This window comes from Chiloscyllium plagiosum, unplaced genomic scaffold (genome assembly GCF_037043375.1).
Source record: "Chiloscyllium plagiosum isolate Xiang-an unplaced genomic scaffold, Cpla_swu_hap1 HiC_scaffold_38, whole genome shotgun sequence".
NCBI lineage: Eukaryota > Metazoa > Chordata > Chondrichthyes > Orectolobiformes > Hemiscylliidae > Chiloscyllium > Chiloscyllium plagiosum.
Genome location: NW_028270176.1, coordinates 71,215,097 through 71,287,185, shown reverse-complemented (window position 1 = coordinate 71,287,185; position 72,089 = coordinate 71,215,097). Strand labels below are relative to the sequence as shown.

Sequence of the window (72,089 nt, the reverse complement as noted above, 5' to 3'; positions counted from 1 at the left end):
CCTGTTCAGCGCTGTTTTCAATCATTTCACGTCCCCACTTCCTAAAGTTTCACACCCAGAACTATGCGAATATCCAGATGGTGGATTTATTCAGAGTGCGATTCTGTGGGTGAACATCCTCTAACACTTGTTTGACTTCCACCACATGTGGTACTGTGCCATGCCCACTACAATGACACTTCTGACCCCAAAACTCAAAGTTATTTCAAAGGGTGCAACTTAATGATTGACATCTTTTTATCAGACAGTTGATAGGACGACTGAGCAAAAGTGAAGTCAAACAACCAAGGCTCGATGGCAACTTGAAGTAAGACATTCTCCCATTAACACAAGCTGCTGAGAGAAGATCATGCAGTAGACACTCTTACATTGCCAACACCAAACCAGCTGAGATTCGGTCGGTCCAACTACATCCCAATTTGTTCTCAGATTTTTAAGCATCAAAGTGTTTTCAGAATATCGCCTTGACATTTTGTCTCCTTGTTCACAGAACAGTACTGTTTATCCCTTCTGCTTGGACTAAGTTGTCTCCATCGGCAGAGTATTCAGCTATTTCCCTCCACCGGCAAGCAGTGTGAGGAGAGGCAAGTGTGGTTACACTCTAAAGCTCGCTGTCATCGGCACGGCCAGTTCCATCAAGTGCTGCGAATCAGCAAATTTGATTGGGAGCTTCCTGCAAATATCATTTATCTGAGCCAACGATAAAGATGTTGAGCTGGTGGGTAAGACACAAATGTACTCCGGACTCTCCACCCTCAGGTAAAGTCATGTGAGGGCATTTTTGTGCAGCCTGATTGCTGTTCAAAATCCATCTTCACACAGCAATCCTGCAGAAAGGCTTTTGTAACACGAACATCGGCTTCTTTGCTGCAATCGGGCAGCAGTGAACATCTGAACCCCAACTTTCCTAGATAAAGACAATTCGATTGAAAGTCTCACTCACTGAGAGCCATCCCCACGTCCCTGAGCTGCGGGCCTGCAGACAGTTTAACGCAGAAGATAGGGTTAACAATGAGACTTTGTTTCACCATCAGCCACTCTGTCCCAGAGACAGGAAGAGGGACAGCATCAATCCGTGGCGTCACTCACGCGCCGATAGAAGCTGTTTAGCCCATCGAGTCCATAGCGTCTCTCTGACGCTTATATATCCCTGTGGTTATTCATAGTTGGTGATGTATGTCCTAATAATGTGGAGATGTCCCTGTATCGCAATTCTGTCTCCAACAAATTGATTCAATTGTAATTCACAGCTTTTTATTTCACAGGAAGAACACTGCTGTGTGAAACGGCGTGGGGAATAACTGCAGGGCGTCATGCGCATAGAGCACTCTACAACTGATGTATCTCACCTTCACCAGTTTATTCCCAGCTCTGGCAAGAGATTTTGCGAATCAGATCAGAGCACACCGACAGAGAACAGGAAAAGATGTTCCAGAACTTCACAAGTGTGTTTCCTCATTTGTGTGAATTTCCCGTGTGTATCAGTATGAAATATTCATTTCTGATACATTGAATGAAAGGAAGCAGAAATGAAACAGCACGCAATGCGTAGAATGGAGATCTATTTTAGAGAAACACTGGAGGGGGCAGTACACACACTGAAACATGGAATTGTCAACGAGTAGAGGATGTTTTCAATCCATTAATTTCTTGGTTATGAGCCCAATACGCCCCACTGGGCCGCTCTGTTAGCGCTGACCACAGCAGTCTCACACAGTCTTCAGCTTTTCGTCTGGCGGGTGGCTTGTACCTCAGAGGATGATTTCAAAATGTCTTCACTATTATTGTGTGACACACTGTAGCACAGATGTGTCCCGGCTGTGTCAATATAACCTGTGACTAACTTGCCATATTCTGTTGGTTTAACTGTGATTTCACTCAGAATCACAAAATATGTCACAGTGCAAAGTGAGGCTATGCAGCCCCCAAACAATAAGGAAATGTCTATGTCGGTCGATTGATTGACCTTATTTGATTGATTGATTATAACATGAACCTCAGTACAGTGAAAACTTTTGTCTGCGATTGGTAAAGGCAGATCATACTAATCAAGGACATGCAGATCACAGCATAAGTAAAACAAAATTTTGGACTGATTAAGGCTTTCAGGTTACTCCACACAGGACGTGCACTCGGCAAAATCCACATTAACAGGATCAGCATCATGTGAAGTTAGGGAATCCATTTCTCAGTCTTGTAACGACCTCCAAGAAGTTGCTTTTGTGTGTCTTTAAGCTTAGGTGCCTTGTTCTGAACTCGAGCTCATCAAAATTATACCTTCTGAGTCAAAAATAGAACTATATGCAAAACTCCAGTGCTCAAGTGTGACTTCTCACACGAACATCACCCACCCGAGGCGATATCACAACCAAGACCAACAAGCCAGAACCGCAACAGAAGCATGATCCATAAATCAGGTGAGTTTCGTTGTTTAAAAAATAGGGTATTTCTGTTGTTTCGGAGGGAAGGCCGCACTGAGTTTTAGTAGCAGCTCCTTGCCATTCTGACTTCCGGTTCCCCGGAGGCTGTGCTAGCCACTTCCTTTGCAAGCGGGCTCCCATAATTGGCAGCTGGACGAACTCATCTTCAATTGGCAATTAGTGTTGTGGGAGAGAAACATGAACACGCTCTTCAGCCCACTATCAAACACGGCGTTGTGGAGCGCGGTAGGGGGTGAGAGGTAGAGGGAGTTATGGAAATTCTGGAAAGCTGCACAAAAGAGAGATCGCGCATGCACAGGACTTAATATTCTTTAGGGAACCTTGTGCAAATAACGCCATCTGAGACAGATAGAAATGTGAAGAACTGCAGGGAAAGAGAGAATCTCTCCCAGTCATCTGTGTCTTTGTCCTTCTCGAAGTCACAGCGAGGGCCCTGCTGTCTGAATCAGCATGGGATGTCACTGCAGCGAGTCCTGTCGCTCAGACACGTTGCACCTGATGTGTATAAGTTTTATCACGTTACCGACAGCTCAGAGAACAGATTTCACAGCTCACATCATCCCAGAGTGACAGGGAACAGAAGAAAGCGATTCAGAGCATCATCTTACCACCTGCTGGGGAGAAAGCCGATGTGGGAGAGCAAACAGTCACGGCCAGTGCGTGTTACCAGCATTTATAATCTTGGTCTGTGTGACAACAAAAGCAGAACCAGGAACTGTTTATCTTGCTTCTTAAAACAGGCGTGAAAATGTTGCAGAGCATAGATACGTCTACCTGCTGTCAGTGAAATGATGAACAGCAGAGTACAGTTCACAGAGTATGGTCTAATCTCTGGGCTATGGGGTCAGCACGCTCCAACTGTGACCTTCCGCTCACCGGATTTGAGCACAAACAAAGAAATGACTCAGTGACAAATTCTGTTGAAACGGATTCTGTGAGGAATTGAAAGCGATGGAATGAAAAGCCCCTTGAGAGTGGGATGTAACATTAACTGTGTGGGGATCGTTCTCCAGACTGGAGGAGAGTGCGCAGTGCTGTTTCCATGGGTCAATAACACGCTAGATAGATTGAATCAGCGTCGAATGTTATTGTAGGGATCCCTGTCGCTTGGACACACTGCACCTTTTGCACAATGGTGCAAAAGCACGGAGGTTTTGTGCAGAGGGGACAACGTCAAAATCGTTACTGAGGCAAAATGCACAAATTAGCAAAACAACAAAGCAACCACAGAATCTGGTGTCACGTGACGGGGTAAACCCCCTCTGCTAATGTAAACCAGCAAAACAGAAAGGATTCACCCCTTGCTGTATTCCGTTAAAATTCCAGAGGCAAAGAACCAACCCAAAAATCACTACTTAAAGTTAAAAATAACAACTTTACTGCTTTTATAACAGAGAATAATCAACCTACAACTCTTTTCTCTAAACCTTCTGCTCTACAATACCTTCCCTCACTCCGACCCCAATAACTTTTACAAAAAAGTTTAAATTTACAAACCAGCTAGTTGCCGAATCTTCTCTTTGTATCTTCCTCTGTAGATGTTTTTCTCGAGGTCGGTGTTGATGCCTTTTTTCGATGCAATTTATATCTCCAGATAGTCACCTCTTGGAGATTTTACTAGTATCCTATATTCGTTGGTCTTTTAGCTGCTCTCTTGGCTGTTCTTTGCAGCTCTGGGTAACTGTTTAAAATGTCTGATATTTGTCCCACAAAACGTCGGATCGTTTCATTGGTTTTAACATTGTAAAATTACCAAATTTCAACTTGATTGGGACATAATTTAAACTGATTGGCCGAATTCAAATTTGATTTTTGTATCCATGTAACACAGTTCTTAGTTGTTTTGACCAAATGTTATGTTGTTGCCTTGTTCTGGACTCCTTGTGCTCGCCAGACATTTCAGCACCATTAAAATTACGTTACACCCACAACTTCATAACACTGGCATTTGCCAATCCAGTCTATTTCTCTCAACATCGCTCTCTATCAATCTCATGTGCCTGAGATTTGAACAATCTCTGGTCTATGTTAATCAAAACTGCCCTATTCTCCTAACCTCAGATTTAACACGCCTCCTTACTTATGTCTAACAATATTAATTTACTTTGCACTGTGTTACTTTAGCACACGTTGAGAAGAAATAAAAATGAGAACAACAGTCTCCTATGTGACTGCGATTTGACCCAATGTTGCTGCAACCAACAGATTCAGCTGTAAGTGAAATAGCCTTCATCTTTCCTGTACCAGTAATGAGATTGCATAGCATAGTGGTAAGTTTTCATGAGTTGAATTAGACCCAGCATCATTTCTCAGGGCGAGATTTACTGATGAAATACACGGGGGTTGGGGGGTTCAATTTGGTTCGGAAGGATATGGTCAGAGTTCCCTTGATACAAAATCGTTAGAGACGATGGAAATTAGATTTACTGGGAGGTATAGCCACAATAAAAGAAAAGAAGGGATTTAATAAGATGGTGGAATAGATGAAGATTCACGCGACAACAATCAGGAATGACTGAGTTGTGCCCTAATGGAGGTTTTCCAGCGGATGTGAGGTTGGTAAGGGTAAATAAGAGGGAAATTACCTCGTTCAGGTAAGTGTATAACGAAAGGTTAGAGCTTCAAAGCCAGCGAGGAAAGACAACGAAGTTTGCAGCAGGTACTTTTTATTCTGAGATTTTGAAATGGCAGATTACTTTTCAGACAGAAACAAAAAAATGAGAAGATGATTCCAGCATATTTCAAAGGCCAGTTGCAGACACACAAAGAGCGAATTTAATAGGGGCAGGGATTCTGGGCTACCTGGATGGGGAGGCAAAAATGACACGCTCACAAATTGTTTAGCGTTCATTGGAAAGAAATTGCATCATACCTGCAACTGGACATGTTAAGTGTAAGAAGAGCTGGTGGTGTTGAAAGGTGTCGCAGCTGATTCGACGTGAACTACTACAAATTGTTAATGTACTGTGCTATTTGTTTTAGCTTTGCATTAATTGGAAGCCGGTTACCTCAGTCCACTGGCTAAATGGTTTATGGTATAGAGTGGGACTAAGAACGTGGGATTAATTGTCGCACTGTCTCAGGTTGCCATAATGATCATCATCTCCTCCGCTCACGTGATCTGTAATACAATTGTGACTCTAGTGAGTAGGAATGGACCTGTCAATGTCAAGCACAATTATCTTTGCCATCTGTTGCCTTGAACGTTTGTTCACAATAACCAGGAACGGGACTGAGACCTTTTAAAACTCACTGATCTCCTCCCGAAAAATCCAGCGACAAGAATTATCCTTACTCCTGTTGGAACCCTCTGTTCTGCACAGCAGCAAAACTATTTGTCATGACTTTACCAGATTCGCTGACAACATTCAATCCACCCTAAGAGATAAATCGAATTCCTTTCGAACGGTTTCATGAGCTGTGTGAGTTTGCAGCAAACAGGATGATATGAAACGAGTTTAACAGCCTTTTCAAGAATGTAATCCATTGCAGTTTCAGAGATTTGAAAAACGTCATCAAGCTAAAATATCACCTCTGTTTCTTGATCCACTGATGGATATTCACGTGGGGGATATGTGCAATTAATAATTGATACCTTTCCCAAAGACAGAACAATCCCACAAATCAGAAACTGGAGTTTTAGAATCATGCTGCTATATTCGACATTATTCTTCAACTACGCTTCAATCTGATGCTCCAATAATTCCTGATTAACGTCAGTAAAACCAGCGTTAGGTAAGGATTGAAATTACAACTGCGGCATTTTAACACACGATTCAGTGCCAAGAGCGGATCAGTTGATCCACTGGAGCCGCCGGCAGCAAGCCGACAAAGTGCCCTACTCGTACCTCTGGGACCTTTGACCCGCATGTTCTACTTTTGCTGTTGTTCTGAAATTAAAGCTAAGCAGTGGAGGAGGAACTGATATGGACCTGTGACTATTCGATCATCAGGTTCAGGAAATGGGGCACAAGAAAATGTTGAGCAAAATAGACTTGATTGAAAATTGGGTTTCCGTGGGTCGCAGCGTTGTTTATAGAGAATGTTATATTGTCGCTGTCACAGGGCTTCTCATTCGTCTGCTTCAATTTAGCACAGAATTCGATTCAACCACACTTCATTAACTTCCTTCTGCAAGTTCCTACTGACAGCATGAACGATACTGCACTCATCATCAATCTTCACCATGGCTACATCCAAGGACATGTTGCACGGTTTTCCTGAATACTGAAATTGTAACGTGTTAAGAATCCAGAGTGAGATACTGAATTTCCCAAATTCAGGATTCTTTCTGGGGCCAGAACTGTCCCTGAATCCCCAATATCCACACTGCCGTTGCTCCATGTGTCCAGTTGGAAACCTGTGTGAAGGGGCATGTAGTTTGACAGAGCGCCTGGAAAATCCTCAACTGTCTGATCTAAAGCTACAACAGGAGCTGTGTATTCCAGCTGTAAGAGCAGTGGGATAAAGGGGAGGTCCATGGCATTCCGTAGTGTAGATTCACAGGGTCCTCATCATATTATTGTTTAAAACCCTTTGTCAGAAACAGCACAGACAGAGAGGAATAGGAGGGGGGCATTTCGCTTGCCAGCGCTACTCCACCATTTGATGTCACCTTGACTGACTAAACACATCAATGTCTTTTCGCAGAACATCCACATCAATATATCGCCCAAAGGGAAAAAAGGCACAGAATAAGCTGAAAAACTCTGTAACTGTGGGAGGGGGATGTCTTTATAGACAGTGGGCTTCCGCAGTAGGTTTTGCGAATGAGAAGTCGATTCTGGGGTGATCATGTTTCAAGTGATATGATTCCCTTAAAACTCACCACCCAGAAAGTGAGGAATCTTCTCTGTTCAGTAGCAGGGAGAAGACCTGCAGACGAAAGGAACTGATGGTGAATCAGTATTCATTCAGCAGAAATCTGAACTATACTCCGATTCTTATGTAACTCAAACCCACAAACTTTGAATCGCAATCTTAACAATTCAGTAGAAGTCCAACACGTCTTTTAATGTGCCACAGAGCTGTACTAGCCTCCATTTTACTGCACCCAAAGTTACGGTGCTCAAGTCTTTCATTAAGCATTTCTTTATTCTCGCCCCAGTTTACAGTACTTGGTCCTTATCCGTGTATGGTCTAACCCCTCAAGTGATCGGCTCAGTACTCCTGAAACATTTTAATGACCCTTCGCTTAGTGAGGGTCATTCAAATAGTGAGTTCCAGACAAACGACACTCTCAGGATGCAAACGTTCTTCCTAAATCTTCTCTGAACATCGTCTCTCGAGCGTTTCATCTATATCCCTGGTTATTAACCCTTCCCATAGAAGTTTATTCATGTATCACATATCTATCCCCTTTCTGTGCACGTTAAACAATTCCTCTCAGCTTTCTTCGCTCTCAGATAAAGAGCTCCAGTCGAGCGCATCTATCTTTGCAGTGGCGAGAATGTCGTGCTTTAATAGCACAACAGGTCAGGCAGCATCAGAGGAGCAGGAGAATCGATGTATCGGGCATACGCCCTTCATCAGGAATGAGAATTTTGAGTCGGTGTTGAGGGAGAGGAATGGGGTTGTTGGTCAGGTTGGTGAAAGCGATAGGTGGATGAAGGTGAGGGAGAAGGTGGTAGTTCCGGGGGGGGGAATTGATGGCCGGGTCCAGAGACCGGTGCCTAGTTGAGGGCTTTGGACTGGAATAATGGGGGGACGAGGTGAAATGATGAAGCTGATGAAATACACATTTATCCCGTGTGGTTGCAAGGTCCTAAGGTGGAATATGAGACGTTCTTCCTCCAGGCATCGGCTGGTAATGGAATGGTGGTGGCTTGTGCCCGAAGCAGCGATTCTCTTCTCCTCAGATGCTGTTTGACCTGCTGTGCTTTTCCAACACGACACTCTGGACACTGAGCTCCAGCACCTGCAGCCCTCACTTTCGCTTATCTTCGCAGGGGGAATAGTCGAGCTCGTGCACCACCTTGGTAAATCTCCTCTGACCACCCTCCCGTGCAAACACACGTTTCCTGTGGCTGGCGATCAGAACAGAACAAAATTATCCAAAGAAAAGCAGAAATATCTGAACAAAACCAGCAGGTCTAGTGGATCTGGGGAGAGATTTTCGAGCCAAACGATCCGCCTTTGGAACGAATGATATGTGTAGGTGGGGCAGGAACGTCAGAAAATGATTGAACTTGATGTTGGATATGAAGATTGCATGGTCTCCCAGTAGGAAATGACGTGCCGCTCTTCCAACTTGCGCTTTGCCATGCGGGAGCTCTGCAGCAGACCAAACTGAAATGGAGGCATGGGAACACAGTGGGATGTTGCAGTGACAGGGACCTTGAAGCTCAGTGTCTTTTCTTGCTTGCAGATAGAACGTATATTGTACTCACGTTTGTCACCCGCTCTGTTTTTCTCTCCCCAGTCTAGACGATATCACATTGTGAGCCGGAAATGCAGTTTGCTAAATTGAGTGATGGGCAGATAAATCACTGGAACCTTACACAGTGAGGAGAGACATCGTAATCGAGCAGCATTACACCTCCTGGGATTTCGTGGAATGGTGTCATGTGGGAAAGTGCTGGAGGGTCAAGGAGGATTGGACGAGGGTGTACAGAGAGAAATTGTCCTGCATAGTGCCGGTATTCAGCTGAATGGGTTAGTGAAGAAAGGGCAGTAGAATGCATATCATCCTGAGCTTCCTGTTATAAGAAAACACCTCACAATGGAGCAAAACTGCCAAATGATTTTCATTCCAATGCTGACACTAGGTGCAGCTTTCAGAAGTCACGTGTTTACACTGTCAGTCTGTCTCCCCGGGATCAGGAGTACTCACCCACGTTGATTCAGACAGCACAGTTCTTCCTGTGACATATCCCTTCGAGAATGGAAGGACAGTTATTAATAACCCGTACTTGGAACAGAATATCTGTCTTACCCAATAAGAATTGCTTAACTCCTTTTTAAAATTCCATGTATATCTCCACTTTGTCCAATTCCTCTTCTTCAGCCCGTACAATATCCTGGCAAATCTCCCCTGCATTGTTTCCAGTGCTGTCGCATCCCTGCTATAATATGAATTGCATAACTACACACAATAGTCTCGCTAGAGCCGAATGAACAAGTGAAATAAATGATGCGGAAGTCCACAGAAACTGTTGCTTTTTGAATAAAGTTTATTTTCCTCAATGTTGCCCTGTGCCCTTTTCCTGAGCCTGATGTTTCAATAATCGCTGGTCCATGTCAGTAAAAGCTGCAACCTGAGGATTGATCTCACAACCGCGGTATCGAAATGGATCAACTGGTTTGAAGGTCCCGATGGTGAGACTTACGCATGGTCACCCCGCAACAGTGAGCGCAGGAACACACGCTGAACGGGGTCAATGTGAAAGTGATTGTAAGGGAAATGGGAGGGGGAACTTAAAGGTGGTAAATGATTGCGGGAGGGAGGGAATTCTCTGAGAATGGGTGAGTCTGAATCCTTAAATATGAATCGCAGAGATGTGTGTGAGAGAGTGGGGTTTGATGGGGGAAAATCGTAATCTCTGAGAATGCTTTCATGTAAAATCAACTAATTCCTTTCCGTGTTTCTTCAGCATGAGTCACAAGGAGGAAAATGCAGTGACTCGGATTCTAACGAGCTGACTGCGGCCACAATGCAGAATCTTTTAACAATTAAACAATCACTGAGTCATGAGGAGACACGCAGTTAAAACAGTGATAATCACAGTGACAGAGGATATGTTAGGAAGAGTAGCAGATGCACAACAAGAATATTAGGCGAGCGATAGCAGACATGTGGGAATTCAGAATTAGCTGAATCTTTAAATTCGATATCCCCAGACGCTGTGGTGGTTCCATCGAGGACAGCATGTTGATGACTGAGTTTGATAGATTTCTAGAAACAACAAGGTTCAGGGGGTAGTGCGGGATATTAGTGTAATGTATGTTTAAATAACAGTGTGTTAATAACAATGCGTTAATAACAGTTTTTTCACCAACTTCCACACACAAGGAGGTACCCATTGCTGTAGTCAGTCACATAACCCCAATTCTGAGAACCGGTATCAGACAAACTTCGTGGAGGAGCCACGAATGCCAAACCGGAAGTGGGGGCGGAAATGAGCACGTTAAGCTATTCTATGGCACCAGTGACATGACTGGTAAAGTTGCAGTCATAGAGTCATAGTTATAGAGATGTCCAGCATGGAAACAGACTCTTTGGTCCAACCCGTCCATGCTGATCAGATATCCCAACCCAATCTTGTCCCACCTGCCAGCACCCGGCCGATATCTCTCCAAACCCTTCTTATTCACATACCCATCCACATGCCTTTGAAATGTTGCAATTGTACCAGTCTCTACCACTTCCTCTGGCCGCTTATTCCATACACGCATCGCCCTCTGTGTGAAAAAGAAAACCTTTAGGTTTCTTTTATATGTTTCCATTCTCAACCTAAATCTATGCCCACTCGTTCTGGACTCCCCGAAACAGGTAAAAGACTTTTTCTATTTATCCAAGCGCGTGAAATGTTTAGGCTGGGAGTGCTTCTGGTCAAAGGCGAGGTGGAAGGGCATATTAGTCTCAATTTATTATATTGTTAAAATTCAGCAGCAGCATTAACCCGCACTGAGGGTTGGCTCAGAGAAAGCGTGCTGGAGCCTTAAGAGAGAGATCGATGTATTGAAAGCATTCTAAGAGATTTTCCTCAACAAAGCGGTATTTTGTTACTTTTACAGGAAGAACAGCTTTTGCTCACATCGTCTCTACACCATTCTCTTGCTCCAGTAAACACTCCTATCCAGCGTACATTGCTTCCATTCCAACACAGAAACGCGTCCTATTCTCTCTCCATTTGGAATAACCTGATTTGACAATATCATTCTTTGAATGGAGAAATGCAGCATGGAGTTGTTAGTGCAGCGTCGATGTATTGGGCTAGTAATCTTTGGAGACTGGGATGCGGCAGCTGCTGTTACTTAAATTCGATAGTAAAATCTGGAAAATACACCTAATCTCAGCAACAGAGACAATAACTTTATATTGCTGAAAACTCATTTATTCATGTTCCTTCGAAAGGGAAATCTGCCGACCATAACGAGTCCTGTCAACATGTGACTCCAGACCCACAAAAATGTAGTCCACCCATGAATGCTCTCTGACTCAGTTCAAGGTGAATTAAGAATGAACAACAAATGATCTTCAGACCAAGGATAACAACATTCCGTGGGAGAATAAGGAAGAATAAAAATACATGGACAACAGGGAAAATGGGAATCGTGTCTGTGTGGAATCGAATTCAACTGCTTATCAAACTAAATAGACACAAGGATATCCACGGCGCCAAGAAGTTAGGGCCATGGGGTGACTGCAGGAAGTGATTCAATTATCTGCTCAGGTTAAACTCACTTGCTCAGTCACAATGCGCACAGGTCATTCACAACTTCCATATGTGAGAACTGATCCCTCAGGAGACCAATTGACAGAGTCAACAGTGAGTTTACAAATGACAGCAGGAGATCGAAACTGCTGTTATTGCAGCTGTTCATCCCAACCAGCAGTGAACCCTGTTTGGATGCGTGTTTCAAGTGGAGTTCCATTGTTTTCTGATGTAGATCAGTGATGTAGACTTAGTTGTAGGAGCCAAAATTCAGAAGTTTGCTGATGATGCAACGATTGATCGTGCAGTTGACTATGACGACGAATGTCAGAGATTGCAAGGAAGTATCAATCTGGTGGAAAGGAGAAGGGCGAATGGAATTGAATCCAGACCAAGGAGTGTTAATGAAATTAGGGAGAAGAAATAATAGCAGTGAGTATTCTGTGTGGTGCAGACAGACAAAGAGATCTTGGTGTGGACATTCATGATCGCTGAAGATCAATGGACAGGAGAATCAGTTGGATGGACGTGCGTACTGTAGATGCAGGAGATCAGAGTCAAGATTAGAGTGGTGCTGAAGAAGCACAGCAGGTCAGGCAGCATCTGAGTTGCAGACAAAAAAGACGGTTTGGGCAAAAGGCTTTCATCAGGAATAAGGCTGGGAGTCTCGAGGTTGGAGAGATAAATGGGAGGGTGTGGCTTGGGAGAATTTAGCTGAGAGTGCAATAGGTGGATGGAGGTGGGGATAAGAGTGTTCGTTCGGAGAAGAGGATGGAGCGGATAGGTATGAAGGAAGATAGACAGGTGGGGCAGGTCAGTAGGACAGTGCCAAGTTGGAAGGTTGGAGCGAGTGTAAGGTGGGTGGCGGGGTGGGGGAATGAAGAAACAGGTGAAATCCACATTGATGCCATGGGGTTGAAGTGTCATGAGGCAGAAGATGAGACGTTCTTCCTCCAGGCGTTGGGTAGTGAGGAAGTGGCTGTGGAGGAGTCTGAAAACCTGCATGTCCTCAGGAAAGTGGCGGGGAGGAGTTGAAATGTTCGGTCACGGGGCGTTGGGATTGATTGTTGCCGGTCTCCTGGAGATGTTCTCTGAAGCGCTCTGTGAGAAGATGGCCGGTGGCCCCACTGTAGAGGAGAGTGCATCAGGAGCAACGGATGCAATAGATGACATGTGTGGAAGTGCAGGTGAAACTTTGATGGATGTGAAAGGCTTCTTTGGGGCATTGGGCAGAGGTGGAGTGTGTGTGGGCACATGATTTGCAATTCCTATGGTGGCCGAGAAGGTGCCAGGAGGGGACGGTGGGTCATTGGAGGGCGGGGACTTGACGAGGTAGTCGTGGAGGTACCGGTCTTTGCGGAAAGTGGATAGGGGTGGGGAGGGAAAAAAAATCCCTGGAGGTCTGTGTTACTGATATTTTTAACAAACCCACTGACAACCACAGATATGTGGATTCCATCTCCTCCCACCCCACCTCCTGCACAAATGCTTTCCAATGTTCCTCACTCCTCTGCCTCCGCTGCATCTGCTCCCAGTGGACCAGTTTCACCACAGAACACACCAGAAGGCCTCCTTCATTTAAGATCGGAAATTCTCCTCCCATGTGTTTGAAGATGCTCTGTAATGCATCTCATCCATGTCCCACACTCCATCCATGAACCCCACATTTCCAAACACAACATGGACCGAACAAGGACAGAGGAAAGTCCACACCTTCCATTGCACCAACCTCTGCATAAATCACATCATCTGCCGACATTTTCGCCATCTCTAAATTGACCCCAGCACCAGGGATATATTTCCTTCCCCAAACCTATCCGATTTCCTCAAACACCTTTCCCTCCGCGACTACTTAATCACGTCCACACACTCAAATGACCCACCAGTCGCTCCCTGCACCTTCCTCTGCCACCACAGGAATTGCAAATCCTGCACGAACATCTCCCCCCTCACCTCTATCCAAGGCTCCAATGGAGCCTTCCACATCCATCAAAGGTTCACCCGCACTCCCACACGTGTTATTTGTTGTATCTGCAGCTCCAGATGCGGTCGCCTCTAAATTGGGGATGTCTTCTGACAGAGCACTTCAGAGAACATCTCAGGACAACTGCAAGCTTCAACTCCACTGACGCATGGCCAAACATTTCGACTTCCTCTCCCACGGACATGTAGGCCCTGAGTCACCTTAATCATCACTCCCTTACCACCCGATGCCTGGAGGAAGAACGCCTCATCGTCTTTCTCGGGACCGTTCAACCCCATGACATCAATGTGGACTTCATCAGTTTCATCATCCCCATTCCCTCATCTTACACCAGTTCTAACCTTCCCGTTAGAACAAAAGAGGCGGAGGGGACCTGTATAATCACATAAAAAACATTTATAAACGTTCATTATTCATGGGATCTTGACAGGGTAGGTACAGGCATGTGGTTTACCCTCTGGTATGAGGAGAGCACCAGAGTACATGAACTCAGAATTAGATATTGCCTATTTAATTCAGAAATTATGAGTCATTTCTTTGCTCAGGGACCAGTGAATCGGTGGAGCACTTTGCTAAAACTGTTGTTGAGGCTGAGTTGTGTATTTTCAAACTGTGCCAGACTGATATTTAACGAGAAAGACGATGAAGCTCTGTCGGGGCAATGCAGGAGAATGGAGTTGAAGATTATCAGATCAGCCATGAGTTCGTTGAATGGTGGAGCAGACTCAATGGGCTGAATGGCCAACTTCCAATCCTATGTCATTTAGTCTAACTCAATATTTTATTGATAACTTTAGAATTCTGAGGGGATGGGATGATGTGATAGTAAAGTTTTATCAAACTGATCAGACAGATCAGGAACTCGGCTCATAAACTGAACAAGGAATGTGCTGTGGCCTGGAGACAACAACTGGCACTGGTCATACCACAGACGGATATGTGCAGAAGGTGTGATTGCTAAAGAAAATTCGTGTATCAAATGTTGTTGGCGACTTGGTGATCACGCTGGTTGATGGATTGCGGTATGATCCACACAGCAGTAGTTTGTGAAAGAATGAAAGGTTCGTTTCATAGGAGAAGTTTTCTGCAGTTCCAGTTCCAATTGACTGTTTGAAATACTGATCAGAACTTTGTGTGGAGTGTTGCATTAAAATTCACCATCCCACTGGATAAGCTATTGCACCCGATCTCTTCTTATTTGTTTTGCTTTCATTCGATATAAATTCATAGAAAGTCAAGATGGAATGAAAGGAGGAAAGTAACGTTGCACTCCTTTTCATTATCCCAATTTAACTTACAACAGAAACAAATTGGTGTATTTCTACTTTGATATGGTATCGGTTTATCACCAATCTCTGGTGCAACGAAGGGCATGGGCAAGAATCTCCATCCAGTGTATCCTAAAGATGCGAGGCACAAAGGGAAACCACAGCTGCGTTTGGTAGAAGCAACAGACAGAGTAGGATTCAAATCCACACGTGCACAGTGACAGAGCCTTAACCTCTGGGCCGTGAAACCCATGGCAAAGGGTCTCACATGTGACCACATCAAGATTACATGTGGTGCACCTAGGGGATAAGACATTCCCTGAGCGGAATCGAATACACACCTTTATTTTTCTGCTTTCAGTGGAATAATATTACCAGCAAAATCCAAGGAATTGACCTCGTCCTTGTAAGGAATACCTGTCATTGATTCATTCCGAGTCGGAACTGTCTCAGAATGAACCAGCTAACATGAAATTCCCGTCACATTCACACGCACATTTAGTCTTGACGCATAATTTCTTCAGACAGTTTCTCTCTCACGTGAAGACTTATATATGGAGAGAGAAGTGAAGGTGATGTTTTAGCTCGATGGTCTTTCTCACATGGCTTAACCTGAACTGGGTAAAATTCCCGCAAATGCAGTTTTGTTTATTTAATTTTATTAATTTTGCTGCAATTTCACTCTGTTCATTGCAATGATCGGAAGTGAATTTGATTTATGTGATTGGAACGTTGCATTCAATTTTGCTCAGAATTTATTTCAGCTCAAAGAAAATACTGATGAGAAAAGCAGAAGGTTAAACTACAAAGCAAGATGCCAGTTTTGATGCTCAGTTACTTTGGCAGATTTCATTCGGTATCAAAAGAACCCAACATCATGGCGATTGTCCTCCCACCTTTAAGCCATGGGATGAAAGCAGGAAATCGATCTCCAAGAGACGGGTCACTTCCTGTACATTATGGAATAGCTTTCCTTGACAATATACAAAATCTGGTCAGTTCCATTTATAATACTTCATGTGGAATATTAATAGAAATCTTTCAAAACTCTGAGGTTTATTTTGCTGAATCTTACTCAGCTGCATACGTTCCGATATTTCTTTGCATCTGAAGTCGTCCAAATTAGACAATGTTTCCTCGCATCTTCTACCCCCCAGACCCCACTTTTACACTTTTACCTGGTCACAGGGTGTCTCTCTCCTGGTGAAACTCACTGCTTGTGTGTCTCTAAATGTCCCTTTCCAAGTATTTTGGAAACGGATTCTCTGAGTGACAGAAATTCTGCTCCCATCACTTCTTTGTCCTACATCGATGGTTTTGAAAGCCTGATGTTCAGAAATTTACGAACTTGAAAGAGTGAATTTACCACCTATTTACTCTCTCCAAACCTAAAATACTCAGGAAAACTTCCATTCGGTTTTCCTTGGTTCAGTGTCAAATTTTTCAACACACAAATAAATAAAATTCCATCCCCACTAAACGCCGTCAGCATCGTCTCTAATGTCTTAGCAGCCCAGTAAACGCTGGCAGTGTCCTCTCGGATAGAATCACAGATTCCCTACTATGCAGAAAGTACAGTTCAGCCAATCGAGTCTGTAGGGACACTCTGAACAGCATCTCAACCAGATCTAGCTCCCGTCTCTATCCCCGCAGGCCCCTGGCTTGTGATTTCAAATAAACCTGCTAGAATAAAACCTGACATCGTGTGACTGATGACCGTATCGCTGTGTTACCCATGGCTAACTCACTTAACTTACTGAATTCACTCTCTGGACACATCAGCGCAATTTAACATGACCAATCTACCTAACCTACAGACTTAACAGCAGTTCGAACCACTGAGCAAATGTACCATCACATTGAACACTATCTGTATCATTTACACACTGGTAACTCAGCCGAGTGAAAGCAAGCTGCGCCCATCAACCGGAATTCAATGCACTCGAACGTGGTTCTGCGCTGTACAACCTCATTCGTTCTGCTAGAAATGTTTCTGCACTCAGGTCTGAATGGGTTTACTCTGTTTTCTGCCTCAGATTCCTGCTGTAAATAAACACATTAGTCAGGAACAACTCTATAGTAATGGTTTTCATTGCAACACAAACACAATGTGCAGTTTGCTGAAGTTACGTGTTTGCACTTTCACTGACACTCTCTCCCCAGGAGCTGCAGTCCTTCCCCAGCTGATTCAGACAGCACTGTCTTTCCTGTGACATATCCAATCGAGAATGGAAGGCCAAGCATGAGGGACACTAACCACGATACTACGGAGGACAACATCGAAGGAGGCCCTTCAGCCTGTTGTGGCTGCACTTGTCCAACGCAACTGCTGAACGACCTGAATCAAGTATTCCATTGTTTAGCCCATAGTCTTATATGTTTGGGAATGGCAAATTAACATCTCAATTTTTTTCAGGTTGGAAGGGTTTCCACCTCTCTGACCCTTTCCGCACATCTACTCAAAACTTTCTGCCTTTTCCCGAAATCTCTTGGCCCCAGTGTTCGATCCCACCATCAATAACAAAAGCTTCATTCAGTCTATCCTATCCATATCCCTCATTATTTTGTACATTTCAGTCGTGTCTTCTCCAATCTCCTCTGCTCGGTGACAAACTACCCCAGTCTGTCCAATCTCTCCTCATAACTGAAACTCTTTAGCCCAGAAAATATCCCATTGAATCTGTCCTGCAATGTTTCCATTGCGATCACATCATTGCTATACTGTGAATTGTAGAACTGCACACAGTAATCTAGCTAGAGCCGAATTAACTTTTTTTTGCCCTATTCTGTTACAGTATGAGGGCGTCGCTGGCTCGGCAGTATTGATTGCGATCCCTAATTGCACAGCGGGCAGTTGAGACTCAACCATATTGCAGTGGGTCTGGAGTCACCTGGAGGCGCGAACAGGTAAAAATAGCATTTTCCTTCCTCAAAGGACGTCAGTAAACCCGATGGTTTTGTTTTCTCAACAATTGACCATGGATTTATAGGTGTTATTAGATTCGTAATTCCAGATATTTATTGAATCTCAATTCTAACACCTGGCATGGTTGGAGTCAAACCCGGGTCCCTACTCCATTTGCATGGAGTCTGAGTTAACAGTCCAGTGGTAATAGAGCTCAGCCATTGCAGAAAACCCGTGAAACGAATCTTTCTCAATGACTTCGCTTTTCCTCGATATCGTAATGTGTCATTTTCCTGAGCTTGACCCCCAATAATCGCAAGTCCATATCAGTACAAGCTGCTACCTGAGGATTGGCCTCACAACAGCGGTAAGCAAATGGATCAACTGGTCTGCAGGTCCCGATGGTGTGGTTGGGGCACGTTCACCCAGCCACATTGACCACAGCAGCACAGAGTGAACAGTATCAAAGTGAGATTCAGTGTTAGATTCTGCAGTGCCTTAATGAAATAGGAAATGACTCCACAACCACGTGATGAAAGAGCAGCGCTCCGAAACCTAGTGCTCAGTTAAAGCTGTTAGAGTCTAACCTGGTGTTGTGTGATTTTTAACTTTGTACACCATAGTGCAACACCGGCATCTCTAAATTAATGAAATGGGGATGTGGGACGGAAAGTTCAGTTAGTGATCGAAGGAGGGAGAGAAATCTCTGAGAACGGGTGGATTTGAATTCTGACATATGAAGCACAGAGATGTGAGCAAGCAGAATTTGAAGGGAAAAGGTCATCACCTTGGAGAAAATTACCATGTTAAAACAACTGATTCCTTTGTGTTTCACAAAAACTGTGACACTTAGAGCGATTACTGCCGTGACTCGGATTCGAGCCGAGGTTGCTGTGGCCACAACGCAGAGTACTAACCACTATACGATCACGGCATTCCACAGACGCGCACATTGACTGCGTGCAATAAGTACAGTATTATAGGAAATGTTAGGTAGCGTACCAAATGCACAATATCAGTGCTGAGCGAACAGTGGCAGATCTGTGGGAACTCAGAATGGGCTGACCGTTTAATATCGGTTCCCCCACTGCCTGTGGTGATTCCATCATTAATATGGGGAAGGCTGAGATAAATAGATTTCTTGAACACATCAAAAACTCCGGGGACAGTGCAGGTGTGGCTGAAATGTATGCTTCAATAGTAATGCAGTTTAACATCGGCTACTTCACCAGTTTCCCCCAGACACACACACACACAAGGCAGTAACCACTGCTGCCACATAGTCCCAATTCCCAGCCCCAGAATCAGAGGAACTGAGTGGCGCAGTCGCGAAGACCCAACTGGAAGTCGGGATGGGAATGAGGTCGCACAGATACTCGACGACTCCAGTGACAGAACCGGTGAATGCACAGCATTTCTATGACAGTTTAGAGGCGCAAGCAATTCCGAGGTTGGGAGTGCTCATGAGCAAAGGCGGGGCAGAAGGGAAAATGTGTTCCCGTTTCTAATAACAGCAATCTACAGTGCATCTTGCTGAGACAGCTGAGTGCCACAACTGGAGCGTGGGCGGCTGGTTTGAAGTTTCAACTTGCTTCACTATCACCAACTTACCTGGAATGAATTGCTTTCACTATCTTTCTTTCCAATTGTTTAATATCTCCCTGCAGTCTGCAGCTTTCTTCCTCATGGTTAATTGCATGACTAACTGTTGTATGATCTGCACACTGATAAATCACGGCCACTACAAGTAAATATGAATCATTGATATTTATGAGAAAACAGTGGAACTCACTGCAGGCATGCTTTGTCGGTTTGCAGGCGACGCCAGAATTGTAGACAATGAGGAAGATTATCTAAGTTTCAAAAGGATCTTAATCCAATGAGTCGTTGGACTGAAAAATGTTACATGGAGTTCAATCTGGATAAATGGAAGGTATTACATTTTGGTACAACAACAAGAGTAGGGCTTTGCGTAGTGTTGGAAAACACAGAAGCTAGGGGTGCAGGTGCATAATTCCTTGTAGTTTGCATCACCTACAGACAAGATGGTTCAAAGGCATTTAACATACTTCCATACTTAACATACTTAACATACAAGGCAGTGTTGTGTGATTTTTAACTTTGTACACCATAGTCCAACACCGGCATCTCTAAATTAATGAAATGGGGGTGTGGGACGGAATGTTCAGTTAGTGATCGAAGGATGGAGAGAAATTTCTGAGAACGGGTGGATTTGAATTCTGACATATGAAACACAGAGATGTGAGCAAGCAGAATTTGAAGGGAAAAGATCATCACCTTGGAGAAAATTACCATGTTAAAACAACTGATTCCTTTGTGTTTCACAAAAACTGTGACACTTCGAGCGATTACGGCCGTGACTCGGATTTGAGCCGAGGTTGCTGCGGCCACAACGCAGAGTACTAACCACTATACAATAACGGCGTCCCACAGACACGCACGCGTGCAACTTGCAATAAGTACAGTATCATAGGAAATGTTAGGCAGCGCACCAAATGCACAATATCAGTGATGAGCGAACAGTGGCAGATCTGTGGGAACTCAGAATGGGCTGACCGTTTAATATCGGTTCCCCCAGTGGCTGTGGTGATTCCATTATTTATATGCTGTAGGCTGAGATAAATAGGTTTCTCGAAAACATCAAAAACTCCGGGGACAGTGCAGGTGTTGTTGAAATGTATGCTTCAATAGTAATGCAGTTTAACATCGGCTACTTCACCAGTTTCCCCCAGACACACACACACAAGGCAGTAACCACTGCTGCCACATAGTCCCAATTCCCAGCCCCAGTGACACAACCGGTGAATGCAGGGTATTTCTATGACGGTTTAGAGGCGCAAGTAATTCCGAGGTTGGGAGTGCTCCTGGTCAAAGGCGGGACAGAAGGGAAATTACTTTCTCGTTTATAGCAATCTACAGTGCAGCTTGCTGATACAGCTGAGTGCCACAACTGGAGCGTGGGCGGCTGGTTTGAAGTTTGAACTTGCTTCACTATCACCAACTTGCCTGGAATGAATTGCTTTCACCATTTTCATTTCCAATTGTTTGATATCTCCCTGCAGTCTGGGGCTTTCTTCCTCATTGTTAATTGCATGACTAACTGTTGTATGATCTGCACACTGCTGAATCACGGCCACTACAAGTAAATATGAATCATTGATCTATATGAGAAAACAGTGGAACTCACTGCAGGCATGATTCGTAGGTTTGCAGGCGACGCCAGAATTGTAGATAGTGAGGAAGATTATCGAAGTTTCAAAAGGATCTTCATCCAATGAGTCGTTGGACTGAAAAATGTAACATGTAGTTCAATCTATATAAATGGGAGGTATTGCATTTTGGTGCAACAACAAGTTGCGTAGTGTTGGAGAACACGGAAGCTCGGGGTGCAGGTGCATAATTCCTTGTAGTTTTCATCACCTACAGATAAGGTGGTTGAAAGGCATTTAACATACTTCCCTTCGTTGTTCAGTCCTTTGTGTATAGGAGTCGGGACGTTATGTTGAAGCTTTGCAGGACATTGATGAGGCCTCTTCTGCAGTATTATGTCCAGTTCCGGTCGCCCAGTTGTAGGAATGATATTATTCAGCTGGAGCAGGTTCAAAAAAGTATGCACGCATGTTGCTGTGTGTGGAAGGTTTGAGTTATAATGAAAGGCTGGATAGGCTGAGACTATTTTCAGCTTCGAGATCGGGGTGCTGGAAAACCACAACAGGTAAGGCAACATCCCAGGAGCAGGAGAATAATTCATCAGGCTCTTCCCCGCTCCTCAAATGCTGCATGACCTGTTGTGCATCCCAGCACAACACTCTGGATTCTGATCTCTCATCTGCAGTTCTCACTGTCTCTTAGTTGAGACTGTTGTCACTCTAGGTTATGGGTTTGAACGGCGACCTGACAGAATTTGGGAGAAGATTTGTATCTCGGGTGCTCGTTGTTGTGGTTCTGTTCGCCGAGCTGGAAATTTTTGTTGCAGACGTTTCGTCCCCTGTCTAGGTGACATCCTCAGTGCTTGGGAGCCCCCTGTGAAGCGCTTCTGTGGCGTTTCCTCCGGCATTTATAGTGGCCTGTCCCTGCCACTTCCAGTTGTCAGTCCGGCACACTGCAGCACACCAGAACTGCAAAAAGAAGAAGAGGAACACATGTACAAGGTATTCGCCAAAAACGGATACCCGCGCAATTTCATCAACAGATGCCTAAGAGAAAGACAACGGAACGAGGACATGCCGCAACCCAAAGGACTAGCCACACTACCATACATCAGGAGCATTCCAGAACTGACAGCCAGGCTACTGCAACCACTAAGACTTATAACAGCACACAAACCAACAGCCACCCTCAGACAACAACTCACCAGAACGAAGGACCCGATACCCAGCATGAGCAAAACTAATGTAGTGTACAAAATCCCATGCAAGGACTGCACAAAACACTATATAGGACAAACAGGAAGACAGCTAACGATCCGCATCCATGAACATCAACGAGCCACGAAACGACACGACCAGCTATCCTTAGTAGCCACACACGCAGACGACAAGCAACATGAATTCGACTGGGACAACACTACCATTATAGGGCAAGCCAAACAAAGAACAGCCAGGGAAATTCCTAGAAGCATGGCACTCATCCACAAACTCCATCAACAAACACATCGACCTGGACCCAATATACAGGCCACTCTACAGCGGACAGCTGAAACTGACAACCGGACGCGGCAGGGACAGGCCATTATAAATGCCGGAGGAAACACCACATAAGCGCTTCACAGGAGGCTCCGAAGCACTGAGGATGTCACCTAGACAGGGCACGAAACGTTTGCAACAAAAATTTCCAGCTCGGCAAACAGAACCACAACAACCTGACAGAAGTTTATGAATTATTGAGAGGCAAGTTAGAGTTAACGATAGCTGCCTTTTCTCAGGATGGGGATTTCAAGGTGAGAGGGCATATGTTTAAGATGAAAAGACAGAGTTTTTTTTTAAAAGTCATGTGAGGCTTTTTTTAAGGAAGGTGTTTTACGTGTGCAATTAACTTGCTGAGGAAGTGATGGCTGAGGGTGTGCTTGCAACATTTAATGGACAATTGATTCCAAATATGAATGGGAAAGTGGGATTTTTAAAATAAATGTATTCATGCCTAGTACATCAGTTATTTCCCAGAGGACATTTAAGAGTCAACCGCGGTATTATCGATCTGGAGTCTCCTGTGGGAAAGAGCAGCTGCATATGACAATTTGCTTCCCGAACTGGCATGAGTGAATAAGATGGGATTTTCCATACAACTGATTTAGGTCATCACGAGATTCTTCAATTCCAGGTGCTTATTGAATTCAAACTCCACCATCTGTCATGCCAGGACCTTAACTCTTTGTCCTCAAAATATTACCTTGTTTTTTTGGATTAACAACACAGTAATAAAACTACAAGGGCATTATAACCACTCAATGGGTACAGGAGGAGGCAGATGGGAGTAGATTAGTTTGGCAGTATGTTCAGCATGGATTGGTTGCACTGACGGGCCTGTATGCCTTTATGCTGTATGACTCTATGATTGACGCTATGGAGCAAATATCTGGTTAGGATTAACAGCAGCACTGACAGCATAATCGAACACCTGATGGGATATGTAATCCTGCTGGAGTCTCGGAGGTTGTTTTGATCAGTGACCCCTTCCCACACACGGGACTGGTGTACGGCCTCACCCCAGTGTTACTGATTAAATGAGTTTCCATTTCTGTGGTTAATTGAATCTCTTCCAGCAGTTCCCACATTGCACTGCTTTCTCTGCGGTATCAGTGTCCTTTTTTCTACCCAGGGTGAACAATCCTTTCAAATTGTGTCCACACAGGTACAAATCCCGTTTTCCATGTTGTGAATGTGTTTTCATTCTTCCTTATTCACCCACAGGGTGTGAGTATCACTAGTCAGAACAACATTAATTTTTCGCCCTTCGTTCATTGCTATCTGGCTACACCACAAACCTGGGTGCGATCTAGCCTCGGGTGTCTGTCTGTGGGCAGTCTGCACATTCTCTGTGTGTTTGCATTTTTATTTCTCCCTCTGACCAAAGATGTGCCTGTTACAGTGATCAACAATGGGAAATGCAGGTTTATGGGGCAGGGAATACCCTGGGGTCTGGTGGGATGCGCTTCCGATGTACCGTGTGAACTGGAAGGGCCGACAAGCCTGCTTCCCCACATGATGGGGATTCATGAATTAAGGGTCAGCTCATGTTTTTTTTTCTGGTCCTGGAGTCTCTCGTAGACCGGACTGGGTGAAGATGGTTGAATCCCCTGCATAAGGGACATGAATGAATGAGATTGCAGGAAATTAAAATCATGATCTCTGTTCCTGAGGTCAGGCTTGCATTTCAGGTTTTATTCGTCGAACGTAAACATCACTTTATTCGTGTTCCAGTCGCCAAGGATGACTAGTTTAAAATTTCACCCCAACACCACCTTCTCCAGGTTGAAGTCTTGACTGTGTGGAAGAAACTGATACTGAGCTGATGCAAGCAAATGTAGCTGCCACGCCAGTGTCGGAAACACAGATCCAAATAGCAAAATCATCTTTTAAACCCACCACTGAAAAGTTAAGGGCTCATCACGCTCCACTTGTGCCACTCAGCTGTCTTAGAAAGATGCACCGGAAATCGCTATGGTAGTATAAACGGGGACAACCATTCCCTTGAGCAGGAATACACTCAACCGAGGAATTTCTTGCGTCTCTGTACCATCACAGAAGGACAAGGCGCTCACCTATTGCATCACTGGAGCCAGAGAGTAACCCTGCGCACTCATTCCCATCCCCATTTCCAGTTGGATCTGGGCGGCTGTGCCGATGTTAAGATAAAATGCTATTGAAGCAAACATTTCAACAATATCCTGTACTGTCTCCCGAGTCTTTGATGTTTTGTCGAAATCGATCAATCTCAGTTTTCAACTTTCTCATTCAAGGGATCTCCACAGCCTCTGAGGACATCGAACTGAAAGATTCAGCTCATTCTCAGTTCCCACATGTCTGTCACCGTTCGCCGGGTACCGATATTGTACATTTGCTGTTCTTCCGAACATTTCCTCTGCTAGTATACTCATTGCTGCTTGCAAGCATCCTGTTCTGTGGTTACTGTGATCGTGGTTGTCGGTATTTTGCATTGTGACCACAGCAACCTCGATTTGAAACCAAATCACGGCACTAAGTGTTCTCTCCGTTGTCCTTGTTGTGACACATGCTAAGAAATTAATTGTTTTACCTTCAAATTCCGCTCTCTCACATCTTTGCGTTTCATATATCAGGATTCAAACATACCCGTTGTCGGAGATTTCTCTCCTTCCCACGATCATTAAACATCCTTTCCGTCCCTCCTCCCATTTCTCTGGGGCAATGCACAATCTATCACTCTCTTTCACATTCATACTGTTCTGTCTGTGCTGCTGCTGCGGTCACTGTTGTTGGGTGAACGTGCCCCAATACCACCATCGGGACCTTCAAACAAATCGATCCATTTGGATACCGGGGTTGTGAAATCAATCCCCATGTAGCAGCTTTTACTGATCAGAGACAATTGTAGCGTCAGGCTCATGGAAAATACCAGGGCAGTTTTGGTGAAAAGACATTTTATTGTTAAAGATCAGCTTTTATGGCTTTCTGCGTTGGTCTTGTGATAATTTAGTAGGACTGATAATCCAGAGACCGAGGTAATAGTCTGGGTACTCGGGCTTGAATCCCACCATGCCATAATTGTCAAATGTGGATTAAAAAATAATCTGCAAGGAAGAATCTAATGACTACTATAGATCCATTGATAATTGTTGAAAAAAAATGTTTCACTGATGTCATTGCGGGATGGAATTTGCTATCCTTACATGGCCTGGGCTGCATGTGGCTTCAGACCCATAGCAATATAGTTGAGTCTCAAATGCCCTCTGGGCAATTAGGAATGGGTAATAAATGCTGCTTAGCTAGAATCGCCCTCATACTAATCCAGAAATTTTAAAACAAATGCTCATTAGGCTCAAGCAAGAGTGTTGTGTGCAGTTTTGCAAGTCACATTATAGCAGGGATGTGATCACACTGAGAAAATTACAGGAGATATTTACCGGATACTGTTTGGGTTGAAGAGTTTCAGTTCTGAAGAAAGAAAGGACAGAGCGGAGTGTTTGTTGCAGTGCAAAGGAGATGTGTACAAGACATGATTGAGTTAGGGCACGGACAGGGTTGAAAACACGAGTTTCCCATTGATGGAGGGATCGATCAGCAGGGGCCAGAGACTTAAGGAGAAAGACAGAAACGTTTGAGAAGATGTGCGAAAACGTTTTATCAGCTAGTGGGTGGTTGGAATTTGGAATACACTGTCTGCATTTTTCAGAGCGGCAGAAAGCTTCATAACCTGAATAAATATTCAGATGTGAACTTTTGATGCCAAGACATATAAGGCTGTGGGGTAACCATTCTGAAATGGGATTCAGTTCATTAGACAGTTGTTTTTGACATGTGTGGCCACATTTAGTTGAAGGGCCTCCTTTGACACTCTTTGTCCTCGGTCGTATAATGGTTAGTGTCCCCGCCTGTCACAGGGCTCACTTCTCCGCTGGGGACAATGTAAATGTTTTAAAACTGTCGCTCCATTCCCAAGTGCGGGTATTGATACCTGTCCTTCCTTTCTCGATGAGGCATATCACACGAAGGACAGTGCTGCCTGAATAAAGGTGGGGAAGGACTGCAACTCTCAGGGAGGCAGAGTGTCAGTGAACGGCCAAACACGTGACTTCTGCAAACTTCACCTTGTGACTGTGTTGGAATGAAAAGCATTTGACAGACTTGTTCCGGATTGAAGTGTTTACTAGAAGCAGGAAGCTGAGGATGAAACAACATAAACGCATTCAAGTATGAGTGCAGAAACATTTCCCGCATCACGAATTAAATTGTAAAGGACAGAGTGGCGTTTCGATACAGTGAATTTGGGTTCATTTATTTTGATGAGGCTATTACCAGGATGTAAAACCATTAAAAAATGATACAGCATTTGCTCAGTATGATGGAATATTGTCTCAGTAATTCGCACTGCTGTTCAGAGGGAGGGTTAGGTTGATTGGCAAAGTTAAATTGCCCTCTCGTGTCCAGGGAGTGAATGAAGTAAGTTAGGTGAATTAGCCATGGGTAACGCGGGGATAAGGTCAGCAGTCACAGGACGTCAGGTTATACTTCAACAGGTTTAGTTAAAATCATAAGGGGGAGGGATTCCCCTTCTTCAGGTGAAATATAAGGAAATAGGGAGGGGAGCTAGGTTTGGTTGAGATGCTCTTCAGAGAGTCAACACCGGCTAAATTGACTGAAATGCTCTTTCTGCACGGTAGAATTTTGTGATTCTATGAATTGTTAATGACGGTGTTGACTGAGGTGTAAAGCCATTCGATAAGATGCTGATGGGGGTGTACTGAGGATGAGATTTTATTCACTTGTCTTCTTTGAAAATTGAGAACAGTTATCCCTGAACCAAGGAAGACTTAATGGGGGTTTTCAGGTTATGAAATGTTTGGACAGAGTAAATAGGTGGAAAATTCCCTCTTTCAAGTAAGTAAACATCTAGATGTCAGGCATTCAATACCTTTGATAAACCCTTTGAAGGACAAAGCAGTGATGAGAAGAGAATCGCTGTCACTCCGAGAATCTGTTTTTTCAAAATATTTGGATATTTGGTGACATACAAGGAATAAATTTCACAAGGAGAGAGACAGCGTGTGGCTAGGTAAAGATGTAGGGCTGGCGTGTAGTCGGTCGGAAGTTGCGGGGAAACAATGTCTAAGTTGGTTGACTTTAAATGTAAAGACATTGCTTTAATATGTGCAGCTGAATAAGATTCGGGTCCAAAACTCTGCATTTTGAAAGATTTGGCATAATATTTCACCTAAAGCATTGTAAATGGAACTGTGTGGATTTTTATTTATTGTGAAGAAGAATATGTTACATAATGAATGGGAAGTTACCAATTGCTTGGAGATCGACTTCCTGCTTTCATCACATGCGTTAAAGATGTGAGAACAAACACCATGATGTTTGGTCCATTTAATACTCAGTGAAATCTGCCAAAACAACGAGCAACGAAACTGGTGGGTTTTATTTTGCACTTTAACCCTCTGTTTTTCTAAGCAGTATTTTCCTTAAGCTGAAATAAAGTCAGAGCAAATTTGAATACAACATTAATCGTTCCAATGAGATATATCTAATTCACTTCTGATTATTACAATGAACATTGTGAGGTTTCAGCAAAATTAAAATGAAACGAACAAATCAGCATTTCTTGCGATTTAATCCAATTCAGGTTTAGCCATATGAGAAAGGCCATAGAGCGACAACGTCGCCTTTATTTCCCTTACCATGGCTGCTTCTTCAATTGAGAGAGAAAGTGACTGAAGAAATTATGTGTCAAATGTAGGTGTAAATATGACGGTAAATTTTGTCCTTTTTCATTCTGACTCAGTTATGACTCAGAATGTATCACTGACAGCTATTCATTCTGACCAGCATGGCTATTTATTGGAATTTCCTCTTATTATAATTCAAGTGAAAGCAGAAACACAATGGTGTGGATTCGATTCCGCTCTGGAACTTTCTCATCCATGACGTTCACCACATGTAACCTGATGAGGTCACATGTCATCCCTCTACAAAATGTGCTGAGGAGACCGAGAAATGATGGTGGTGGGTTATTATACCGCTGTGCTCCACATTCATTGGTTCGAGTCACACTCTGGTTGTTAATTTTACACACCGCTCTGGCAGTTTTTCTTTGCACCTCACACCTCTGGTATACACTGGATCTAGAATCTTGTTCTTGCCCTTCACTGCACGTGAGACTCACAAATAATCGACACCACATTAAAGTCGAAATGAAGAGTGAGAGCAGTCATTCTATTCAATTGTAGATGAAATTTGTGGAATGAGAAGGAACGCATTTTTCTTTCCGCCCTACATTCCATCTTGTCTTTCTATGAATTTACATCGAAAGAAAGAGAAAAAAAAAAACAAGAGATTGGGAGCACAAGTTTATCCATTGGGGTTGTTCATGTGTATTTTAACCTAACACTTCTCACAAAGATCTATCATTATTTCAAACAACAGTCACTCGGAATTGGAACCGCAGAAAATTTCTCCAATGGAAAAAAAATTCTTTCTTTCACAAATTCTGCTGTGTGTGAATCATACAACAATCCATCATCCAGCGTGATCCAACTGTATAAGATCTAGCAACTTCCTTCAGCAATCACAGCTTCTGTACACAGCCACCTGTGCTGTGCCCATTGTCAGTTGTTGCCCCCAGGTCACAGCATATTTCTTCTTCCTGAGTTTATGAGCCTTGTTCCTGATCTGTCTGATCTGTTTAATAACCTTTTCTGTCACTTCATCACATCCCCTCATAATTCTGAACTCATGAATAAAATAAAGCGTTAGACGAAATGTTAAACCAAATGGAAGTATGCTATTCAGCCCAAGGAGTCTGCTCAACTATTCAACGAACTCATAGTTGATCTGTTTTGGAGATGCCGGTGTTGGACTGGGGTGTTCAAAGTTAAAAATTACACAACACCTGATAGTCACCTGACTATTACCTGATGAAGGAGTGATGCTCCGAAAGCTAGTGTGCTTCCAATTAAACCTGTTGGACTATAACCTAGTATTGTGTGATTTTTAACATAGTCGATCTGATAATCTTGAATTCCTTTCAGCTCACTTAGCTCGACAAAGTTTCATCATCTTTGTGATTAACTATCCGGCACAGTTTGAAAATACCCAACCACACAGTCTCAACAGCGGGTACTGGAAAATGCCACAGATTCTTTGACCCCTGAGCAAAGAAATTACTCCTCAATTCTGAAGTAAATGGGCAATATCTAATTCTGAGATTATGTCCTCTGGTGCTCTCCTCAGAGCATAGGGCAAGCCACCTGCCCGTATCTACCCTGTCAAGATCCCACGAATATTGAACGTTTATAAATGTTATTATGTGATTATGAAGTTCCCCTCATCCTCCTTTGTTTCAAGGAGAATAATCCCAGCCTAACCAATCATTCCACGAAGTTCTACTGTATACAGAGTTAGCAACATGTTTGTAAGTCTGCGCTGTCCCTTATAGCGTCCTTATATATTATTAAGGCAGGTGGAGAAATTTCGGTGAGGAAACGGGTTGAAATTTCAGGCGCAGACGGGAATTTGAACTTGAAATCAGAAAGCGATTAGAATCGGATTGATCCACAGATGGACCAAATACAGCAATGATAACTCTGACAAATGAGAATCTAATCATATTCGATTGACATTCAATGGCTTCAATGTAACTGAATTCCTCCGTGTAATCGTCCTTGAAGCTAGTATTTAGGAAAAATGGAACCTGACCGCCCATATAAATAAGTTGACGACAAACACCTGTCCGCGGGTCGACTTTGTTTGATTATTAACTCAACTCTTGTCTCCGTGAAGCCTACATCTTCCGCAACGCACAAATTAGATGCTTAACAGAACTCTCTCCATTTGCCTAGGTGGGTGCAGCTTCAATGCCACTGAAGGAACTGGGCATCCTCCACGACAATGCAGTCACTTAACTGTGTATTGTTCAACACCTGAATATTTATTCCCTTAACTGCTGAGGCACAATTGCAGCAGAGTGCACCACATAGAAGATTCACTGGAGTAAGTCATCCAGGCTTTGTTGACAGAACCTTCAAAGCTCAAAAATTGTACTGACTATAAGGACAAGTTTGAAGATGCACTGAACCTCCACCATTTGCAAATTACCCTCTGAGGCACATACCAGCATTACCTGGAGAGGAATCAGTGGTAAATTCATTGAGTGGTGAAGTAGTTTGATGGGCAAAGATTTATACTTCAGCCCTCTATCTTTCAACTTTCAATTTTTTAAAATGTAGATTATTGCATGGACCAGACTTGTGCTCATTCCTTTAGTTGTTTCCTAAACTGGCGGTTACTAAAGATCGAATATCATCCACAGTCTGTGATCAACAATAGAAAATATCCAAAAACCTCTCGAACAACTGATCTACCTGTGCAACAATCTTCAGGGATCTGTGAATGTCCACTCCAAGATCTCTTTGTTCATGTACACCACTCAGAATCCTCACTGTTATTGTTACAACTCCCCAAATTCACTACCTCTCATTAGTCTGGATTCAATTCCATTCACCATTTTTCCTTTCCACCTGATGGATACATCCCTGCGGTCCCTGACATTATTCATCATAGTCAACTACACGACTATGTATTGTCAGTAAACTTCTAAATCATGACTCCTAATAAAAAAGTTTGAATTATTGATCTACATCAGGAAACAGTGGTACTTCACTGGGAACAAGCATCCAAACATGATTCCTTGCTGCATGGGATGAACAACTGCCATGTTCCAATCTCCAAGGGTTGCTAGCCCAGTATCTCGCCACTACATTTGCAGATGACACAAAGATTGGTGGAGTAGCCAGAAACATAGGGGGCTGTCAAAGAATGAAGTGGAATATAGATAGACAGAAGAGTTGAGCGGAGAAGTGGCAAATGGTGTTCCATTCAAGCAAATGTGTGGTGATGATTTGGGGAAGTCTAATTCCAGAGCCAAGTATACAGTAAACGGAACAGCCTTGGGTAAACTTTATGAGAAGAGAGATCTGGGAGTTCAGGTCCTTTGTACCCTGCAGTTGACTGCACAGGTGGATAGAGTGGTCAAGAAGGCATATGGCATGCTTGCCTTCACCGGATAGGGCATTGAGTATAAGAGCAGGCAAGCCCTGCTAAAATTGTACAAGAGTTTGTTTCGGCCGCGTTTAGAATACTCTGTACAGTTCTGGTCGCCAAATTATCAAAATTATGTGGATGTTTAGGAGAGAATGCGGAGAAGGTTTACGCAGATGCTGCCTGGTATGGAAGATGCAAGCTCCGAAGAGAGGTTGAGTAGGTTACTTCTGCTTTCATTAGAAAAAACGAGATTGAGGGGACCTGATTGAAGTCTACAATATCATGAAGGGAACAGACAGGGTGGATAGAGATAAGCTTTTTCCCAAGATGAGGGATTCAATAATGAGAGATCACGCGTTCAATGAGAGAGGTGAAACGTTTAAGGGAGATAGACATGGAAAGTATTTTACACAGAGGGTGGTAGGTGCTGGAATGCGTTGCCAGCAGAGGTAGTAGAGGCAGGCATGGTAGATTCATTTCAGGTGCGCCTGGACAGATGCATGAGTAAGTGAGAAGCAGAGGGATACGGATGCTTAGAAATTGGGCGACATGTTTAGATAGTTGATTTGGATCGGCTCAGGCTCGGCTGTCCAAAGGGCCTGTTCCTGGGCTGCACATTTTCTGTATTCTTTGTTCTTCTTTGTTCACTACACTACCAACTGTGGGTTACAGGTGAAGTAGTGTTACTTCTGCAGTCATAATTACTTATGCAAGGTAAATGAACTCACACCAGTGTCCAATTGTTTCAACCAAGAGCTGAGTCAACAAGAATGTGAAGGAAATATATAATTGTTTTCATATTAGCTAAAATGTGCATACAAGAATGAAAGGTGTCTGCAGACAATGGTAGATGGTACAGACAAATAGATAAGGTGCTGTGAGGATGTCGGTTAAGCTAGAAATGCTTATACAAGCAGTAGTTATAAGCATTTGTTTCCCATTTCTGCAAAAATAAAAAAAACAAACCCCAATTAAAAGGTAGTAAGGTTCAATATGGTTGGGTTAAGGGAGGGAATGTCACAAGTGGGGGAAATAGATCGCAGTGAAGGAGGACATACCTAACAGTTGACTACAGCCAAGATGTGGTGAAAAGGCCAAGTCAAACCTGTACTTTGTTATGCCCAAGGCCGGATAAGGCAAGAGAGAAACAATAGTAATGGGTACCGGGTTTGGAATAGTGAATCCTATGTACTTGCTAAACTCTGCGAGTCGATTTCAGGAACTACGCTTGAAAGCGTGTAATAAACATACTGATTGCTTCAGATCTTGTCTCGCACTGAAATTATTGAAGTGAGTGGGCTTAGTTTCATATAATTGGGGGATCGCCCGGGATATTCTTCCATCGCCGGGGGAAGTAGCTGGCCCTGGACACTGGGAAGATGCCTCCCATTCACAATTGAGGAGCGGTTTCTTGTCCCGGTTTTGTCCGCTCCCTTGGGAGACTGGTACGAATCCCACAAGAGAGACATCTGAATCAGACAGTGAAAGAAGGTCAATAAAAAGTATAGAAAAAAAGGGGCCAGCCAACCCTGTGCACAGACCAACGTCAGGAAACTGACATTTAAGTATTAACTTGGTGGCTGGGAAAAGGGATATTTAATCGCTGAGGGACTGGTGAGGGCCCCGAGAAATGGGAGTGGGGGGGTGGTTGGGGGGGGGGGGGGGGGGGGGGGAGGGTAGGCAGAGTAAGTCGAACTGTCACGGAGTAAAGAAAGAAAAAGTCCCTGGTAACATTCCTCCTGAAAGTCCGTTGGGGAGGATGTTGAGGGAATGGAGAAGTGACACTTGTACAAGGGAAAAAGATAAAAAGAAAATGATTAAATATTGTTGTCTGGTATGGACCAAAGAACCAATCCTTCATCCAGCTGTCTTCTGGCCAAAGTATGATTCGGATGAGGATTGGGTATGTCAATATTTAGATTTGCATGTGAATAAAAAACAAACTTTTAGTGAAGAAGAGGCGGACTATGCATCCTGTTGGAAGGGAAGTTTGGGAATGATGGTAGTAAAGACAAATGATTCCCTCTGCCCCTCCCACCCCCCTGCCAGTCCCTGGGATCCTTTTGCTTGTTTGCACTCCCTCCCCCCGTACCATAAAATCAGACTAGGTGAAAATGGGGGAGGAGGAGAGACAGACAGACAGACAGGGACAGGGAACGGATGACCCACAAGAGGAGAACGAAGGGGCGGTGGACGGGGATGTTGTTGTTCCCGATGCTCAATCCGCAACAAAAGAAAGGGAAGTTCAAGTAGATGTAGAGGAGGCCTCTGGAGTATCTAAACGAAAGCCTAAGGGGGAAAAACATAAACAAAAAAGGGGAAGATATAACGACTTATCCCCTTTGGGAGGTACTAATAGGGGACAAAGAGATTGGGTTTGTAAGTGCCCCCCCCACCAGTGGGGAGGTCAGAACATTTAAAAAGGAGATGAAGGTCCTGGTTGAGGATCCGGGAGGGCTGTCTGATCAAATTGATCAATTCCTGGGGCCCAATCTGTATACGTGGGCTGAGTTAATGTCTATTTTGAATGTACTATTTACTGGGGAAGAAAGGGGACTTATATCAGGAGCAGCCATTAAAATATGGGACAGGGAACTTCCCATTGGGAATGGGGATACTGGACAGGGAGAGACGGAGGTTCCCCTCAGAGACACACAGTGGTAAAATCAAAACCCGGAGCATAGGGAAGAAATGATGGAATTGAAAGACCTGATTCTAAAAGGAATAAGAGAGGCAGTTCCGAAATCGCAGAATTTGACTGAAGCTTTTGAAGTTAAAGAGGAGAAAGATGAGACACCCCCAGCTTTCTTGCAAAGATTAAGAGACTCAATGCGGAAATATTCTGGAATGAACCCTGAGGACCCAGTGGCACAGGGTCTTTTGAAAATATATTTTGTGACAAATGCATGGCCAGACACAGAGAAAGATACTGAAGATAGAAGGGAGGAGTGAAACACCATTAGATGAATTGTTAAGAGCGACACAGAAAGTGTTTGCAAAGAGAGAGGATGAAAGACAAAAACAGAAGGCAAAAATGATGGTAGCTACGATTGATGATGTAGTTAAGAAAAGAATGGAACCAATAGTGAGCAACCGGAGCAGCGGGTGGCAGCATGTAGGACAGAGAGGAAGAGGGAGAGGGAGAGGACAAGGGGGAGCATTTGATAGAGGGTTCGGGTGACAGGGGCAGAGATGGAAGTCTCCACAGGCAGAATGATGTTATTGCAGAAACTCGGGCATTTTAAGCGGGAGTGTCCTGATCTACAAAGGGTAGAAACGGCAATTCGGCTTATGAATTTTGATGAAGAATAGGGGTGTCAGGGGTTCGTGCCCCCGGGGAGCCACGAGGAACTGTTGATAAACTTGAAAGTGGGACCCTGTGGGGAAGAGGTAGTCTTCATAGAAGATACGGGGGCAGCACGGTCATCACTGAATTTTAAACCAAAGACAGTAGGAATGTCAACACGGTCAATTACTGTTTCCGGGGTAAAAGGGGAAGAATTTCCTGTTCCAGTATTTGAACCTATGATGATCGAAGGTCTGAAGGATACAGTCACAGGGGAACTGTTGTATATCCCTGATATAGGAAGTAACTAACTAGGCAGAGTTTTAATTACCCTCTTAGGACTGGAGATTTTAATTCAGGAAAAAGAATTACTTGTACAAATGGCAATGTTGACAGAAGATGTGGAGAGAGAGGTAGACTCTATTATATGGGCTAGAGAAGGGAATCGTGGAAAAATACAGATCCGTCCCCTAGAAATAAGTTTAAAAAGGAAAGGGGACGTTGTTTATGAGCAACAATATCCTATTTCCATAGAAGGTAAACGAGGACTGCAGCCAGTAATTGAGGGGCTAGAGATTGACTGTTGGAGCCATGTATGTCTCCTGATAATATCCTAATTCTACCAGTGCGAAATCCGATGGAACTTATCGATTGGTGCAGGATTTGAGAACATTGAATTGAATAGAACAGGTCAGGCACCCAGTGGTGCCAAATACGTTATTAAGTAAGATCCCTCATGACCACAAATGGTTTACTGTGATAGATTTAAAGGATGCCTTTTGGGCTTGTCCCTTGGTGGAGGAAAGTAGGAATTTTTTGCCTTTGAATGGGAAGATCCCAAGACAGAACGGAAAGAGCAATACCGGTGGACTGTGCTCCCCCAGGGGTTTACGCAATCCCCGAATTTATTTGTACAGATGCTAGAACAAATATTGGAGAAATTTAGCAGCCCCAAGGGGACGACCCTGTTGCAGTATGTAGACGACCTCTTAGTATCAGGAATAAGAAGAGAAAGAGTAGTAGAAGCCACTAACAAATTATTGCAATTTCTGGGCCTGCGATTATCTAAAAAACAAATACAAAATGTGGAGCGAGAAGTGAAATACTTGAGACATTTAGTTCGTGAGGGAAAGCGAAAGGTAAGCCTGGAATAGTTAAAGGGAATAGTGGGGATTCCACGGCTCAGGACCAAACGGGAATTACGTAATTTATTGGGTTTAACGAGATATTTCAGATTGTGGATTGATTCTTATGCTCAAAAGAGGAATAAATTATATCTCAAACTATTAGAGGAGGAACCAAAGTGTCTGAGTTGGGAAGAAGAGGAAAATGAAGTATTTAAGAATTCAAAAGTGATCTAATCCATGCCCCCATGTTAACCTTACCTTCTCGAGATAAACCTTACCATCTCTTTGCTACCGTAGATAAGGGAGCGGCTTTGGGAGTATTAACCCAGAGTTGGGGAGGAATGAGACAGCCAGTAGCATATCTTTCGAAGCTATTGGATCCAGTATCCCGGGGGTGGCCTGAGTGTGTGCAGGCCGTGGCTGCCACTGCACTGTTGGTGGAGCAAAGCAGGAAGCTTACATTTGGGGGAGTCCTAATAGTAAGCACCCCACACCAAGTGAGAATGATCCTAAACCAAAAAGCTGGGAGATGGTTGACAGACTTGCGGGTTCTGAAATATGAGGCAATATTAATACAAAAGGATGATTTAGTGTTGGTCACGGACAATTGTTTAAATCCAGCTGCCTTTCTTTGGAAAGGGGAAGGAGAATCTCCTCAGAATCCAGAGCACGACTGCCTTGACATTATAGAATACCAAACTAAGGTCCGCATGGACCTGAGAGATGTTCCGCTTCATGTCGGAGCCTGACTTTTTATAGATGGATAACCCCGGGTGACTGAAGGGAAAAAAACATAATGGGTATGCAGTCGTAGACGGGACAAACGGTAGTGTGGTGGAGGCAGGAAGGTTGCCAAATGGGTGGTCAGCTCAGACCTGCGAACTCTATGCATTGGAAAGCGCCCTTAGGGCATTAGAAAATAAAGAGGTAGCAGCATACAGTGACTCTAAATATGCATTTGGTGTTGTGCACACTTTTGGAAAGATATGGCAGGAAAGAGGACTGATCAATAGCCGGGGGAAGGAATTAGCAAATGAGGAGTTGATTAAACGGGTCTTGGAGTCCCTATTACTGCGCCCCCCCCCCTCCCCCCCCCCCGAGAAATAGCGTAAGTGCATGTAAATGGTCATCAGAAAGGAAATGAACCAGAAGTTAGGGGGAATAGATTAGCCAATGAAGTGGCTAGGGAAGCTGCCCTGAAGCCACAAGGGGTGCTGATTCATTCCCTAATACCTATTGTCCCTGATCCCCGGAAGCTCCTATATTTACTGAACGAGAAGAAAAATAATTGAAAGATTTTGGGGCTGCAAAAAACAGCAAACGGGCATTGATGGATGTTACCTGATGGACGGGAAATGTTAAGCAAAATGATGATGCGAAAAAATATGCTGTCCTACATCAAGGCAGCCATTGGGGAGTACAAGCAATGTGTGATTTAGACCTTAGGGAATATGGATGTAAAGGGATATATACAATTGCTAAACAAATATGTGAGGAATGTATAATATGCAGAAAGGTAAATAAGAAAGTCTTGAGAAAATAGACCCCGGGAGGAAGAGACCCAGGATTCAGACCCTTCCAGAGTATACAAGTAGTTTATACTGAACTACCCAGAGTAGGAAGACTAAAATATATGCTGGTCATAGTAGATCAACTATCTGGTTGGGTTGAGGGATACCTCCTAGCTACCGCCACTGCGAGTGTGGTGTCTGAAACAATATTAGAGCACATAATTCCCCGATATGGGCCAGTGAACGGTATAGAATCCGACCAAGGAACTCATTTTGCCTCTAAAGTGTTACAGGAGATAATGAAAAGGTTGGGAATTTCCTGGGAGTTCTATGCTCCATGGAACCCACCATCATCAGGAAGGGTTGAGAGAATGAACCAAACACTCAAACGACAGCTCTCTAAATTGATAACAGAAACCAGACTCCCTTGGACCAAATGTTTACCGATAACTCTCTTGCGAGTATGAACAGCCCCAAGGAAAGATTTGGGACTATCCCCTATGAAATCATATTTGGATTACCTTACCTGGGAACGAACGGAGAATTGACAATTCCCGAAACTAAAGACTTGTTCTAAATAAATATATACTGGGCTTGTCCGCCTCTTTGTCTCTCCTCAGGAAACAGAGTTTATTGGCACAGACTCCGCCCCTTGAATTCACCGTTCATCCCATGCGGCCAGGAGATTGGGTCCTGGCAAAATCATGGACAGAGACTAAATTGCAGCCGGATGGGAAGGGCCGTATCAGGATCCTTTGATTACCGAAACGACAATAAGGACAGCGGAGAAAGGCTGGACTCACTACACTCGGGCCAGTGAAATCTCCAGTTGAGGAAGAAGTCTGGACAGCCGAATGAACGCAAGACGCGCTGAAACTCAGGCTGAAGAGACTTGAGTAACTGATTATACAGTGGCGACGCGAGCGCGGGATTATCTCTGTAGGATTGTGTATTAAGTTTTTTTGTGCTTCAGCACAATTTTTAGGATGTTGGGGATGCTTAGAGTTATGATGCTAGCTCTCTTAGTAATGGGATTTTGTCAAATATTATTTTCATATGTGTTATTAACGGGCTCTGAGTCTGATAATCCGCAAGTAATAGACCTGAAGCATGTAGCTTAGTAAATTGTGGGGATGCAGATAATCAGAGACCGTACCGCAGCTCAGAGGTACATCTTAAGTCCTTTGGGGATGGTACTTGATATAATAGTCTTGTCACAATACACAGGGCCATCTTCCGATCACCTCTCGATTGTCCCGATAAAGAGCGTAACCCAATATACCTAATGATAAAGAAAACCATATGGCACAAAGCAATTCTCGGGGTGGGGGTGGGGCACCTATGAGATACAATTAGATGAAAGATTTGGGACAGAAATGTAAGCAAACGGGAAGGATTTCTAGGGCTGTTGTTTTCAAATTAGTGTAGGACAGGGAAAACCGGCAGAACTAATGGATACTGAGCTGAAAATGTGTTGCTGGAAAAGCGCAGCAGGTCAGGCAGCATCCAAGGAACAGGAGAATCGACGTTTCGGGCATAAGCCCTTCTTCAGGAATCGGGCAGAAGCCCTTCTTCAGAACTATTGGATAATAAGGTACAACCTTTCACCCCTCCCGATGATCCTGAACTACTAAAAATTATAGAGATAAAGGACTTGAAACAGACTATCGAAATAAAAACTGGGTATGGGGATGCAAACGCCTGGTTTGAATGGGTAAAGTCTCCTGTAAAAAGTCTGAACAAGAGCAATTGCTATGCATGTGCCTCCGGTAGGCCAGTGACCCAGGTGGTTCCCTTTCCGCTCGGGTGTAAGCGAGACAGGAAGGGCTTGAAATGTATAATAGCCCTGTATCAGGATAAGACTGCATCGAATAATAGGAATTGTACCTCCCTATCTCTGATGTTCGCTCCCTTGGAGAAGAAAGATTCAATAGGCCCCCTACTTTTTCAGCTGCAGTCGGAGATCACACGACGTGTGTGCATAGACGAGATACAAGTCAGTCTAGAGATTTGGGGGAGCTGAAAGTATGTTCAGAGATTAAGAATGTTACCGAAACGGAGAAGGGAGGGAACTACTCAGCACCAAAGGTTCCCTGAGCGGATCTGTGGTGGTACTGTGGAGGCAAAATATTGAGACCCACCCTACCACCGGATAGGAGAGGGATATGTGCACTTGTACAATTGGTAATTTCATTTACCCTGGCATTTGAGAAGGAAAAGATAGTAGGGAAAAAGGGAAGGGATAAGAGATCACTGTTAGACACTTCATTCGATGACAGGATTTATCTCGATTCTGTAGGAATCCCTAGGAGGGTACCTGATGAGTTCAAGGCTCGTAACCAGATTGCAGCAGGCTTTGAGTCAGCTCTCTTTTGGTAGGCAACAATTAATAAAAATGTACATTAGATAAATTACATTTTCTATAATCAACAGCGATTTATAAATTATACAAGAGATGCGGTTAAAGGAATATCAGAACAGCTTGATGCGACAAGTAGGATGGCATGGGAAAACAGAATGGCCCTTGATATGATTTTAGCGGAAAAGTGTGTGTGTGATGTTAGGAGGAAGCTGTTGTACCATTATTCCTAATAACACTGCACCTGATGGTTCAATTACTCGGGCCTTAAGGGGATTGACTACCTTAGCAGAGGAACTGGCTGAGAATTCAGGAGTAGATACATCTCTCACGGGATGGCGTGAATCATGGTTTGGAAAATGGAAGGGGGTGGTGGTTTCCATCCTTACTTCCCTGATAGTAGTAGCCGGGGTATTGGGAGCCATTGGCTGCTGTATCATGCCCTATATACGAGGACTCACCCAAAGACTGATTCAGACAGCCTTAGTAAAACAGATACCCCTAAAATGGAATCAGGCAGAGGAACTTTGTCGATTAAATAATGAGGGGATGAGTGAGACCAAGATGGATGAAATCTCCAGAATTTTGGGGGCAATGCTTAAAAGAAAAATGCAGAAGGTAACAAATGGTAATTAAAGAAAAAGGGGGAAATTTTGGGATATAGGTAAAGTAGTGTCACTTCTGCAATCATAATTATTTATGCAAGGTTTATGCACTCACACCAGTGTATAATTGCTTCAACCAAGAGCTGAGTCAACAAGAATGAAAACTATGTGAAGGAAATATATAATTGTTTTTGTATTAGCTAAAATGTGCTTACAAGAATGAAACTTGCCTGCAAGCAATGGTAGATGTTACAGACAAGGAGATAAGGTGCTGTGAGGATGTAGGTTAAGCCAGATATGCTTGTACAAGCAGTAGTTATAAACATCTGTTTCCCACTTTTGCAAAAACACAAAAACAAACCCCAATTAAAAGGTCATAAGGATCAATATGGTTGGGGAAAGGGAGGAAATGTCACAGGTGGGGGATTTAGATAATAGGGATGGAGGATATACCTAACAATGGACCACAGCAGGATGTGGTGAAATGACCAAGTAAAACTTGTACGTTATTATGTACAAGGCCGGATAAGGCAAGCGAGAAACAATAGTAATGGGCACCGGGTTTGGAGTAGTGAGTCCGATATAAGGTATGTATTTGCTAAACTCTGCGTGCCTTATTCCAGGCACCACGCTTGCAAGCATCTAATAAACAAACTGATTGCTTCAGATCTTGTCTTGGGCTGAAATTATTGAAGTGAGTGAGCTTTGTTTCTCACAGTCTGTAATTTAAATTTACTGTGTTTTCTATTTTCTCAAGTTCTCATATTAATTGCTCCTCGTTTTCTTCATAACTTTGAGACAAATCTCAAAATTTCGGGCACAATAAAAGCGATATGAATTATAAATTAGTATCTGACAAGAGAACCAATGAACAGCTACATAGACCTCTTGAACATGGGGTTGGGCATTAAGAACAGAGGATCAGTGGTTAGCACTCGTGTCTTACAATGTTATGCACTTGGGTTTGATTCCATCCTTGGCCACAACTTTGTGTGGAGTTTGCATGTTCTGGTTTTCTCCCACAATCCAAAAATGTGCAGGTTAGGTACATTGGCCATGCTAAGCTGCACGTTCTGTTCAGGGATGTGTCGGTTATGTGCATTTGTCAGGGGTAAATGTCCAGTAATCTGAGAGCAGAATGGTGCTGAGTGGATTATTCTTTGGAACGTCAGTGTAGACTTGTTGGGCCAAATGGCCTGTTTCCACACAGTAGGGATTCCATAAACGTAGAATTGTGTTTCGCTAAACATAACTGACAATTTTTTTAATGTTGCATTTAAAACTTATCTTTGACTGTCAATTGTCAATCTTGTAAAATATCTCAATTCTACTGAAATCAATGTTCAAACAAAACACTGCACATAAAGCCACACAAAGATCTTCATGACCATCGAATTACTGTTCAGTGGAATAATCACAGTAAAATTTTGTTGTTTCTGAGATCAATCACCACTATCACAGTAAGGATCTGGTTATCATTCCCTTCAATAAATGCAATCGTTGTCCTCTGGTACTTCAGTTCAGTCGTTATACACCACACTGGCTGTTCAAAGCATGGTTATTCTTTATTATGAAGGGCCAAGGGTTCTAACGGCAAGAGATGTTGTTCGATCTTATTTGTTGCACGTTCTCAAACAAGTTTTCACTATAAATATTGCAAAAAATGTGTTTATTTGGTCTTGTTCAACTGCTGATCCTAACATTTTCAGTTCATGTTCATTAAGCATATTTGGAGAAAGTGAGGAAAGCTGTGGTGTTGGAGAAGTGCAGGCACATTCAAAGAGCAGGAGTATTGAAAAGATTCCTGATGAAGGGCTTCTGCTTCTCCTTGAATGCTGCCTGACCTGCTGTGCTTTACCGGCACCACGCTCTTGCCATTAGAAATATTTGACTGAATATTCAGAGACAAAACCAGAAGTTACCTCTGTCAATTTAATTTACTGTGCTTTCTATTCACTGAAGTTTTCATGTTAATTGCTCCTCTTTTTCTTCTTAAATCTGATACAAATTTCAAATAAAGAACACATTAAAATTCACATGAATTATACATTTACATTCGCGACAAGAAAACCAATGGAAGGCGATATAGAATTCTTGAACAGCCTACACATTTGAATGAAAAAGCAATTACTTCTAAAAAATGTTTCCATGTCTATATCTTTTTCTCAATTCAATAATCCTGCAAATAGTTTATAATTGTCAGTTGACCTCTCTGAATGAATGCCTAATCAATGTCAATGTAACAGCTGAAACATTAATAACAGATTGATAACTGGGTGTTAAAGACCTTATTTGGAGCCAACAAATGTTTGGTATTTACTAGAATTCCACCAGAAAACATTCTTGAATCATAGTACAAGTGAGATTTGAGAGAGATGTGCAAACCTTATTTTTTAAATGAACAAACTCCAATATTTTCAAAGCATTTCAATCTTACGGTCAAAATGAACAGGTGAATGGAAAAATAAAAACAAGTTTTTGACAATTCATAAACTGAACAACAATCACAAATTCACTTTGATCAAAGGACAGAGGAATATTTAGATGAATCACAACATTTGGTTACAAAGTAGGTAACCAGCTGACTGACAAGTAATAGGTGGTAGCATTTGTTAGTTTACTGAAGAAGATATCAACTTTATTTCCAATTTATAGCACGAGAGAATCATGTTTAATGTGTTTCAATTTTTTGGACTTGCCCCTTTGCAACAAAAAAAGATCAATCTCATTACTTAGACATCATAATCTTTAATTCTGCAACATTTTCAAATATTCTCCAGGAACTTATAAGCAACAGAATTAGATACAGGTATCCCCACTATCCGAAAATAGAGCATTATTATGAAACCCTACATAAACTGAAAAGGCATAGATCGAAGAAGCATTAATTTATATGGGAAACACCTCCCCTTTTTTCATAAAAGTGAAAATCCTCTTCAGTTTTCTTTCAGTTAGAGAAAACAGGGACAGATGTAAGTCTTTTGTAAAAGCAAAGTGGCTAAAGCGAATTTTCCAACACATATTTCTTGGTACCCTGACACAAGTAAGTATCAGATTTTGTGATTATTGATATAATAGATAAAAGCAGATCTAATGTTGGATTGAAAAGCAACTCAGTCTGTGCTTAGGTACTCTCTAATCACCATTCAGATAGCTCTTGATATATTTCTGGTGAAGGTGTGATTTGAAACCTTCCCTCGGGTCGAGTAATAGAGACAATGCCACAGCTCCACAGGCTCCTTTCATAATTTTCCCACTCAGGACGGCAGGACTGCAATATTATGTTTAAAGTGGTTACACAAATGAAAACTAATCAGCTGTTTATTGTAGTAATTCGAATGGGAATTAATTAGGTACTTTCTGTGTGTAATGGACTGGAAATTAAACAATATTTTACAATAACAATAGAATAAACGAATGATAGTCTTAAATGAAGAGGAATCTCATGACAATTCTTTCATAGACACATTGACAAATCTGCGTGATCATTGTACTTTAATTTTAAAAATGCATCAGTCATTCAATGTGAATATTCAGCCGAAGACAAGTTCCCTTCCTTTCAACAATGTACAACTTCCACAATTTCAAAATGAACAGTCACTGATAAAGGAAGGAACAAGAAGATGTTAATTCTATTTTCTTCACATAAACGTGTGATTAATTTAAGTAAGTTTCATATATGTAAAAAGGAAACTCTTATTGTGGTTCAAAATACAATAAATGTTAGCATGAAGTGAAATGTAATCACATCAATTCAACTGTGTTTTCTCAGTTAAAATACCGTTCAATATTCAAAGTAGTCGAGTGATTGTACACTGCAATATCTTTACAATAATTCAGTGCTGAAACTTAATTCCACATTTATACCCCTTATAGTGAAGCAAACTTGTGCCAGGAGTCAGAGGAGGTAGGGGAGGTCCTTAATGAGTACTTTGCTTCAGTATTCACGAGTGAGTGGGACCTCGTTCCTTGTGAGGACAACATGAAATAGGCTGATATGGTCGAACAGGTTGATGCTAAGGCGGAGAATGTGCTGAAAATATTTAAAAATCATGGGGATAGATAAGTCCCCTGGGCCAGAAAGGATATAACTTAGGTTGTTATGAGAAGGGAGGCAAGTGATTACTGTGTTTTGGCAATGATCTTTGCATCCTCACTGTCCACTGGAGTCATACCAAATGATTGGAGAGTGGCAAACGTTATTCTCTCATTCAAGAAAGGCAATTGAGATAATCCTGGGAATCATTGATGAGTCAGTCTTACATCAGTTGTGGGCAAATGTTTGGAGAGAATTCTGAGAGACAGGATTTATGATTATTTGGAAAAGCATAGATTCATTAGAAATGGTCAGCATGGCTTTGTGAGCGACAGGTTATGCCTCACAAGCATGTGAGGTTGTGGCAAACACATTGGTGAGGACAGAGTAGTGGATGTGGTGTATAAGGACTTTAGCAAGGTGTTTGATATGGTTCCCCATGGTAGGCTTATTTAGAAAGTAATGAGGCATGGGATATAGGGAAACCCGCCTGGTTAGATAATAAATTGGCTGACCCATAGAAGACAGGGTGAGATTAAATGGATAGTTTTCAGCTTGGAGCACGGTGACCAATGGTGTTCTGAAGGGAGTAGTTCTGGGACCTCTGCTCTTTGTGATTTGTGAAGTTATTAATTTTGGAATATCAAATTTGAATGCATATTTTCAGATTAAATGCAGGATTCTTGACAATATGGAGGAACAGAGGGATCGTGGGGTGCACGTCCATACATCCCTCATAGCTGACATCCAAGGTGATAGGGTTCTTAAGATGGTGCATAATGTGTTGGCTTTCATTAGCAGGGAGATTGAGTTTAAGAGCCACGAGGTTATGCTGCAGCTCGATGGATCCCTGGTGAGACTACACTTGGAATATTGTGTTCTGTTCTGATCACCTCATTAGACATAGGATGCAAAAGCTTTAGAGAAGGTGCAGATGAGATTTATCAAGATGTTGCCTGGACTGGAAGGCATGTCTTATGAATAAAGGTTGACAGAGCTGGGACTTTGTTCATTGCAGTGAAAGAGGATGATAGTTTACTTGATAGCTTTGTGTAAGATGATGAGAGGCATAGGTAGAGTGGACAATGAAAGACGTTTCCCCACAAAGTGGCATAATTTTAAGATGAACGGGGGAAGTTGTGGGGAGATGTCAGAGACAGCTTCTTTATCGATAGTGGTGAGTGTGTGGAATGCACTGCCAGTGGTGGTAGTAGATTCAGACCCATCAGGGACATCTAAGCGACTCTTGGATAGGCACATGGATGATAGTAAATGAAGGGCATGTTGGTTAGTTTGATCTTAGAGTCGGATAAAAGGTCGGAACAACATCGTGGCCAAAGGGCCCTGACTGTGCTGCACTGTTCTATATTCTATGGACTGAAATGAACAATGATTATATATTAGCAACATATAGATTTTCAAAATTCTATTAGCATACTTAAGAATAATGATAACTGTCATCTTGCTATTTGACTGTGCTCTCTGTAAAAATGAACAGGAATTGTTGCAGGGAAAGCAATTAGGTTCTTCTAAATTTATAAGGCTGGGATGACAGATCATTCAAATGAGGAAAAGTCATATTTTTAACAGTGCGCGTTGCATCAGAAATAATGGATTCTTTTGTAGGTGTGTTGATTGGAAATAAAATGGATTTTTATATTACTGTATAGGTACAAGGGAAGATTGGATTAAATTCAAATATAAACTTCACTGTAGTTTTTAGCAAGACTAAACTAAAGTATACTATAATTATTGTCATGCAAATGCCTTAACAATTACTCTTAGATTCCTGAAAAAGGATATATCGTACCATTTTTCAAACAGTCAATACATTAAATTGTGAACCTCAGTATACTTGTTACCCAGACCAATTATTATGCAATTATTGTAATGGTAATGACTTGATAGCTAATGCTAAAACCTAAACAGGTAAATTGGTTCAATACTTTGTCAGCATGTTGGTCTGAAATTGATTGGATATTTATTAAGATCGGTAAACTGAGGGACAAAATATAATAGCTCGCTTGATAGAATTGAAGGAAAAAATGAGACAGTGCTTGTTGAACAGGATTGTTTTTGTTTAAAAATGCAGTTGATGCAAGAATAATATGTTTTTCTCCATTGGTTTTCTTGTAGAGACATGTTTTTTTTTAATTGTCATGATTCAAGGTTGAGACACTTGCGTCAGAGTCTGCAAAGGGGAGAGTGAGAGAGAAATATTTTTTTAAAAAGCAGAAAGGAAAGGAACTGGCGAGCAGATGAGCTCCAACTGTAGTGTCTCACCCTGCCAACATCTTATTGGGTGAGCTGGAACGCAGACGAGTCAAGCAACAAGCTGACACAGTCATACGCACAGAATTATAGCTTACAATGTCCTAGACACCATCGTCACCATCCCTATATGTCCTGTCCAACCAGCAGGACATGGATGTAACTGAAATGCTGGAACATGCAGGGTTATGGACTAAGATCTGCAGAATGTGATCAATGTGATTTATTTGACATTTCTCCAGAATATTAAACTCCAGTCCAATTTGAAAAGTTACTATCGTCATCAGACTTGAACTACAAATGTCAGAAAAAAAATTATCAGAAAGTTACAGCACACTTGGCCAATCCTGGGTATATGTTGGCTGTAATAGAACTCCCCAGGCTTTACAGCTACTTGTACTCACCATTGAGAGTAAAAATTTCAGACTGAACTCTTCCCTCTATGCTTTTATAATCTGTTTTTTAACATATTTCTTTGGCAGCTGCACACCTTCTTTCCTTGTTTCTTTCCCAGCTCAAACTCCATTGCCCGTGGCCTTGAGGGACTACCATTTCTGGTATTTAATTTCTCCTGCCATCCCCCGTGTGACAGACTGTCTTTTTGTTCTTGTCTCACCCCCACCTTGCTCACAACCTGTTACATTTCTGATGGTTCCCAGACCTCTGTAACTTTCACTGCGCCCCCCTGGGTCAATGGCGCGAGTTTTGAATTATTTTCCTCCTGAGATAATCAGAAATTTTTCCGGTTGCAGTATCCCCCAGATTTTATTTTGAAAAGCAGAGCATTTGTGTCAGAGTCAAGTATTTGTGAGCCTTCATCCACAATTCCGAGCATTTGGATGTAATTTGTGACCCTCCCACAGATGTGTAACGTTACTGGATTGGCTATGCTAACATGGCCTGCAGTGTGCAATTTAGGTGGGTTGGGCGAGCCATGGTTAATGTGGGATTATGGGGGTAGGGTGGGTGAGTAGGTCATTGCAGACTCGATGGGCCGAATAGACTCTTTCTGCACCCACTGGATTCTGTGATTCTAACTAGTTGTGATTATTGTCATGTTTTCCTCATGCCAGGTTCATTCAACTCATACATATGATTCTGTGGGTGCTCACTCACTCATTTCCTTCAGTTTTACATCAATTTCACACTGAATGTGAGGGTGGGAATGGATTTGTAAATATAAATACTCCAACCAAAACCCCTCACAGGTCAGGAAATGTTTCTGCTACTTTCATCACTCACAAGGAAGAGGAAAATAAAGGTTCAGTCACAAATCTTACAGGAACATAGTGGTTATAATCACCAGGAAAGGCTGAACACTTTTCTCAAGAAAAGAGGAGGCTCAGAGACAACCTGTTACAAGTAGAAAGCTTTGTGTCTGTGTTTTCAGAGATTTGAGGTTGAAATCATTGGGTTGGAAGCATGTTTCATTGCCCCAGATCATCAAAGGTGCTGTCTAAATGTGCATCTTTCTTTCAGTCAGTCTGAGTTAACAATCAGATGGACAGGTCAATGTCTCAGTGTCTTACCAAATCCCTGATTGAATCTGTCTCCGCCCACAAACTCAGGTGCCTCACCACTCACTGGGTCACGGAGAAACTCTGCCGGTACAATGAGAACTATCTTTGCTGTCAGCTCTCCTCGTACTTCCGCCTAATCCCCACTTCCCTTCATTAAATCCCAGCTGCATCTCGTCCACACACATGGACATGTTGAAGAGCATGACAGGAGAAAGGATTGAAACCGAGAGTTCAATAGCCAGAATGAGAGAGGAAGAAGGAAATAAACGGTGATTGTGGATCCCAGGGGATACAGACTCCAGGATTAGTCCTTGTGGGCATTCCCGCAGTAATACAAGACAGCATTCCATGATGAGAGTTAAACCCGGGTGGCAGGAGAGGGACCACTGAACATTAGCAAGTTTATTTCAAACACAGGAGGTTTGTTCAGTCAGTAACAATGTGTTCGACATGGAGATAAAGTGAGCAGTGAGGGGAAATGTTACCACAAGCTGACGATGGATAACTTTCATTGGAACAGGAGGATGCCATTCAGCCCCTCAACTTTGCTCTGCCATTCATGATGATCATAGCTGGTGTGTGACCTAACGTACAATTTTCAAAACACTCTAATTTCATCAATAAACTCCTCTGCAACAGACAAGATGAGTGTTGGAAAACTAAACATCTGCAAGTGCGGGGAAATCAGAAAAAAAAACAGAAATTGCTGGAAAAATTCAGCAGATCTGGCAGCATCTGTGGAGAGTGAACCTTTCAGGACCAGTGACCGGTCAGGTGACCAGCTGCAGCTGACCATTCTGCCTATTCTGGAACACTCTCTGGAACAGGTTCTGGTGTGAGATTGTCAATAATAACTGAGAGAAAACAGGAGGATGGGCTCAATTAGAATAAGGAATTCACTTAACCCTCCCAGTGGGATACTCAGCAACACAGTCACACTGTGGAGAGGCCATTCACCTGACCCACGTATGGGAAGGGATTTACTCGATCTTACAATCTGCTGAGGCACCAGACATAGCACAGTGGATTTGGACGCTTCACCTGCTCCATGTGTGAGAAAGGATTCATTCAAATGTCTCACCTGCGGAGACATTAGTGCATTCCCACTGGGGAGAGGCCATTCACCTGCTCAGTGTGTGGGAAAGCATTCACTCAGTCCTCTGACCTACTTAAACACCAGCGAGCTCACTCTGGGGAAAGATCATTCACTTGTCCCCAGTGTGGGGGGAGATTCACTCAAATGCAGTACCTGCGGAGTCCCCAATGAGCCCACACAGGGGAGAGGCCATTCAGATGCTCAGTGTGTGAGAGAGGATTCAGTGATTCATCCTCACCACCCCCCCCCCACCCCGAGACCCCAGTGAGCCCACACAGGGGACAGCTCATTCAGATGCTCAGTGTGGGAGAGGGGATTCAGTCATTCATCCCATCCCCTGAGACCCCAGCGGGTTCACACTGGGTAGGAGCTGTTCACCCCTCTGTTTGACAAGGGATTTGCTGCATCTTCAACACGACTGAGAGACCAGTTAGTGCACACAGGGAAGTGGTCATCCACCTGCTCCGTGTGGACTGCAGGACTCTGATTCTGATGTTACTGTCCATCAGAGTCAGGACAGGACCTTGTTCATGATGACACTGTTGGAGTATTGATGTTGTTGTTAACCACATTAACTGGGCTGGAGTTGATTGAATTTATTTTGCCACTTTCTGAACCTGAGGATGTCTCCCTGGGCAGTAAGTCTCCACAAACAGCAATGCGACAATAAACAGGGATCATATGTTTTGATTTAAATTGTGACTGTAGCACTGCTGCTTCACAGCATCAGGTACAAGGTTGGAGTCCAGCCTTGTCCAACGGCCGGAGTCCAGCCTTGTCCAACAGCCGGTGTGGAGTTCCGATATTCTCCCCATGTTAGTGTGGGTCCCCTCCAGGTGCTCTGGTTTCCTCCCACAGTCCAAAGATGTACAGGTCAGGTGGGTCAGTCGTGCTAAATTGTCCACAGGATCCAGGATTGTGCAGACTCGGTGGACCAGCCATGGGAAATGCAGTGTTACAGTGATAGAGTGCTCTGGGTGTGATTCTTCGGATGGTCGCTGGGGTTTGATTGGCCAATGCTCTTCTTTCACACTGCAGGGATTTTATTCCATGATTGAGGATAAAGGCTACACAGCAGGTGTCCTTGGAGAAGGAGCATGTGGTGTGTATCAATACTCTCGATGCCTTTCGATAGAGGTGGGCACCGCAGGGGATAGTGCTTTATCTCCACCACTGCCCCCTCCCCAAAACTCTACTTTGATTTAGTCCCTTCTCACTCTGTCACTTATAATGGTTTGCTTGGCCCATAATGGGCTTTGTTTGGAAATATTCAATTGGTTACACAAATGGTTTACTGCTGGTGATTATGTGTCTAGATTAGAGTGGTGCTGGAAAAGCACAGCAGGTCAGGCAGGATCCGAGGAGCTGGAAAATCAACGTTTTGGCAAAAGCCCTTTTCCAGCACCCCTCTAATCTAGGCTCTGGTTAAAGTATCTGCAGTCCTCACTTTTCCACTGCTGGTGATTATATGTTAACCAAAAGCAAAATGGCGTAATGATGATTTTGATGGTGGGAAGGTTGCTGTGATCACATTTCTGGGTCGGAGAAATGGGGAAAAAGAACGCTTCACAGCTCATAGAACGAAAATTGAAAAGCAGTTAAATCAAACCAAAGGTTCAGACAGGGAGGGAATATTTCCCTGGATTTTGAGTAGCTGGAAAGTGATAGTCTCTGGGAATAGACAGGATTTTGTTTTACAAAGGTTGAAAGTTTTAAAACTGTTATAGTCAGACAGTTTACGTTATTTTCTTTAATTTTATTTGTTGTGCAAACACCTTTTACAACATTTTAAAACCAAAATTTACAAACCTTGTGTTAAAGATAAATGTTAAATAAAATCCATCAAACCATCCCTCACTGAAAACTGATGTGGACGTGCAATCTCCTGGAGAATCCCTGCCGACTCCTTCCTACCCGGGCTCCATGACTATATACATATCTGGGAGATAGCAGCAGGAGGAGACCATTCAGCCTTTCAATCCTGCTCCACCATTCAGTGGGAAGCAGCTGACCATCCAGCTCAGTCTCCTGTTCCTGCTGTGCTCCAATCCCCTTTCATGACTTTACCTCGAAGAACTATATCGAAGTTCTCCTTTGGTTTCACTGCCTTTTGTTTCAGTGACGTTGAAACTTTATTGCTGGAACAGCACAGCAGGTCAGGCAGCATCCAGGGAACAGGAGATTCGACGTTTCGGGCACAGGCCCTTCTTCAGGAATGAGCACAGGCTCATTCCTGAAGAAGGGCCTGTGCCCGAAACGTCGAATCTCCTGTTCCCTGGATGCTGCCTGACCTGCTGTGCTGTTCCAGCAATAAAGTTTCAACTTTGATCTCCAGCATCTGCAGACCTCACTTTCTCCTTTCAGTGACGTTGCTGTGTTACTGTGTGGGTGTAGGCAGGGTTAATGTGATGGTGCTGCAGGATGCACTCAGCATCCCTCATCATCCTGCAGTAACATCAATTGGGTTCAGCAACTAGAGATAGAAACCGTTTCCAGGATATGGGCATCACTGGCCCAGCCAGCATTTATTCCCCATCTCTCGTTACCCTTGAGAAGATGGTAGTGAGCTGCTCTCTTGACCCATTCGCAGTCCATTTGGCGCAGATAGACCGACAATGCTGGGAGGGCGAGTGTTGCAGGATTTTGGCTGAGTGATTCTCTATCTTTGGTTCTTCAAATGTTGTTTAACTTATTCACGATCGTCACATGATTTTGAGGTTTCAGTCTGCAAATCTTCACCATCTCGCACCCTGTATACAGGTTAGAAATTCAGAGCAGACAATTCTAGTTTCTCTGGAATATTTTTTCCCCTTTCTTCCCCCAAAGCTGTAACCCTCCAGCTCTCTTACTCTCTCCCACCATTCTGACTCTACTACCCCCTAATGTACACCCTCCCCATTCTCATGGAATTGTTGATAAACAGGTCTATGCCCCCACTTCCCGTCCTGGTTAGACTCTGCACCCTTTCTGGGTTCACTTCCTTTCCCTCAGTTGCTGCAAGTCAATAATGTAACAGCAGAATGAAACAAAAGCAAACAGAAAGGGAGGTGGCAGATCCTGGACAGAACAGGAAGCTGCAGTCTGGGAGAATGGGTCACATCCTTTGTTTCTCATTTGTTGATTCCAGTGTTATGACAAGTTGGGAATGTAACTTGGTCCCATGTAGGTGTGGTGACACTTTGATCCTCCAACAGATCAATACTACAAGCAAATACGTTCCTCCTCCAGACAATCACAGTGTGAAATACTTTCCACAAGTTACCCCGAAGCACATGTTCCAAAACTCACCCACATTCTGTACTTGTGCAGTGCCAGGTTTCCCCACAGACGTGTGGTCCCTGCCTCGGAATTTGGGAGTTGTAGTCCTCATGCAGGCACTGGAGACCTGTCTCTGGAACATGAATGAAAAGTGTGGGATGGAGGATGTTGTGTATTGGATTCCCATTCAGACACATGGGACATGTGGGCTGTCACTTGGATTTACTGAGACATCCGCTTAGACAACCTGATTTCTGACGTAAGGAACATAGATTCAGCCAATTGGGGGATAGGGAGTTTATTAAGGCGCAGTAGGCTTTAAGAAGAGGTGGCCCAGTGGCTAGCACTGCTGCCTCACAGCGTCAGGGACCTTAGCCGACTGTGTGGAGTTTACACATTCTCCCCATGTTTGCATGGTTTCGTGCAGTTCTCCAGTTTCCTCACACAGTCCAAAGATGCGCAGGTTAGGTGGATTTCCCATGCTAAATTGCTGCCAGTGTCCATGCACGTGCCGGTTAGAGAATTAGCCATGGGAAATGCAATGTTACAGGGAACGGGTGGGTCTGAATGGGATGTTCATCATCGGGTTGGTGTGGACTCGATGGATGAATACTCTGTTTCTGCACTATAGAGACTCTATTCCTGCACTATAGAGACTCTACTCTATTCTCATGAGGAAGAATGTACTTGTTTCGATGTGTTGTGAATCTGTGGAATTCCCTACTCAAAATGCAGTGGATGCCAGGACAATGAGCCAATTTAATGAAGAGATACAGACGTTGAATTTGCAATGAGATGAAGGGTGAGAGAGAGCAGGCGGGAAAATCCAGCTGAGACCGATGTGAGCTCAATCATCACCGTATTAAATGGTGGGGCTGGTTCTCCAGTGCCCAGTGCTTATCTTCTTACGGTAATAACTGGAAAGCTGAATCCAAAAATCACCACCTTCACCAAAGGAGATTTTCGGAAAATGACAGATAGTCAGGTGGATTAGCGTTCCAAGCTTAGATAGTGAGGAAATATGTAGGAGATAATGATTTTGCAATTTTAAACTGAGGGGAGACAGTGATTTATGGTTTTAGATTGCGTCGTACATTTGCAGCGTCCAGAGTACGCTGTTGTGAATATCTATCCTGTACTTTATTACAAAGCCAAGGTCACTGACAACGAAAACTAAAACACCCAGGAAACATCGCCTCCCCTCGTAATCTGATAAAAGACTTCTGATAAGTCTGATTGAACTTAGAACACAGATGGAAAGCTGGAAGATTAGATCCGCTCCCAAGATCCTGTGCTTAAACAAAAGGAGACTACAATAGGATGAGGCAGGAGTTGGCTAATGTAGACTGGAAACAAAGACTTTACGGTGGGAAAGTTGACGGACTGTGGGGGAATATCAAAGCAATTTTTTGAAGTGCTCAGCAAAAGTATATATCAGGGAAAAAGAAGGACTGTAGGTAAAGGAATAATCTGTCATGGGTGGCTCAGGAAATAAGAGAAGCTTCAGCAAAATCGACGTTTCGGGCAAAAGCCCTTCATTCTTCCTGATGAAGGGCTTTTGCCCGAAACGTCCATTTTGCTGAAGCTCCTCGATGCTGCCTGAATTGCTGTGCTCTTCCAGCACCATTGATCCAGAATCTGGTTTCCAGCATCTGCAGTCATTGCTTTTACCCACGAAATAAGAGAGGCTATCAAACTGAAATAAAATGCATACAAATTGCCAAAGACCAAGGAGATTAGAAAAACTTTAAAGATCAACAGAAAGCTAGATGGGATTGGGGGAGAAAAGTGATTAATACCTATCCCCAGGGCCAGAATAGCAGTTTACACTGCTAGAGGGGAACCTATTATGTGGGGAACATATGGCCTCTGTAATTGTTGAAGCACTTAACTGTTACCATAGAGATAATCCTGATCAAGTTACAAATCACAGCACACTCCAAAAGCTTGCTCTTCCAAATAAACCTGTTGGACTATAACCTGGTGTTGTGTGGTTTGTTCACCGCACGCCAACACCGGCTCCTCCACATGAGAATCCTGATAGATACCCCACTGAAACTGAAGCACCTGTCAGATATTTGAGGGAGCCACGGGGGCGTGGGGGAGGTGTGTGTGTGGTTTAACCACAAAGTGTTGAGCTGAACTCGACTTTCTAACTGCCGTTGCCATGGAGATAATACTGAGAGACAGTCTCTATTCAAAGTCCCAAACCACAAAGTTATAAGAATGGGAACGGCACATCGGACAGGCGGGGAGTTACCTGATGCTGCCTGGAGGTGTTCTGCATGTACACTATCCAGGTAACTGCCATGTCTCATCAATAAAGACTCAAAGAAGACCTCTCAGAGTTCTGTACCTAGTTATTCTTATCCAGCAGGGTTCAGGAATATGAGTACACAGCAGTCAGTCTTCACAGTGGAGGATACGAAGAACATGCCAGTAATTGATAAGGAGACGGAGGAAGGTGAGGGCCTAGATAATAACCATTATCGTGAAAGAGTTAGAGCTGGGCAAGCTAATGGAGCTAAAGGTACACAAGTCTCATTGCCCTGATGGAATACATCCCAGGATACCAACAGAGTTAATGGGAGAAATAGCAAATGCACTTAGAGTCATAGAAGCCTACAGCAGAGACAGGCCCTTTGGTCCAAACTGGCCCATGCCGACCAGAATGTCCATCCACACTAACCCCATTTCCCTGCATTTGGCCCATTCGCTTCTGACCCTTTCCAATCCATGTATTTGTCCAAATGTCTTTTACCTGTTGTGAGTGTTCCTGCCTGAACCACTTCCACTGGCATTTCATTCCATATACATACCACCCTCTGTGTAAAACAGTTGCCCCTCAGCTTCCCTTTTATTCTTTCTCCTCTAACCTTAAACTGATCCAATCAAGCCGTCCAATCCTTGAGTTCCTGGGAAAAAGACTGAGTGCATTCACCTTATCCATGCCTCTCATGGTCTTATACACTTCTAGAAAAGAGCCCCCTCAGTTTCCTCTGCTCAAAACATTAAATCCTCACTTGTCCAACCTCTCCCTATAACTCAGACCCCTGAGCCCTGGCAACATCCTTGTAAATTGTTCTGCACTTTTTACAGTTTAATAACTGAAACCTACATTACATTCATCATATTTCCAGTATTTCCCCACGGTGCTGGAACCGACGTGACAATGGCAATGGATTACAATCCATGATCGAGAATGAACTCCTTTACAACAATCCCGTTTTCATAGTGCTTCCCATGGTGCAGGTAGCCTTGACTCTTTCTGGTTGCATGGTTAATAAAAGACTTGTCCTTCTACAAAGCAAAGTTGTGGCTTAATTGTTCCTGGGAAATGTGCCATGATTTTTCAGACTTTCAAAAACAAATGAAATCTCTCTCCACACTCACCATGCTGACATGGACTTGGCAGTGTCTCAGTACTTTTGCAGTCACACTGATTTGAAATATTCGCCCACAGACAGAATGCACACCTCTCCTTCCAGATGAAAAGGCCAATGATATTCAGATCGGCACGGATCAAGTAACCATCAGATCTGAACATGAAGTTCAATTTGTATTTCTCATCCGCAAATCCACCCTTTCAGTACCATACAACAGAGCACACAAGTTACCACTGTTAATACAGGATGGAAATTCATAAGACAATTGTAGATTAAACTGTAGTTTCCTTGTTCCCCCAAAGCTTTAAACCTCAGTCTCACAATTTCTCTCTTCTGTGAACTGAAATCCAAACCAATCCCCCACTCCTTTCCTCCACACCCAGTTCTCACACATTCTCTCTTCGAATTCAGTTTCCTAGCTCCTGATGAGAACCATCCTGCATGCACTGCTTCCTGCACACTCTGGCCAAGACCCATCTTACTAAAATGAGCCAAATTAGAATTCTAACTGCAGACCCATCCTTGTCCCATTCCATAACAACCCTGAATCTTCACAAAAGAGTTCTGATAACTTTCTGCAAAACGCTGCACCACGGATAGTCTGATCACATGTCAGGGTAGCAAGAAAAGGGCCATTCTTCTGGGTCCTGCTCCCAGAGGGATGAAGCTGATAATGATAGATTAATCCCTCACACCCACAGCCTCCTTCCCAGGCACTGACCTATACTGCGCATACTCCCACAGTTGCCAGCACTGCACCCATGCACTGGTCTCCCGTCCTACAGCACGTGCTCCCGATCATACAGGAGTCCGGGTGATTGACAGCAGCTGCTGCCCAATATATCAGAATCCCTACAGTATGGAAACAGGTCCTTCGGCCAAACAAGTCCAGACCGACCCATTCCCCCTAACTAATGTAACTAATACTATGGGCAATTTAGAATGGCCAATTCACCTGACCTGGGCATCTTTGGATTGTGGGAGGAAACCGGAGCACACGAAGGAAACCCGCTCAGACACGGGGAGAACGCGCAAACTCCACACAGAGAGTCGCCGTGGCTGGAATCGAACCCGGGTACCTGGTGCTGTGAGGCAGCAGTGCTAACCACTGAGCCGTCTCTATCAACGCGGGGGGGAGGGAAGGGGGCTGGAGGACTGGGTCAATGGGATTGTTAACAATGAATGAATGCGGAGGACACTGAGGGATGGACAGGTCAGTGAGGGACAGGATCAGTGCAGCAGCAGGAGGGGATACTGGACAAACTAAGCCGTGGGAGAGTCTGACAGGAGAGAAACTACAGGAAGGTTCTGTTCGGAGGCTCAGGTAGGGACAGCTGGGAGACAGTATGGCCTGGTGGCTTGGGCAGGTTTACTAATCAGCCTCTTCAAAGATGCTGTTACTCAACTCTGATCCTGATCCTCCTAGTCCAGAGGTAAGGACACTTACATTTTTCCAGGTGGGCAAGGGATACAGGCACTGCCTTTCAAAAGGAACTCACCTGTGTTGGTGACATTAACAAGACTCAATATAGACTCACTGACAAAATGCTGGTGTACTTGAACTTCATCCAGAATATTAACACCTATAACTGGGCAACGCAGACCCCAATGTACAGAGTTAAATCCTGGATACTAATAACAGCTTTGTGCATGGGAAATCATATCTCATGAATTTGACTCAGTTTTTTTGAAGAAGTAACAAAGAGGATTGCTGAGGTCAGAGCATGGACATGATCTACATGGACTTCAGTAACATGTTTGACAAGGTTCCTCATGGGAGACTGGTCAGCAAGGTTAGATCGCATGGAGTACAGAACTGGCCCGAAGGTAGAAGGCAGAGGGTGCTTTTCAGGCTGGAGGCTTGTGACTAGTGGAGTGTCACAAGGATCGGTGCTGGATCCACAACTTTTCGCCATTTATATCCATGATTTGGATGTGAACATAAGAGGTATTGTAAGTACTTTTGCAGGTGACGCCAAAATGGGAGGTGTAGTAGACAGTGAAAAGATTACCTCAGAGTACAAGGGGATCTGGATCAGATGGGTGAATGGACTGAGGAGTTCAGTTTAGAAAAATGCGAGCTGCTGCATTTTGGAAAAGCAAACTTTAGCAGGATTTATACAGTTAATAGCAAATTCCTGGGGAGTGCTGCTAAATAAAGAGTCCTTGGAGTGCAGGTTCATAGTTCCTTGACGGTAGAGAAGCAAGTAGATAGGATAGTGAAGGCAGCAGTTGGTCTGCTTGTCTTTACTGGTCAGAGCATGGAGTATAGGGGTTGGAAGGTCATATTGCGGCTGTACAGGACATTACAAAAGTTGCTGAATCAATATTCCATATCATTCTGCTCTCCATCCTATCAGATGGATGTCCTTAAACTTTAAAGAGATCAGTAAAGAATTATAGCATGTTGCCAGGGTTGGATAGGCTGTTTTCCCTGGAGCGTCAGAGGCTGAATGGTGACCTGAAAGAGATTTTTAAAATCAGGCTGGGCATGGATACGGTAAATAGACAAGATATTTGCCCTGCAGTGGGGGAGTACAGAACTAGGGGACTGGGAGGGAGGGTAGGCAGACAGGGGGTGTGTGGATCGAGAGGGGTGAGACAGAAATGGCTGGGGAAAGAGGCGGGGTGACAGAGAGGGCGGCACAGAGACGGGTGGGGACAGAAAGTGGGATTAGAGAGGAGGGGAACAGACAGGGGAAACGGGGGGAGGCTGACAGAAAGGGGGAACAGGCCGGCGGGGGTGGGGTGATAGAACAGGCCGACAGAGGGGAGCGACGGACAGAGTGGGGGGAGACGGAGGGGGGAAGCAGACAGAGCGAGAGAGACGGGGGGAACAGAGGGGGAAGATGGAGAGTTATTTTATAGATCTAAAACTCAACCCTGTTCCTGTTTTCTCCTCCTCACCTTAATTCCCTCTGGAGGGCTCAGAACAACTGTATAGTTCTTGGAAAGTAGAGTTTCAGGGAGATCAGGTGCTGAAAGTGGCATTTGGGACACTAACATTGAATGGAATGTGCTGATTCGATTCGATTCCACTCTCTGTGTGGTGTTTGCACATTCTCCCTGTGTGTCTGCGTGAGCTTCCTCTGGGTGCTCTTAATTTCCTCCCACAAATCCAAAGACATGCAGGTTAGCTGGATTAGCTTTGGGTAATGGTAGGTTACAGAGTTAGGGTGGAATGCTGTTCCGATGGTTGGTATGGTCTCATGGGCCGAAAGGCCTGCTTCCACACTGTAGGGATTCTATCACTGAGTATAGAGATTAGGAGGTCATGTTGTGGCTGAGTTTTAGAATACTGCATTCAATTGTGGTCTCCCTGATTTCAGAAAGATGTTACGAGAATAGGAGTCAACCTCTTAATGACAAGTTCCTGGGAAGTATTGACAGACAAACAGACCATGCAGTGTGGGTGGATAGTTCCTTGAAAGTGGGGTTGAAGGTAGACAGGTCAGTGAAGGTGGTGTGCGGTATGCTGGCTGTTTTTGGGCAGTGCGTTGAGTATCGGAGTTGGGAGATCATGTTTCGGTTGTACAGCTGATCGGCTCGGCCACTTTTGGAATCCCATACTGCTTTCAATTCCAGTCTCCCTGCTATAGGAAAGATGTTGGGAAACTTGCAAGAGTTCAGAAAAGTTTTTCCAGGGTGTTGCCAGTATTGGAACATTTGAACCATAGGGAGAGGCTGAATAGGCTGAGGCTATTTCCCTGCAGCACTGGACACTTTAGGTGGCTTTATCGAACTTTATAAAATTATGAGGAGCAATGATAGGGTGACTCGTCATGGTTTCTTTTTTCCCAGGTAGGGGAGACCAAACAAATATTAATCTTTTTTCCAAGTTGGAAATGACAAATTCTAGAGGAGAGATGGCAAGTTTAAAGGATATGAAAACCGAAACAACTGAAGATGCTGTAAACCAGGAAGAGAAACAGAAGTTTCTGGAAAAGCTCAGCAGGTCTAGCAGCATCTGTGAAAATAAATTAGAGTTAACGTATCTGAGGAAGGGTGACCAGACCCGAAACTTTAACTAATCTTTTCTTCACAGATGTTGCATGACCTGCTGAGCATTTCCAACAACATCTGTGCAAGTTTAAACGGAGTTGTTTGGAGTATATACCTGAGAGTAACTTTATAAAGTGCGAGTGAGACCACATCTGGAGTAATAACAGAAGTTTTGGTCCCTTTATTTCAGGAAATGTGTCATTTCATCAGAGGCATTTCACAGAAAATTGACTGGGATGAACCCTGGATTGCTGGGATTATCTTTTAAGAAAGGGCTGAAGAAATTGGGTCTCTACTTACTGTATTTGGGAAGAATGAGAGGTGATCGCATTGTAACATGTAGGATTCTTAAGGAGTTTGACAGGGTAAATACTGAGCGGATGTTTCCCATCATGAGGGAGTCTGGAACCAGATTCTGGGTCACTCACGGAATCACGGGTTCTGTTTTGGATTCGTCAAATTTAAGCCAACACTGACACAGGTCAGGGGTTTCAGTAGCAATGGAGCTGGGGTGAGGTGGAGATAAGCAACATTTTAAGAGTTTGAAATTCCTGGTGTTTGTGATTGTGTAGATGTCTGATCAGAAGGCCATCTTGGGGTCAGATATGAGAGCAATATTGTGAAGGGTGCGGTTCTGTCTCAGATAGTTCCCAGTGGGAGGGAGGCGCTCAGCAATAAGGGAAAGTAATTTGTAATAGCAACTGAAGACAATGGCTTTAACCATTGCAACGTTCCGTTGCAGGAAATTGCAGCCAATCGCGTAGTGGGAGCGTGATGAGCAGTTTGATAACTGAGTAATGGAGAGCGATGATGGTGAGGGAGAGCTGGGCATTGTCAGTGTACATGTGAAACCTAACACGGTGCTTTTGGACAATGTCACCTCCTGGAAGTATGTAGGTGAGAAACAGGCGGGACTGAGGAGAAATCCTTAAGGGACACCAAATATAAGGAATTCAGAAAGGAAAGGGAGAGTCGGGATGGAGCAGGTTTTCCAACAACGGTGGGGTCAAATATTAGTTTGCAGCAGAATGGGAGAGAAGGACATAACCAGAAAAGACAGACAGGTAGAACAAGGAACAATATGTGATTTGGGGAGGGGGAGCAGCCCAACTCCAAAAGCACTATTCCTACATTAGTGGCATCACCCAACTCCACCCTAGTCTCAGCTCATTTACTGAAATACTCGTCCATCCCTGTGTTATCTCCAGACTTCATTATCCAAACACACTCCTGGCCAGCCTCCCACATTCAGCTTACATGCAATCTCAAGAGTATCTAAAACCCTACTGCCCTAGTGCTCACTTGTACCAAAACTTGTTGATCCATCAAAAGGCTCCTATTAACAAGCAACAATTTAAAATTCTCACCTTTGATGTAATTCCTGGCTGTGAACACCCCTGTCTCCCTGCACCACACAACCTGTGAGACCCGACAACGCATTTTCTTTCAGACTCCCAACGATGTGTTTATTCATTGCTTCACCTGTCTGGCTGTTTCTACTGTTACCAAGACAACACGGTCGGGAATTCCCACCCGAACGCCCTCAGACCTGCTTTCCTCCTTTAAGGTATTCCTGAAAACCTGCTTATTTGGCAACTCTTTTGATCACCTGACCTAATATCCTCATCTGTGGCCTTATGTCAGAAGTTCTCAATAGTATTTCTGTGGATTTATAAACATGATAAAAAAAAAACAAACTGTTGATGATTTGCACATACATTGTGAACTCTTCACTGTCGCTGAGTGAATAATCTAAAATAGCTCTTACCCAACCACATTGTGGGAGCACCTTCACCACACGAACTGCAGCTGTACAATGAAGTCAAACATCACCTTCTCCACAGGCAATGGGGCTTTGGCACTGATCAATGGTATCTGTGGAGGGAGAAACACACAGTTGACATTTCAGGGAGTGCAAAATGAATTATAGGGAGGGAAAATGGTGCAGAATTTGGGATTTTCAAATTTGCGATTTAGAATATGCACTAAGTTCTATAAAACCTCTCATCCCATACCATGAAAATTTCCTTCTCTTCCTGGTCAATATGTCTTTCCTTTCCCCTGCCCTTCACCTTCACACATTGCCAATGCCTTGGCCACAACAACACTGTGCTGTCAGTGAAGTTTATCACGTGGTTGAGTATTGTCCCGCCCCTCATTCACTCCGATTGGTTGAAGGCCCAACTAGCACCTCTAGCCCCCGTTCCCCCACTCTTATTGGTCCTGCGCTGACATCAATAATCCGAGGCCCATTGTGGGCTGGAGCATGCTCAGTGCTTCCTGCTTTTGCTGTTGTTCATCAGCTGTAAGAAAGAGAGGGCTCATCCCGGTTTCTCCTGATGTCAGACAATAACAACAACTACCTGCACTGTATGGAACCTTTCACATTGGCAAATCTCCTAAAATGCTTCATGAATGATGGAAACGTTGATAAAGAGAACGATTTTTAGATACATCTTTAAGGCGGACAGAGGGGGTTCGGGAGGATATTCCAAAGGTTTGTGTCCTTGGCAGCTTCAATCGTGGAGTGATATAGGTGGGCAACAGCTTACAATGGAGACAGTGGCTAACCATAGGTTAACAACGTCATGTCGTAGCCCCCTACCCCACACACCAGGCCTTGTTCTCACAGCCTGCCATTACACATTACCTGTGGTTAGCCACTAAAGTCTCCATTAACAGCTAGTCACTCTCCCCCAGCCAGATGGTTATCCTTTATCCAACTGTTCTTCTCACTCTATCCCCACCTATCCTTTACTCCTTTTATCCTTCCCCCACACTATCTTCTGCACATAAACTGACTTTTATTCTCAGTAACATCTGTTCTGTGGAAGGGACACCGGATCTTAAACTTTAACTCTGATTTCTCTTCACAGATGCTGCCAGACCTGCTGAGCTGTTCCAGAACCTCCTGGCTGTTGTTTCTGATTTACACCATCCGCAGTTCTTTTGGTTTTAATTTACCGGGAGTTTGTAATTCAGGTCCAACAGCCTCTGTCCCAGTCTCTGCTGTCTCTCCCAACCCCAAACAGTGACACTGCACCCGCACAGCTCATGGACAGGTGTTGTCTTGCTGGCCACACCCCTCATCCAGCCCATTGGCTGCAGGACCACACAGACTCTCCTCCCATTGGTCTAGAGCTGCCGTCAATCAGCCGGGCCTCATTGTGATGAGATGGAGGGTTAATCCCTCTCTCTGCCCTGGGATGAGCTTCATAATTGACAGTGAATGGGGCAGTATCACAGAGAACAGGGCCTGGGGGCTATTCAGCCCATTGGGGCTGTACTCTCTCCCTCTGGAGATGCTGCAAAACTGTCCCAAGTCCCCTCCCAGGTGCCCACAGCCCCCCAAATCTTTCCTTAAAAAGTAAAATCCCAAGTCTGTTTCAGAATACCTGCTGAATCTGTGTCGTTCAGACTGTTCCAGGTGCTCAGAACTTTGAGTAAAATAGTGTTCACATTTTCACCTTGTATTATTTGCCAATTACTTGAAAGTAGTTACTAAAAATTGTGACAGTGTTAACAATTCCTCTCTCTCTCTCTCTCTGCAAATTCAAGACCTTGGAACCAAATCTGCACCAGATCGAAATCACTGCTTCACCTTCTCAGCTCCAAGGATAATTATCTGTGCTTCAGCTAGCTCTCCACAAAATAGAGGAATGCATCTTAATTTATTAAAATCAAAGAAACAGACCTTTGGTCCAATTAGTCCGTGCCAACAAAGAATCCTAAACTAATAGATTCCCATTTACCATCTATTGGCCTGTATCCATCAAAACCCTTCCTATTCATGTACCCAATTGGAAGCCTTTTAAATGTTGTGATTTTATCAGCCTCCACTACTTCATCTGGTAGCCCCTCCCATACACACACCACACTCAGCTTGAAAACGTTGCCACTTATATCCCTTTTAAATCTTTGCCCTCTCAACTTCAACCCATGTGCTCTCGTTTTGGACCCACCTAACCTGAGGGAAAAGGACGCCAGCTGCTCACCTTATCCACACCCCTCGTGATTTTATAAATCTCCATGAAGTCACCTCTCAGTCTTTGACTCTCCAGATAAAATAGCCCCAGCCTATTCAGCCTCTCCCTGTAGGCCAAATCCTCCAATCCTGGCAACGTTTTTGTAAATCTCATCCAAACCTTTTCAAGTTTCACAACATCCTTCCCAGAACAGGGAAATTCAAACTGAAATCAGAATTCCAGATGTGGCTTAATCAACGTCCTGTCCAGCCACAGTATGACGTCCCAGCTTCTGTATTCAATGCATTGACCAATAACGGAGTGTGTTAATGAAGTCCCATTTGCCAGCGGTTCACCCTTATCCCTCTAAAACCTTCCTCTTCATATACCCAATCAAATGCCTTTTAAATGTTGCAATTGTACTAGCCTCCACCCCTTCCTCTGGCAGTTCATTCCCTACTTGCAATGCCCTCAACCTGACTAAGATGCCCCTTAGATCCCTTTTAAATCTTTTCCCTCTCACCTTAAGGCTGTACCCTCTAGTTCTGGACCCACCGAACTTGGGAAAAAAGTCCCTGACTGCTCACCTTATCCATGCCCTTCATGATTTTATAAGATCACCTCTCAGCCTCCAAGTCTCCAGGGAAAATAGTCCCCGTCTATTCAGCCTTTTCCAATAGCTCAAACCGTCCAACCCTGGCAAAATCCTTGCAAATATTTTCTGAACCCTTTCAAGTTTCTCAACATTATTCCAAGAACGGGGAGATTGGAACTGAAAACAGAATTCCAGACAGGCTTTAATCAGTGCCCTGTCTTGCCACAATATGACGTCACAACAGCTGCATTCAATGCATTGACCAATAACGGGGGGGGGGGGAGGGTACCAAATGCTACATTCACTACCCCGCCTACCTGTGACTCTACTTTCAAGGAACTATAAACCTGCACTCCAAGGTCTCTTTGTTCAGCAATGCTCCCCAGGACTTTACCATTAAGTGTATATGTCCTGCCCTGATTTGCCTTTCCAAAATACAACAGCTCACATTTATCTAAATTAAACTCCGTCTGCTATTCCTCGCCCCATTGGCCTATCTGATCAAGATCCTGTTGTATTCTGAACTAACCTTCTTCACTGTCCACGACACCTCCAATTTTGGTGTCTTCTGTAAACCTACTGACCATACCTCATATAGTCACATCCAAGTCATTTATTTAAGGGCTCAATATCCATCCTTGCAGCACATTGCTCCTCATAGGTTTCGAGTCCGCAAGACAACCGTCCATCATCATCCTCTGTCTCCTACATTCAAGGCAGTTTTGTAATGGCTTGCTCTCCCTGCATTCCATGTTATCTAACCCTGCTAACCAGTCTGCTTTGTGGAACTTTGTTGAATGTCCATATAAACGTTCACCGCCTGGCTTAATCAATTTTCTTTGTAACTTCAAAACATTCAGTCAAGTTAGTGAGATACAATTGGGCATGTACAAAGCCACATTGACTCTCCCTGTCATTCCTTACCTTTCCAAAATAGATGGATATCCTGTCCCTCAGAATCCCTTCCAACAACTTGCCTGCCACTGACTTCAGGCTCACTGTTCTCTTGTTCCATGGCCTCTCCTTACCAGTGTTTTAAAATAATGGCACCTCACCTGTCGCTATCAAAAATACAAATACCTCAGGAGAGGCCCAACAATCACTTCATTAGATTTCCAGAAAGTTCCAGAATACACCTGATCATTTTCCAGGGCTTTATCCACCTAGATGCGATTTAAGACATCGAGTACCACCTCCTCTGTAACATGGATACTTTTCAAGTTATCACTGTTTATTTCTCCAAACTCTCGAGCTTCCATATACTTCTCCAGTAAAAATAACGTGAAATATTTGCATATCTTTTGCACTCCCTGTGGTTCCATTGACAGCCTTGTTGACCTTTAAGGGGTCCTACTCTCTGGGCCAGTTAATCTTTTGTCTGTGATATATTTGTTTAATCTCTTTGGATTCTATTCCAGGACATCTGAGAAAGACCTACTTCACGGACCGTAATTTTCCTCTGACTGGATCCACATTGCCCTCCAACACATACCCTCCACTTCCCGCACCTCCGCCTTTACCCCACCCCTCCAGCCACAATAAAGAATATAACCCTGCAGTCTTCACCTTCCACCCACTAATCTCCAGATACAGCACATTAACCTCTGTTATTTCTGCTACCTAAAGTCAGACCCCACCACCAGAGACATATTTCCCTCCCCACCTCTATCTGCGTTCCACAGAGACCATTCCCACTGTGCCTTCCTTGTTCGGTCCACTCCCTCCCACCAACCCACGCTCCACACCCTTGACCCTTCCTTGCCGCCACGGGAGATGTAAAACGTGCGGCCACACCTCCCTCTGACATCTGTCCAAGTTCCCAAAAGGATCTTTTCACATCAGGCAGAGATTTGCCTGCACATCCCAAAACCTCATATACTGCATCTAGACACTATGGGAAGAAGGGCTTATGCCCGAAATGTTGATTTTCCTGTTCCTTGGATGCTGCCTGACCTGCTGCGCTTTTCCAGCAACACATTTTCAGCTCTGGGGAGAATGTGTCAACTCCAACAAAGACAGTTGCCCGAGGCTGGAATCAAACCCAGGTCCCTGGTGCTGAGGAAGCAGTGCTAACCTCTGAGCCACAATACTCTGGGATCTTTGGTGCTGATGCGCTGCCATACTGATACCTCAGTCACTCACCCTGCCTCATTTCCTAAGAGGCAGTGATGACGGAGTGAAATTATCGCTAGACAGTTAATCCAGAGACCCAAATAAGGTTCAGGGGACCAGGGTTTGAATCCCATCACGGCAGATTTTGGAACGTGAATTCAATAAATATCTGGAAAAAATAATCTAGTGACGACAAGGATTTCACTGTCAATTGTTGGAAAACCCATCTGGTTCACTAATGACCTTTAGGGAAGGAAAATGCCATCCTTACCTGGTCTGGTCTGCATGGGACTCCAGACCTGTAGCAACGTGGTTGACTCTTAACTGCCCTCTGGGTAAACCCAGCAATAAATGCTGGCCGAGCCAGTGACAGCCTTATCCTGTGAATGAATAAAAAAAAACAGATCAGGTTTCGTTCCTTCTCTAGTAGGTACATCCTACAAACTGATTCTGAAATGTTCTCGTACACACTGAACAAATATCTTTCCATCCAAGCCCTTAACACTACAGCAATCCGAGGCTATGTTGGTCAAGTTAAAACCCCTTATCATTGCATCGATAATATTCTTACAGATAACTGAGGTCTCCCAGTAAAATTGTGTCTCAATTCCCCGCTGACTATTCGGAGAGAGTCTATAATACAATCCCAGTAAGATGGTCGTCCCTTTCGTATTTCTCAGTACCAACCAAATAACTTGCCTGGATGTACTCCCAGGAATATCCTCCCAAAGCCCAGCCATAATGTTATCCCTAATCAAAAACACCTCTCCCCCTGCTCTGTTGCCCCCTTTCTATCCTTGCTGTAGCATCTATACCCTGGAACATGAAGCTGCCAGTCCGATCCATCCCTGAGTGAAGCCTCTGTAATTGCTGTAATATCCCAGTGCCATGTTCAAAACCATACCCTGAGCCTACCTCCCTGACTTGTAAGGCTTCTTGCACTGAAATAAATACAGTGCAACTGGTCCGTCGCACCTCATTCTGTGACTTGCTCTTGCCTACCTTGACAGTCTGACTGGTGAACAGTACCAGCCTCAGACTCACCTCTTTTCTCACTATCTCTTTAGGATTACCCCGACTCCCTCACTGGTTTAATGCCTCCTGAGTGGCACTAGCAAATCTCCCTGCTCGTCAGGACCCCATGCTTTCCCCTTCCTATGCCATTGGTACCAATATACAATGACCTCCCATTGGTTATTTTCCCTTTTGAAAATACTCTGCTCCCTCAGAGACATCCTTGACACTGGCACCAGGGCAGCACCACCCCATTCTGATGTCTCACTGTCAGCTGCAGAAACAGCAGACTGTGCCCCTGACTAGAGAGTCCCCTATCACCATCGATCTTGTGGAACTGGATATACCTCATATTATGTTAAAAGCCAGTCTCAGTACCAGTAACTTGATTGTCAGTGCTACATTCCCCTGAAAGTCTATGACCACCTACATTTTCCAAAACAGTATACTTGCCTGAGATGGGGATAGCCACAGGAGACTCCTGCAGTACCGACCTACCCCTCCTAGCTTTCCCGGCGGTAACCCATTTACCTGACTGTATCTGCAGTATCCTGCATTCCTGAGACTGCCACCTATCACACACCCCGGCTCCTGTTAATTCCTCACTGCCTTTAATCACTCCTCCACCAATCCATGCGATCCAAAAGGATTTGCAATCAATCTTGCTACAGACATAATCATCAGGATCATTGAAACTCTCCCTAATCTCCTACATCCGACAGGAAAAGCACGCCACTCTACAACAGGCCATCTCTCCGCCTTAACAATTTACAGACCAAGACAAAGACACAGTCTTACTGCTCGAAAAATACTGCCCGAGAATAACAATGCTTATGTTTCATATCTTAAACATTTAATCAAGAGACCCTAAGACATTAAAAAGAAATCCTCACCTTACTCACTATTGCAGATTGAACAAAATAAAACCGGCTAAGATTGACATTTGAAGAGACTGAAACTCACTGATCTGATCCCCAGCTCGGAGTATTTCCAAGGGTGAGGTCTCTCTGAGGGCAGCTGTGAAATGTCACTGTTTCTCTTCACTGCCCACTCCATTTCCAGAGAGGTTTTTAACTTCACAGCAAGTCAGCTCAGAGAGGTCACTGCTTGGTTTTACTCACTGGGGATGGCCTTTGCTGCCCAGACCAGTATTTACTGGCCACCTTTACTTGTCTTGGAAAAAGTGGTGGTTAACCGCCTCCCTGAAATGTTGCAGTCCATGTACACCACAGTGATGTTAGGAAAATAGTTACCCTCTGGCCCCACAACCCTCCCTGTCTCTGTAATCCCCCTCCGGCTTCAGAAATTACATGTCCGTGGCATAAGATTTTTATTTGGATTCATTTTTGTTTAATAAACCGCCCCCCCCCCAAAAAAAAAAAGTGAAATATTTGGCCCCAAACAAATTTCTGTTGATTGACCTTTCGGAGAGGCTGACACATGGACGTTGCAGTATTTTATCTCACATTGTACACCTAGAATGATGGAACTTTCTTTTAAACATTGCTAAAAGGGAGGCAATGGCTTAATGGTATTCCTGCCAAATGAGTGACATGTGCAATGTTCCGAGGATTTGAAATAGAATCCCAACATGGCTGATGGTGGCAGGTGTGTCGGTTAGGTGCATTAGTTAGGAGAAATATACAGCAGTAGGGTAGGGGAATGGGTCTGGGTGGGATACCCTTCGGAGGGACGCTGTGGACATTTTGGGCCGAATACCTGTTTCCATGATGTCAAGATTCTAATTTTCCCAGCTCCCATCGGATCCAAGGAAGGGCCACTGGACATATTTCTGTTCCCAGATGCTGCCAGACCTGCTGAGCTTTCCCAGCACCTTCTGCTTGTTGTTCCTGATTGACACCATCCATACACCTTCTGAGTGTGATTCAGACAGGGGGAGGATACCACCACTGACCTCACAATGGGTCCAGCTGATTGATGGCAGCTTCGGACCAATAGGAAAAGGTGGTGGGACTGGTGGACCAAGTGGAACCAGCTGGTCATCCAAACAATGGGAGTGAATGAGGGGCGTGGCCAGTGGGATGACACGTCACCAGTAACTCTGCCTGTGCAGTGCCACGTGACTCGGCCGTTGGTGAATGTGGGAGATGCAAACAGGAAAGGGGAGAGTGGCCTCTCAGACAGGGAGATAACGAGTCACTTTAGACTGGGAAGTTTTAATTACACTCTGTGTGGTTCGTAAGTCTGAATTAGAAACTCTTAATCCTGCGTTTGCAGCAGATGGGAAAATGGCTGCGGCCCTCAGGCGGTGAAATGTTCTGGGATATGGCCGCCATTTTTATTTGGGGTAAGGTACAGTGAAGCGCGTGTGCATGTCCCCTTCCTATGATGGGTGGGGGGAGGCGTGCAACTTGAAGAGAGACATTTACACATCAAGCACATACCAAGAAAAAAGTATGTCTTTAATTCTTCCTGTACTGACTGTGAGTTTTGTTTTGTGAATTCATTTCATAGGATATTAAATCAGAATAATTGAGGCTGGGATCTCAAAAGCAAGTTTTTACAGTCAATGGAGTCATCAGGATCTGAATATCATTGGCATTTAACTGTGGAAGGAGAAAGGTTTGTCTGTTCTGTTTGTGGGAAGATATCTCCAATATTTTTGTTAAGCAGAAAGATGTACAAATTCGTGGTTGGATCACCCTTTGGGTGTGTGCTCTGTTCTGGGCCCTGCAGCTGAGGAAGGAGATATTGGCCTGAGAGGGAGCCCAGATTTATCCAAATTACACCTCGTCTCTTTGTAAGAACTCTCAGATATAGACCCAACCACCCACTTCATGATGCTAACCTGTAAACTTCATGTTTTCAATTACCTGCAAACTTCCCATTAAAAATCCTTTTGGACTCAAATTCCAGTACCTTTACAGTTGGAATGTTCCAGCTTCTGAAAAACTGTCTGTTCATTCAGAAACTGCTGACGTCCATGTTGACTCTGGGGTTACAAAGGGCTGAATTGAAAGTTGAGGTGCTGTTCCTGAGCTCCCATTGAGATGCATTGGAACAGTACAGGAGGCTGAGGGCAATGTAGGTATGAGCAGACAATGAAGATGACAGGGCTGCAACTGTGAGGGCTGCTTGGCTCAATGAGATTGTTCTGGAGTTGGGTGTAAACAGACTGATGTGAGACGGGGAGAAGGTGAAGCTGAAACTCAGTTTTAGTTCAGGCCCTTCAGATATTCACATGGTCCCAATGTGAACAGCCAGTTTTTAAGTGATACCTGCGGAATATTTGTTAAGAGTTTGTAAAGTATTTTTCCTGAGGGCAGTTGAGTTAACCACATTGCTGTGGGTCTGGAGTTACATGTTGGCCAGACCAGGTGAGGATGACCGTTTCCTTCCCTACAGGATATTAGTGAACCAGATGGGTTTCTAACAATTGACAATACTTTCATGGTCATCATTCGCCTTTTCATTCTAGATTGTATTCAATTCCGATGCCACCATCAGCCATGTTGGGATTCTATTTCAAATCCTCGGAACATTGCACATGTCACTCATTTGGCAGGAATACCATTAAGCCATTGCCTCCCTTTTAGCAATGTTTAAAAGAAAGTTCCATCATTCTAGGTGTACAATGTGAGATAAAATACTGCAACGTCCATGTGTCAGCCTCTCCGAAAGGTCAATCAACAGAAATTTGTTTGGGGCCAAATATTTCACTTTTTTTTTTGGGGGGGGGGGCGGTTTATTAAACAAAAATGAATCCAAATAAAAATCTTATGCCACGGACATGTAATTTCTGAAGCCGGAGGGGGATTACAGAGACAGGGAGGGTTGTGGGGCCAGAGGGTAACTATTTTCCTAACATCACTGTGGTGTACATGGACTGCAACATTTCAGGGAGGCGGTTAACCACCACTTTTTCCAAGACAAGTAAAGGTGGCCAGTAAATACTGGTCTGGGCAGCAAAGGCCATCCCCAGTGAGTAAAACCAAGCAGTGACCTCTCTGAGCTGACTTGCTGTGAAGTTAAAAACCTCTCTGGAAATGGAGTGGGCAGTGAAGAGAAACAGTGACATTTCACAGCTGCCCTCAGAGAGACCTCACCCTTGGAAATACTCCGAGCTGGGGATCAGATCAGTGAGTTTCAGTCTCTTCAAATGTCAATCTTAGCCGGTTTTATTTTGTTCAATCTGCAATAGTGAGTAAGGTGAGGATTTCTTTTTAATGTCTTAGGGTCTCTTGATTAAA

At 43.9% G+C, this 72,089-nt stretch overlaps 2 long non-coding RNA genes across 2 annotated transcripts in view; one reads left to right on the top strand and one right to left on the bottom strand.

Annotated features, from left to right (window-relative positions):
- Window positions 1–52,097: 52,097 nt before the first annotated feature.
- Window positions 52,098–67,238, bottom strand: LOC148139572 (uncharacterized). Its single transcript, XR_015753653.1, has 3 exons — window positions 67,136–67,238; window positions 61,961–62,067; window positions 52,098–52,296 (listed from the first exon to the last, which is right to left on the bottom strand). It is a non-coding gene; the product is annotated as an uncharacterized LOC148139572 (long non-coding RNA).
- Window positions 67,239–70,269: 3,031 nt separating this feature from the next.
- Window positions 70,270–72,089, top strand: part of LOC148139571 (uncharacterized) — a 17,712-nt gene continuing 15,892 nt past the window's right edge. The window contains exon 1 of the long non-coding RNA XR_015753538.1: window positions 70,270–70,461. This is a non-coding gene — a long non-coding RNA (uncharacterized LOC148139571). The remainder of the gene's footprint in view (window positions 70,462–72,089) is intronic.